The following is a 61,615-nucleotide window of genomic DNA, read 5'->3' on the forward strand; positions in this document are numbered from 1 at the left end:
TCTCACAACTAGATTACCAACTAATCCTTTCTCATTGCACAACACCCAGGATGGTCTGTTCCCTCATTGGTTCCTCAACAATGGGCAGCACAGTAGCACACGTGGATAGCACTGTGGCTTCACAGCGCCAGGGTCCCAGGTTCGATTCACTGTCTGTGCGGAGTCTGCACATTCTCCCCATGTCTGCGTGGGTTTCCTCCGGGTGCTCCGGTTTCCTCCCACAGTCCAAAGATGTGCAGGTTAGGTGGATTGGCCATGCTAAATTGCCCTTCGTGTCCAAAAAGGTTTGGAGGGGTTATTGGGTTACGGGAATAGGGTGGAAGTGAGGGCTTAAGTGGGTCGGTCCAGACTCGATGGGCCAAATGGCCTCCTTCTGCACTGTATGTTCTATGTATCTATGTAACATACTGGTCCAGAAAACCATCCCGTATGCACTCCAGAAATTCCTCCTCTTTTGTTCTGTGACTAATTTGAGTCACACAATCGTATTTTTTTAGAAAATATTTTATTGCAGCATTTGTAATTTTCATAATTTAACATATTGACATTTCTAAAACAACCGCGTGGGTCGATGCACAAAATACCCCCTAAAATAACAACAAACAATAAACCACGTACCCCACATCTCCCGCTCTATCCCCAATTACCCATATACTAAATTCCTTTTCCTTATTTAACATTACCATGCCCCATTTTCCTCCCCCCTCCCTTTTTCCCTTTCCCCCTTACTGCTGACGTTCAGTTTTTGTTAAAGAAATCGATGAACGGCCGCCATCTCCGGGCGAATCCCTGTGTTGATCCTCTGAGCGAACTTGATTTTCCCCAGACTGAGATACCCTCCCATATCGCTGACCCACGCGCCTGATTCCGGGGGCTCCGAGTCCCTCCATCTCAGCAAGATCCGTCTCCGGGCCACCAGGGAGGAGAAGACCGGGATATTGGCCTCCCACCCCCACTTTGCCCCCGGATCCTCCGACACCCCAAATATTGCTAATTCTGGATTTGGAGTTACCCTACCTTCCAGGAGTTCTGACATAACATCTGCAAATCCCTGCCAGAATTCCCTCAGTTTCGGAAATGCCCAAAACATATGAACATGGTTGGCCGGGCTACCCCCACACCGCCCACATCTGTCCTCGACCTCCTCGAAGAACCTACTCATCCAAGCTACCGTCATGTGGGCCCTGTGGACTACCTTGAACTGAATCAAGCTGAGCCTAGCAAAGGACGAGGATGCATTTCCCCTTTTCAAGGCTTTTTCCCACAGTTACAGATCTTCCTTTACCACACGCACCTCTGAATTCCTGTCTGATGCTATTCCCAACATCACCACTGCAGTTTGGTGGTCTGTTTACCACCCCTACAAATTTGTTTGCCCTTTGCTGTTTCTTTTCTTATATAAATTTAGAGTACCCAATTAATTTATTTTTCCAATTAAGGTCAATTTAGCGTGGCCAATCCATCTAGCCTGTGCATCTTTGAGTTGTCGGGGTAAACCCACGCAAACATGGGGAGAATGTGCAAACCCCACACGGACAGTGACCCAGAGCCGGGATCGAACCTGGGACCTCGTGCGCTGTGGGACAGCAGTGCTAACCACTGAGCCACCATGGCGCCGCCCCCCCCCCTTGATATTTCTTAATTCGGCCCACACAGATTCCACATCATCTGAACTCCTATCTTTCCTCAATATTGTACCCATATCTTCTTTAATCAACAATGCAACTCCACCACCTTCCCCTTTCTGTCTTTCCTTTCAAAAAACTGAACAGTACTCAGTGTTTAGTTCCCATCCTTGGTCACCTTGGAGCCATGTCTCCATAATCCCAACTATATCACACCCTTTACATCTATCTGCGCAACTAATTCATCGATTTTATTTTGAATCCGCTGCCTGTTCAGGTACAAAACCTTCAGATTAGTCCTTTTAACCTTCCTTGTCCCGTCCCTACCGTGTTTTACTGATAACTAACACTGCAGATCAGCTACACAGGACACAGGCAACCCATAATAACACCCCCCCCCCCCCCCCCCCCCGTGAGGTTGACAACAGAGCTGCCGAAATCCGAACAGGGAACAGAAAAATATTTCCAGTAGAATTGCAAGAAGGTGGTTGAGAATTTGGCAGCTGCTGAGAGACTGTATTGTGACAAACATTAATAGGTGGGTATCTCAATAAAAGAAAGGGATGGGAAAGCTGTGCATCAGGCAGATGGACACGAGACAGAGACAGAGAGAGAGAGATGAAAGGGTGGAACCTCTTCACAGAGCATGTGTGAAACCCACTTTCAACTTTAAAGTCTTTGATGTGCCGACACCACCTACCCGCCATTAAGGCAGGGCTGGGAAAGGGGAGTGAGGGGGATTTGGAATATCAACGTTAGGATGTTTCCCACACTGACGCCTGGGTCTGGAAGTGTGCTGGGAACGAGGGATGAGTTACTCGGAGGTTCACAACTAAAACTCCGCTAATCACTGTTACACCATCTGAGCCAATGGCAGGACAGCTCTGTTACATTTCTATTTATTGATAGATTCCTCACGGTGCATTTCAGTCTGTGACTCACTGAAAACCGATTTAATGTCATCCATTTTCATCAAGAAATCACATTGTTTCAGCCCTTCCCAATCATTGCTTTCTAAACCAGCTTTGAGAAGCAGCTGTGACTGGGTCCCCCTGTCAGGGTGGGGGTCAGGGCTCTTTAGGAAGCTGCATTCCTTACAGCGCACTTTGTAGCGACACTTGCACCACATTCCCCCTGTCCTCACATATCTAGCCGAGACTCTGCCACAGACACAGCCCCGGGAAGGTCTCCGGGAGAGGGGGCTGATCTGTGGGCAGTGCCGGGGGCAATAGTTGTCCATTGAACCTGTCGCTTTGGCTGGGATGTCTGTACAGTCAGAAGGACTGTGCGGGGTGTCTGTACCCCCAGTGTGTCCCTGTGGGTGTCCTGCGCACTCTCTGTGTTTGTGGCTATCTGTACAGTCAGACTGGGTGTGAGAGATATCTGCTCACTCACTCTGCAGCTTTCGGGAAATGGGTAAGTTTAGCTGCACAGGAAGATTCCTGGGGAGAATAAATTGATCATTTGTGATCAGACTTTGGGAAAGGGCTGATCAGAGATGACAGCACACAGACTCCTCGCCGTTTGTTCTGACCAGACCCTGAGGTGACATCAACTAGACGCGTGGAAGACACAAGTTACCTCCCCGTCACTCACACCTTCCCAAACACTTCCAGCAAACTGTGCTCGGGACAAAAGCCAATTCTCCCCTGGGACTGGCTCCAACTTCCATCGGCAAATTCTCCCCAACATTTCTCCACTGTTAGATAGATAGATAGATAGATAGATAGATAGATAGATAGATAGATAGATAGATAGATAGATAGACAGATCGATAGACAGATAGATAGATAGATAGATAGATAGATAGATAGATAGATAGATAGATAGATAGATAGATAGATAGATAGATAGATAGATAGATAGATAGATAGATAGATAGATAGATAGATAGATAGATAGATAGATAGATAGAGAATGATAGAAAGAGAGAGAGATAATACAGAAAGAGAGAGAGAGAGATAATACAGAAAGAGAGAGATACAGATAGATTGATAGAAAGATAGAAATATTCATCGAAAGATAGGTAGATAGAGAGAGAGAGATACAGAGAGATAGATAGATAGATACAGAATGATAGAGAGAGAGAGATAATAGCGAAAGATAGAGAACAATAGAATTAGATAGATAGAAAGATAGGTAGATAGAGAGAGAGAGACAGAGAGATAGTTAAATAGATAAATAGATAGATAGAGATGGTAAATAGAAAGGTAGATAGATAGATAAAGATAGAGGGGTAGATAGATATTAGGAAGATAGAGAGAAAGAGAGATAGATAGATAGAGAAATAGATTGATAAAGATAGAGAGGTACATATATATGTATATATATATATCAAAGATAGAGAGAAATAGAGAATAATAATAATGTCACTTATTGTCACAGGTAGGCTTCAATTAAGTAACTGTGAAAAGCCCCTAGTCACCACATTCCGGCGCCCGTTCGGGAGATAAAGATAGAGAAAGATAGATAGAAAGATAGATGGAGAGATAGATAGACAGATAGATAGAGATATAAACAGAGAAAGATAGATAGATAGACAGATAGATAGAGATATAAACAGAGATAGATAGATAGATAGATAGATAGATAGATAGATAGATAGATAGATAGATAGATAGATAGATAGATAGATAGACAGACAGATAGATAGATAGATAGATAGATAGATAGATAGATAGATAGATAGATAGATAGATAGATAGATAGATAGATGGATGGATAGATAGATAGATAGATAGATAGATAGATAGATAGATAGATAGATAGATAGATAGATAGATAGATAGATAGACAGACAGACAGACAGACAGACAGATAGATAGATAGATAGATAGATAGATAGATAGATAGATAGAGAATGATAGAGAGAGAGAGAGATAATACAGAAAGAGAGAGATACAGATAGATTGATAGAAAGATAGAAATATCCATCGAAAGATAGGTAGATTGAGAGAGAGAGATACAGAGAGATAGATAGATAGATAGAGAGATAGATAGATAGATAGATAGATAGATAGATAGATAGATAGATAGATAGATAGATAGATAGATAGATAGATAGATAGATAGATAGATAGATAGATAGATAGATAGATAGATAGATAGATAGATAGATAGATAGATAGAGAAAGATAGATAGATAGATAGATAGATAGGGATATAAACAGAGATAAATAGAGATTTAAACAGAGAAAGATAGAGGGAGAGGTAGCTATATAGATAGATAGATAGATCTGTACACAGAGTATGTGTGAAACCGCTTTCAACTTTAAAGTCTTTGATGTGCCGACACCACCTACCCGCCATTAAGGCAAGCCTGGGAAAGGAGAGTGAGGGGGATTTGGAATATCAACGTTAGGATGTTTCCCACACTGACGCCTGGGTCTGGAAGTGTGCTGGGAACGAGGGATGAGTTACTGGGAGGTTCACAACAACTAAAACTCCGCTAATCACTGTTACACCATCTGAGCCAATGGCAGGACAGCTCTGTTACATTTCTATTTATTGATAGATTCCTCACGGTGCATTTCAGTCTGTGACTCACTGAAAACCGATTTAATGTCATCCATTTTCATCAAGAAATCACATTGTTTCTGCCCTTCCCAATCATTGCTTTCTAAACCAGCTTTGAGAAGCAGCTGTGACTGGGTCCCCCTGTCAGGGTGGGGGTCAGGGCTCTTTAGGAAGCTGCATTCCTTACAGCGCACTTTGTAGCGACACTTGCACCACATTCCCCCTGTCCTCACATATCTAGCCGAGACTCTGCCACAGACACAGCCCCGGGAAGGTCTCCGGGGGAGGGGGCTGATCTGTGGGCAGTGCCGGGGGCAATAGTTGTCCATTGAACCTGTCGCTTTGGCTGGGATGTCTGTACAGTCAGAAGGACTGTGCGGGGTGTCTGTACCCCCAGTGTGTCCCTGTGGGTGTCCTGTGCACTCTCTGTGTTTGCGGCTATCTGTACAGTCAGACAGGGTGTGAGAGATGTCTGCTCACTCACTCTGCAGCTTTCGGGAAATGGGTAAGTTCAGCTGCACAGGAAAATTCATGGGGAGAATAAATTGATCATTTGTGATCAGACTTTGGGAAAGGGCTGATCAGAGATGACAGCACACAGACTCCTTGCCGTTTGTTCTAACCAGACCCTGAGGTGACATCAACTAGACGCGTGGAAGACACAAGTTACCACCTCCCCGTCACTCACACCTTCCCAAACACTTCCAGCAAACTGTGCTCGGGACAAAAGCCTATTCTCCCCTGGGACTGGCTCCAACTTCCATCGGCAAAATCTCCCCAACATTTCTCCACTGTTAGATAGATAGATAGATAGATAGACAGACAGACAGACAGACAGACAGACAGACAGAAAGACAGATAGACAGATAGATAGATAGATAGATAGATAGATAGATAGGTAGGTAGATAGATAGATAGATAGATAGATAGATAGATAGATAGATAGATAGATAGATAGATAGATAGATAGATAGATAGATAGATAGATAGATAGATAGATAGATAGATAGATAGATAGATAGATAGATAGATAGATAGATAGATAGATAGATAGAGAATGATAGAGAGAGAGATAATACAGAAAGAGAGAGATACAGGTAGATTGATAGAAAGATAGAAATATCCATCGAAAGATAGGTAGATAGAGAGAGAGAGATACAGAGAGATAGATAGATAGATAGATAGATAGATAGATAGATAGATAGATAGATAGATAGATAGATAGATAGATAGATAGATAGATAGATAGATAGATAGATAGATAGATAGATAGATACAGAATGATAGAGAGAGAGAGATAATAGCGAAAGATAGAGAACAATAGAAATAGATAGATAGAAAGATAGGTAGATAGAGAGAGAGAGACAGAGAGATAGTTAAATAGATAAATAGATAGATAGAGAAGGTAAATAGATAGATAGATGGATAGATAGATAGATATTAGAAAGATAGAGAGAAAGATAGATAGATAGATAGAGAAATAGATTGATAAAGATAGAGAGGTACATATATATATATGTATATATATATATATCAAAGATAGAGAGAAATAGAGAATAATAATAATGTCACTTATTGTCACGGGTAGGCTTCAATTAAGTAACTGTGAAAAGCCCCTAGTCACCACATTCCGGCGCCCGTTCGGGAGATAAAGATAGAGAAAGATAGATAGAAAGACAGATAGATAGACAAATAGATAGAGATATAAACAGAGAAAGATAGATAGATAGACAGATAGATAGACAAATAGATAGAGATATAAACAGAGAAAGATAGATAGATAGACAGATAGAGATATAAACAGAGATAGATAGATAGATAGATAGATAGATAGATAGATAGATAGATAGATAGATAGATAGATAGATAGATAGATAGATAGATAGATAGATAGATAGATAGATAGATAGATAGATAGATAGATAGATAGATAGAGAATGATAGAGAGAGAGAGATAATACAGAAAGAGAGAGAGATACAGATAGGTTGATAGAAAGATAGAAATATCCATCGAAAGATAGGTAGATAGAGAGAGATACAGAGAGATAGATAGATAGATATATAGAAAGATCGATAGAAAGATAGGTAGATAGAGAGAGAGAGATACAGAGAGATAGTTAAATAGATAAATAGATAGATAGAGAAGGTAGATAGATAGATAGATAGATAGATAGATAGATAGATAGATAGATAGATAGATAGATAGATAGATAGATAGATAGATAGATAGATAGATAGATAGATAGATAGATAGATAGATAGATAGATAGATAGATAGATAGATAGATAGATAGATAGATAGATAGATAGATAGATAGATAAAGATAGAGGGGTAGATAGATATTAGAAAGATTGAGAGAAAGAGAGATAGAAAGATAGATAGATAGATAGAGAAATAGATTGATAAAGATAGAGAGATACATATATGTGTATATATATATATCAAAGATAGAGAGAAATAGAGAATAATAATAATGTCACTTATTGTCACAGGTAGGCTTCAATTAAGTTACTGTGAAAAGCCCCTAGTCACCACATTCCGGCGCCCGTTCGGGAGATAAAGATAGAGAAAGATAGATAGAAAGATAGATGGGCAGATAGATAGACAGATAGATAGAGATATAAACAGAGAAAGATAGGTAGATAGATAGATAGATAGATAGATAGATAGATAGATAGATAGATAGATAGATAAACAGAGAAAGATAGATAGATAGACAGATAGATAGACAAATAGATAGAGATATAAACAGAGAAAGATAGGTAGATAGATAGATAGATAGATAGATAGATAGATAGATAGATAGATAGATAGATAGATAGATAGATAGATAGATAGATATACAAACAGAGAAAGACAGATAGCTAGATAGATAGATAGACAGATGGATAGATAGATAGACACATAGAGATATAAACAGAGATAAATAGAGATTTAAACAGAGAAAGATAGAGAGAGAGGTAGCTATATAGATAGATAGATAGATCTGTACACAGAGCATGTGTGAAACCGCTTTCAACTTTAAAGTCTTTGATGTGCCGACACCACCTACCCGCCATTAAGGCAAGCCTGGGAAAGGAGAGTGAGGGGGATTTGGAATATCAACGTTAGGATGTTTCCCACACTGACGCCTGGGTCTGGAAGTGTGCTGGGAACGAGGGATGAGTTACTGGGAGGTTCACAACAACTAAAACTCCGCTAATCACTGTTACACCATCTGAGCCAATGGCAGGACAGCTCTGTTACATTTCTATTTATTGATAGATTCCTCACGGTGCATTTCAGTCTGTGACTCACTGAAAACCGATTTAATGTCATCCATTTTCATCAAGAAATCACATTGTTTCAGCCCTTCCCAATCATTGCTTTCTAAACCAGCTTTGAGAAGCAGCTGTGACTGGGTCCCCCTGTCAGGGTGGGGTCAGGGCTCTTTAGGAAGCTGCATTCCTTACAGCGCACTTTGTAGCGACACTTGCACCACATTCCCCCTGTCCTCACATATCTAGCCGAGACTCTGCCACAGACACAGCCCCGGGAAGGTCTCCGGGGGAACATAGAATATATAGAACATACAGTGCAGAAGGAGGCCATTCGGCCCATCGAGTCTGCACCGACCCACTTACGTCCTCACTTCCACCCTATCCCTGTAACTCAATAATCCCTCCTAACCTTTTTTGGTCACTAAGAGCAATTTATCATGGCCAATCCACCTAACCTGCACGTCTTTGGACTTTGGGAGGGGGCTGATCTGTGGGCAGTGCCGGGGGCAATAGTTGTCCATTGAACCTGCCGCTTTGGCTGGGATGTCTGTACAGTCAGAAGGATTGTGCGGGGTGTCTGTACCCCCAGTGTGTCCCTGTGAGTGTCCTGTGCACTCTCTGTGTTTGCGGCTATCTGTACAGTCAGACTGGGTGTGAGAGATATCTGCTCACTCACTCTGCAGCTTTCGGGAAATGGGTAAGTTTAGCTGCACAGGAAGATTCCTGGGGAGAATAAATTGATCATTTGTGATCAGACTTTGGGAAAGGGCTGATCAGAGATGACAGCACACAGACTCCTTGCCGTTTGTTCTGACCAGACCCTGAGGTGACATCAACTAGACGCGTGGAAGACACAAGTTACCACCTCCCCGTCACTCACACCTTCCCAAACACTTCCAGCAAACTGTGCTCGGGACAAAAGCCAATTCTCCCCTGGGACTGGCTCCAACTTCCATCGGCAAATTCTCCCCAACATTTCTCCACTGTTAGATAGATAGATAGATAGACAGACAGATAGATAGATAGACAGATAGATAGATAGATAGATAGACAGATAGATAGATAGATAGATAGATAGATAGATAGATAGATAGATAGATAGATAGATAGATAGATAGATAGATAGATAGATAGATAGATAGATAGATAGATAGATAGATAGATAGATAGATAGATAGATAGATAGATAGATAGATAGATAGATAGATAGATAGATAGATAGATAGATAGATAGATAGATAGATAGATAGATAGATAGATAGATAGATAGATAGATAGATAGATAGATAGATAGATAGATAGATAGATAGATAGATAGATAGATAGATAGATAGATAGATAGATAGATAGATAGATAGATAGATAGATAGATAATAGATAGATAGATAGATAGATAGATAGATAGATAGATAGATAGATAGATAGATAGATAGATAGATAGATAGATAGATAGAGAGAGATCTCGGTACAGAGCATGTGTGAAACTCGCTTTTAACTGTGAAGTCTTTGATGAGCCGACACTTGACACCCGCCATTAAAACAGGGCTGGGAAAGGAAAATGGTATCTGGAATATCCAATCCTGTGTTGTCCATCCTCAATTCTACAACTGTAAAGTGTGCCGGAATCAGTAACTAGTTACAACTTGTGATTGGAGAATTGATTTAGTCACTTTGGACACAGTTGGGCCCTTAGATAATTTCCAATATCGATACAGTGGTGTTATTTTGTACAATCTCAGGTTTAAGTATTTCATTGATTTCAGCGCCACGAAATATGAGGGGCTGGCAATTGGATCTCAGTCTTGTTAACATCTGAGATTATTTAATTGATCAGAAAATTGAGGGTCCTCAGTAAAATCCAAGCATGTTTTGCCAAATGTGTCTTGTTGTTGGGTTCGAATGCCTGTTGGAGTTTGCGGCCTAAGGCTGACTGATAGCGTCCTCTTGCATTTGAAGGCTGTGTGAGATTTAGTGAGGCACTTTGCAGTTAGATGTCACTCGCTTTGTCCTCCCAGCTCGGCGGGAGGTTTCTGTGGGAGTTGGGAGCAAATGTATGGAGGGGCTGAACGCCTGGGTGGGGGTAGAGAATGATCAAAGGGACCCCCGATCCAGCCCAAGGTCACATGTCCCAGGGCTGCTCTGTATAAATACAGCAGCTTTTCACTGCCCAGATACTTTTAAATCTGGCGAGCAGTAAGTTGTGCTCTGGGACAAGTACCCAAGGATGAAGATGGCGGCTGAATCGTCCGATCTGAAAGAGGTGAAAAAGGTAAAGTGATTCTGCATTGGGTCAGGAAGAGGGTGTATTGAAGCTGGCAAGAATTCTCATGGCTGCTGTATTGTGTGTGGCTTTGAGTAAATATGTTGCGTTTAGCAGGAGCTGGTTGCAAATTGATTCTGATGTTTAAATGGTTGTGGAAGATTTGGCGGAGAGGAGTGAAGATTCTCTCTCCTCTCGGTATTAAATATGTGTCGGTTCTTCCTGGGTGACAGCAAAGAAACATTTTCCCATTCAATCTCCGCAGTTACTGAAACCTTTGGTGGAAAAGCGGAGGCGGGAGCGGATGAACCGGAGTTTAGAGCAGCTGAAAGTTTTCCTGATGAAACACGCCCAGAGCGAGGTGAGTGAAATGAGTGTGAATTGTGAAGCTCTCTGCAGGTTGCTAATGTATCCACTCTGTCTATTCGAACTGACAGCCTCTCGCTATCCCTTCCACCTTTACCCAGGTCTCCTTTTCTTTTTCTCTCTCTTCCCTTTAGAGTTTCCGGAATGGGAAAATGGACAAAGCAGAAATCTTAGAAATGACGGTGCAGTATCTGAGAAACGCGGCGCTTGCGAGCAGTCAGGGTGGGTATCTCCTCCTCCTCCCCTCCCTCACTCCTCTCTCCTCCTTCTCTCCTCCCTCTCCTCCCTCCTCCCTCTCCTGCTCCTCCCCTCCTCTCTCCTCCCATCCTCTCTCCTCCTCCTCCCTCTCCTCCTCCTCCCCTCCTTCACTCCTTCCCTCCTCTCTCCTCCCCTCCTCTCTCCTCCTCTCCTCCTCCTCCCTCTCCTCCTCCTCCCCTCCTCTCTCCTCCTCCTCCCTCTCCTCCTCCTCCCCTCCTCTCTCCTCCCCTCCTCTCTCCTCCCTCTCCTCCTCCTCCTCCCTCTCCTCCTCCTCCCTCTCCTCCGCTTCCCTCTCCTCCTCCTCCCCTCCTTCACTCCTTCCCTCCTCTCTCCTCCCCTCCTTCATCCTCCCCCCTCTCTCCTCCCCTCCTCTCTCCTCCCTCTCCTCCTCCTCCCTCTCCTCCTCCCCCTCTCCTCCTCCTTCCCTCCTCTCTCCTCCCCTCCTCTCCTCCCTCTCCTCCTCCTCCCTCTCCTCCTCCTCTCCTCCTTCACTCCTCCCCTCCTCTCTCCTCCCCTCCTCTATCCTCCCTCTCCTCCTCCTCCCCTCCTTCACTCCTTACCTCCTCTCTCTTCCCTCCTCTCTCCTCCCTCCACTCCTCTCTCCTCCCTCCCCTCATCACTCCTCCCTCCCCTCCTTCTCTCCTCTCTCACCTCCTCTCCTCCTCCCTCTCCTCCTCCTCTCACCTCCTCTCCTTCTCTCCTCCCTCACCTCCTCTGCTCCTCCCTCCCCTCCTCTCTCCTCTCCTTCTCTCCCCTCCTCTCTCCTCTCCTCTTCTCTGCTCCCCTTTCCTCTTCTCTCTCTCCTCTTCTCTTTCCTATTCTCTCTCTCTTCTTCTTTTTCCTATTCTCTCTCTCCTATCCCTTTTCCTCTTCTCTTTCTCCTATCCTCTTTTCTCTCCTCTCTCTCCTCTTCTCTTTCCTCTTCTATCTCTCCTATCCTCGTTCCTCTTCTCTCTCTCCTATCCCCTTTTCTCTCCTCTCTCTCCTCTTCTCTTTCCTCTTCTCTCTCTCCTATCCTCTTTCCTCTTCTCTCTCTCCTATCCCCTTTTCTCTTCTCTCTGGGACTGTCCCGCACTAAATTTGATCAAACTGTTGACGCCCTGTGTCGGTTCCTATGCGGCTCCCGGGATTAACCACCTTTCTGATCTTTAATGGACTTTTTCCATTAAAAAAATACTTTAAAACCAGAACATTAACTTTTCAGCCACGTTCCGCTTTGCTGGAGAACCGGGAGCAGGTTTTATCCCCGGGATTAAGGCTGTTTCAATGGAATTTCAAAATCTGGTTACTCCCAACTAAATGTTAATTATCCCTTTCCCAAAACGTGCTACGGGAAATTCAGAGTCAATGCCACAGGGGTGACTATTATGGGATGTTGATGAGTTTTGCTTTGCTGGAAGGTGCGTGTATATCATTGACCAATATTATATCTAAACAGAGCCTCAGAGCCCAGGAGTCACGCGGCAGAACTACGAAGCTGGATTTAAGGAATGCCTCCTGCAGGTGAATAGCTTCGTCCGGAGCTGCGGCCGGTTCAACTCGCAGGCTAAGAGCGGCCTGATGGAGCGGCTGTCTGTCTATGTGGACCAATCTAAGGAGGAGAAAGGCAGTGGGAGAGTCCAGGAAGGTGGTACCCCCTCGGCCTCGAACCTGGAGCCTCTGAGAGGGGGGCAACTGGAAGCGGGGACCTGGGATGCGGCCCCGGCGGCCGGGAGCACCGACCGGCCCATGGCGATAGTCCCTGGAGTCAGCAGCACCTCCTCCCCACACCATGTGTCCAACCTTCTGGCCACCCGGCCGCATCCCTCACACCACAGGATGGATGGGGTCAACTTCACAGCGAAAGATCAGGAACTGAGTGACTCTGGCTTTGCACACATTCGACATCTGCCCCAGAAAGTCACTGTGTGGCCGAAAGCCGCCTTCACACAGGGCCAGCAGCAGCATTCGGACAGAATGGCCGTCCCACACAATGTCTGGAGACCCTGGCCCTAGATTGACACACATTCAGAATGTCTCCTTGTTGTAAATCCTGCGCTTTATCGATAAAAAATATCACCTATTTTATTTTAAAATTACATATTTTTCATTGGTCTTTAATTTTCTTAATATTCCCGGTGTATTGAGTGACTTTCCCGGTCCAGTTATTATTGTATATATTTTGGAATAAAGATTTTAACAATTTCTCCATTAGTGTCATTTCTACTTTTAACCACTGCAACTCAGACATAAATCTTACAAAACCTGGGCACCCTGGGTCAGGGAAATTTACACCCCCAGACATCTTCTCCCCCCCCCCCCCCCCCCCACTCACACTCACACACACACACACACAGACCCTCACACACACTCACACAGTCACACACACTCACACACTCACACAGTCACACACACTCACACACACTCACACAGTCACACACACTCACTCACACTCACACAGTCACACACACTCACACACACTCACACAGTCACACACACTCACTCACACTCACACAGTCACACACACTCACTCACACAGTCACACACACTCACTCACACTCACACAGTCACACACACTCACTCACACTCACACAGTCACACACACTCACACACACTCACACACACACACAGACCCTCACACACACTCACACAGTCACACACACTCACACAGTCACACACACACATACACTCACACACACACACAGACCCTCACACACACTCACACAGTCACACACACTCACTCACACTCACACAGTCACACACACACATACACTCACACACACACACAGACCCTCACACACACTCACACAGTCACACACACTCACACAGTCACACACACTCACTCACACTCACACAGTCACACACACTCACTCACACTCACACAGTCACACACACTCGCTCACACTCACACAGTCACACACACTCACTCACACTCACACAGTCACACACACTCACTCACACTCACAAAGGCGCACACACACTCACAAAGACGCACACACAGACATACTCACGCACACACATACCCTCACACTCACACACACATACACTCACACACACATACACTCACACACACACTCAGATCCTCACACACACTCACATTCACACACACACTCACACACACTCACACATACCCTCACACACACACTCAGACCCTCACACACACGCACACACACTCACACCCACAGACACCCACATACCCTTACACTCACACACACTCAGACCCTCACACACACAGACCCTCACACACCCTCACACACACGCACACATGCACACACACTCACACAAACATACCCTCACACTCAGACCCTCACACACACACTCACTCACACACACACACTCACACTTACACACTCACACTCACACACAAACATACCCTCACACTCACTCACACACACACACTCACACAGACACACACACACTCACACATGATGTGGAGATGCCGGCGTTGGACTGGGGTGAGCACAGTAAGAAGTCTTACAACACCAGGTTAAAGTCCAACAGGTTTGTTTCAAACACGAGCTTTCGGAGCACGGCTCCTGAAGAAGGAGCCGTGCTCCGAAAGCTCGTGTTTGAAACAAACCTGTTGGACACTCACACAGACACACACATACTCACACACACATCCTCACAAAGACACACACACACTCTCACACACACACTCACAAAGACCCTCACACACACATACACACAAACACAGACACACACAGACCTTTGCACTCACACAGACACACACATACCCTCAGACACACACACACACTACATACCCTCACACACACATCCTCACACACACATACACACATACCCTAACACGCACACTCAAATACATACCCTCACACACACGCACACACACAGACCCTCATACACTCACGCACACACAGACCATCACACACACACACACTCACACACACACACAGACACACACTTACGCACACACATACCCTCACACTACACACACACTGACCCTCACACACACTCACACAGACACACACACACTCACACACACGCACACACAGACACACACATACCCTCACACTCACTCACACACACACACTCACACAGACACACACACACTCAAAGACACATACACAAACGCACACACACACACTCACACACACATCCTCACATAGACACACACACACACTCACACACACATGCACACAAACACAGACTCGCAACAGACCTTTGCACTCACACAGACACACACATAACCTCAGACACACACACACACACTACATACCCTCACACACATACACACATACCCTCACACGCACACTCACATACATACCCTCACACACACGCACACACACGCACACACACAGACCCTCACACACTCTCACACACACACAGACCATCACACACTCACACACACACACAGACACACACTTACGCACACCCATACCCTCACACTACACACACACCAACCCTCACACACACACACTCACACAGACACACACACATGCACACACAGACACACACACACATACCCTCACACTCACTCACACACACACACTCACACAGACACACACACACACACACATCCTCACATAGACACACACACACTCACACACACACATACACACAAACACAGACTCACAACAGACCTTTGCACCCACACAGACACACACATACCCTCACACACACACTCACTACATACCCTCACACACACACATACTCACACACATACCCTCACACACACACACAGACCCTCACACACTCTCACACACACAGATTCTCACACACTCACACACACACACTCACAAAGACACACACAGACACACACAGCCACACACACACTCACACTTACGCACACTCATACCCTCACACACAGACAGACCCTCACACACACACACTCACACAGACACACACACACTCACACGCACACATACACTCAGACTCACAGACACACACACTCACGCACACAGACGCACAAACACTCACACACACAGACACACACATACCCTCACACTCAGACTCACACACTCACACAGACCCTCACACTCACACACACTCACTTACAAACAGACACACACACACACTCACACTTACGCACACACATACCCTCACACTCACACACAGACGCACCCACATACCCTCACACTCACTCAGACTCACACACTCACACAGACACACAGACACACACTCACACACAGACAGACACACACACATACCCTCAGACTCACTCAGACTCACACACACACACAGACACACAAACACTCACACACAGACCCTCACACTCACACCCTCACACTCACACACACACAGATCCTCACACTCACACACACTCACACAGACCCTCACGCACACTCACACACACATACACACACACAGACCCTCGCACACACACCCTCACACTCACACACACACAGATCCTCACACTCACACACACACACACAGACCCTCACACTCACACACACACAGATCCTCACACTCACACACACACAGACTCTCGCACACACACACACACACACACACAAACTCACACACATACAGCCCGCCCTCTCACACAACCTCACACAGGCCCCCACACTCACACAACCTCACACACACACACACACACATACCCTCACTCTGATTAAGGGGTGAAGCTTTATCAGTTGGACAAATGGCTCCGGGGTTCTCGCTGTTTGCACAACTGATAAAGGTTCACTCCTTAATCAGAGTGATTATTCCTTCTGTACAAAATCATTTGCTCCTGGTCAGAAATTCCTCCTTTCCTGGTTGTTTCCCCACACGAGACCCCGTCTTTCTCACTATCTCATCAGCGTTAGGGCAGCTTGTTATCAATGGCAAAGAGAAAGTGCAGGATCTCTGGCAGTTCGGAGTCTGGCTCAGTCAGACACCCACAGCTCAGCCGGGCAGTGTCAATCTTCAATCTGTCCCCGCTCAAATATTAATGCAGGAACTCACCAGGATTCACGCTTAGGATTCGGACGGCAGATAGAAATCAGCAATGGTAACAGGCTAATTTCCTCAAAAGGAGTCGACGAGGATGGGATTCGAACCCACGCGTGCAGAGCACAATGGATTAGCAGTCCATCGCCTTAACCACTCGGCCACCTCGTCCACACAAATACCTCTCTACAGCACATCTATATTCAATAAATCCGTAGCTTCTTCAACCTAATGTTACAAAGATGTTTAATGTATTTGGAAATAGCTCCTTTTTCACATGAGATATCTCTGAACTGCAAGGCTGAGAGGTTACATTGTTAAACCACAATCTTACAGATCAACACACTGGTCAAATGACTGAATTTGCAAATTGGCTGCTATCAGCAATTTCCCCATTTCTCACTGACAGAGCAGAAGGACATTCGGCCCATTCCTTTTTAAAATAAATTTAGAGCATCCAATTCCCCCCCCCCCCCCCCCCCCCCCCAATTAAGGGCAATTTAGCGTGGCCAATCCACCTACCCTGCACATCTTTGGGTTGTGGGGGTGAAACCCACACAGACACAGGGAGAATGTGCAAACTCCACACGGACAGTGACCCAGAGCCGGGATCGGACCCGGGTCCTCGGCGCCGTGTGACAGCAGTGCTAACCACTGCACCATCATGCCACCCCTAGTTTTGTGATTAACAAGGGGGTGAAAGGTTATGAGCGGGATGGGGTGGGCAGGAATGTGGGGTTGAAGTTACAATCAGATCAGTCATGATCTTATTGATGGTGGAGCTGGCTCAAGGGACCAAAGGGTCTTCTCCTGCTCCTAATAGGCTGAAGCATTTCCACCAGCTTTGGGCAGAAGTGTGGAATGGATAATCCATTTCAGCCTCCTCCAGAGGTCCCCAGCATCACAGATTCCAGTCTTCACGCAGTTCAATTCACTCCAGCTGATTTTTTTTTTCTAAGTAATTTTTACAGGATGGGAGTGTCTCTGGCTAGGCCAGCATTTGTTGCCCATTCCTAATTGCCCTGAGAAGGTGGTGGTGAGTTGCACGGGGGAACGTGTGCTCTCCATTTTCGGGAAGCCGGCCTGGAGGTTATGGTCTGTGTACAGCAACGCCGCAGTCATTGGGGACCTCTACTGCTGGCCGGGAGGGGCTTCAGTGAGGGCTGGGGGGTATTCGGCGAGGGCTGGGGGGGCTTCAGCACGGGGCAGGGGGGCTTTGGTGAGGGCTGGGGGGGCTTCGGCAAGGGGCGGGGCTTCGGTGAGGGCTGGGGGGGCTTCGGCAAGGGGCAGGGGGGCTTCGGTGAGGGTGGGGGGTATTCGGCGAGGGCTGGGGGGGCTTCAGCAAGGGGCGGGGGGCTTCAGCAAAGGGCAGGGGGGCTTTGGCGAGGGGCAGGGGGACTTCGGCAAGGGGCGGGGGGTCTTCGGCGAGGGGCAGGGTGGCTTCGGCGAGGGCTGGGAGGGCTTCAGCAAGGGGCGGGGGGCTTCGGTGAGGGGCAGGGTGACTTCGGCAAGGGGCGGGGGGGCTTCAGCAAGGGGCAGGGGGGCTTCGGTGAGGGTGGGGGGTCTTCGGCGAGGGGCAGGGTGGCTTCGGCGAGGGCTGGGAGGGCTTCAGCAAGGGGCGGGGGGCTTCGGTGAGGGGCAGGGGGACTTCGGCAAGGGGCGGGGGGGCTTCAGCAAGGGGCAGGGGGGCTTCGGTGAGGGTGGGGGGTCTTCGGCGAGGGGCGGGGGGGCTTCGGTGAGGGCTGGGAGGGCTTCAGCAAGGGGCAGGGGGGCTTCGGCAAGGGGCGGGGGGGGCTTCGGGGGGGCGGGGGGGGGCTTCGGCGAGGGCTGGGGGGGCTTTGGGGGGGCGGGGGGGCTTCGGTGAGGGCTGAGGGGGCTTCAGCAAGGGGCAGGGGGGCTTCGGGGGGGGGATGGGGATCTGGTGGGGCATGGCCAGGGGGTGTGCAGGGGGATACTATCTGACAGGTTGGGTCCACGCACAGCTGGTGCCATGCGCATGCGTGGCAATGGAGCCGGCAATTCTCCAGCTGTTTATTTCATGGAGGCCGGGCATTTAACGTGGTGCGGCTGCTGGTCCCACACCGCGGTCACAGCATCTGTGCGGGGGCAGCGCCAACATTTTGTTGTAAAACCAGACACATCCTCCAGACGTAGATGAGGGACAGGCAGCCGATGTTGTTTACATGGACTTCAGTAAAGCCTTTGACAAGGTACCTCATGGTAGACTGGTACAAAAGGTGAAGTCACATGGGATCAGAGGAGAGCTGGCAAATTGGATACAGAAGACCGAGGGTAGCAGTAGAAGGTGCTTTTCTGAATGGAAGGCTGTGACTACCAATGTTCCATAGGGATCAGTTCTGGGGCCTTTGTTGTTTGTGGTGTATATAAATGATTTGGAAGAAAATGTAGCTGGTCTGATTAGTAAGTTCACAGACGACACAAAAATTGGTGGAGTTGGGGATAGTGAAGAGGATTGTCAGAGGATACAGCAGGATATAAACTGGTTGGAGCCCAGGGCGGAGAAATGGCAGATGGAGTTTAATCCGGACAAGTGTGAGGCAATGCACTTTGGAAGGTCCAATGCATGTAGGAATTACACAATAAATGGGAGAAATCTTGCGAGTATTGACAGGCAGAGAGATCTGGGTGTGCATGTCCACTGATCACAAAGTAGCAACGCATGTGGATAAGGTGGTCAAGAAGGCATACAGCATGCTGGCCTTCATCAGTCAGGGCATTGAATATAAAAATTGGCAAGTCATGTTGCAGCTGTACAGGACCTTAGTTAGGTTTCATTTGGAATATTGCGCACAATTCTGGCCGCCACACTACCAGAAGGATGTGGAGGCTTTGGAGAGGGTGCAGAAGTGGTTTACTAGGGTGTTGCCTGCTACGGAGGGCATTAACTATGAGGAGGGGCAGCACGGTGGCGCAGTGTGTTAGACCTGCTGCCTCACGGTGCCGAGGTCCCACGTTTGATTCTGGGTCACTGTCTGTGTGGAGTTTGCACATTCTCCCTGTGTTTGTGTGGGTTGGCTCCCACAACCCAAATATGTGCAAGGTAGGTGGATTAAACATGCTAAATTTCCCCTTAATTGGAAAAAAATGAATTGGGTGCACTAAATTTAAAAAAAACTATGAGGAGAGGTTAGATAAACTTGGTCTGTTCTCACTGGAACAATGGCGGTTGAGAGGCAACCTGATAGAGGTCTACAAGATTATGAGTGGCACAGACAGAGTGGATGGTCAGATGCTCTTTCCTAGGGTAGGAGAGTCAATTACCAGGGGACATAGGTTTAAAGTGCGTGGGGAAAAGTTTAGAAGAGATGTGGGAGGCAGGTTTTTTACACAGAGGGTGGTAAATATATGGAATGCGCTGTCTGGGGAGGGGATGGGAGCCGGTACGATAGCGGCATTTAAGGGGCATCTAGACAAATATATGAATAGGGTGGGAATGGAAGGATATGGAGTCCCTAAGTGCAGACGGTTTTTGTTTAGGAAGGAACCATGGTCGGCGCAGGCGGGCCGAAGGGCCTGTTCCTGTGCTGTATTGTTCTTTGTTCTATAGCCTCAAATTCAGAGAATCTAGCCCATGGGCTTTGCACCCTTATTTGCATTGGTACAGTTCTCACAGACTGAGGCACAATGTCCCTCACACTGAGGCAGGGTGACCCTCACACTGAGGCAGGGTGTCCCTCACACTGAGGCAGAGTGTCCCTCACACTGAGGCAGGGTGTCCCTCACACTGAGGCAGGGTGTCCCTCACACTGAGGCAGGGTGTCCCTCACACTGAGTGACCCTCACACTGAGGCGGGGTGTCCCTCACACTGAGTGTCCCTCACACTGAGTGTCCCTCACACTGAGGCAGGGTGTCCCTCACACTGAGGCAGGGTGTCCCTCACACTGAGTGACCCTCACACTGAGGCAGGGTGTCCCTCACACTGAGGCAGAGTGTCCCTCACACTGAGGCAGGGTGTCCCTCACACTGAGGCAGGGTGTCCCTCACACTGAGGCAGAGTGTCCCTCACACTGAGTGTCCCTCACACTGAGTGTCCCTCACACTGAGTGTCCCTCACACTGAGGCAGGGTGTCCCTCACACTGAGTGTCCCTCACACTGAGGCAGAGTGTCCCTCACACTGAGTGTCCCTCACACTGAGTGTCCCTCACACTGAGTGTCCCTCACACTGAGGCAGGGTGTCCCTCACACTGAGGCAGGGTGTCCCTCACACTGAGTGTCCCTCACACTGAGGCAGGGTGTCCCTCACACTGAGTGACCCTCACACTGAGGCAAGGTGTCCCTCACACTGAGTGTCCCTCACACTGAGGCGGGGTGTCCCTCACACTGAGTGTCCCTCACACTGAGGCAGGGTGTCCCTCACACTGAGGCAGAGTGTCCCTCACACTGAGGCAGGGTGTCCCTCACACTGAGTGTCCCTCACACTGAGGCAGGGTGTCCCTCACACTGAGGCAGAGTGTCCCTCACACTGAGGCAGGGTGTCCCTCACACTGAGGCAGAGTGTCCCTCACACTGAGGCAGGGTGTCCCTCACACTGAGGCAGAGTGTCCCTCACACTGAGGCAGGGTGTCCCTCACACTGAGTGACCCTCACACTGAGGCAGGGTGTCCCTCACACTGAGGCAGAGTGTCCCTCACACTGAGGCAGGGTGTCCCTCACACTGAGTGTCCCTCACAATGAGTGTCCCTCACACTGAGTGTCCCTCACACTGAGGCAGAGTGTCCCTCACACTGAGGCAGGGTGTCCCTCACACTGAGGCAGAGTGTCCCTCACACTGAGGCAGGGTGTCCCTCACACTGAGTGACCCTCACACTGAGGCAGGGTGTCCCTCACACTGAGGCAGGGTGTCCCTCACACTGAGTGTCCCTCACACTGAGGCAGAGTGTCCCTCACACTGAGTGTCCCTCACACTGAGGCAGGGTGTCCCTCACACTGAGTGACCCTCACACTGAGGCAGGGTGTCCCTCACACTGAGGCAGGGTGTCCCTCACACTGAGTGACCCTCACACTGAGGCAGGGTGTCCCTCACACTGAGGCAGAGTGTCCCTCACACTGAGTGACCCTCACACTGAGGCAGGGTGTCCCTCACACTGAGGCAGGGTGTCCCTCACACTGAGGCAGGGTGTCCCTCACACTGAGGCAGAGTGTCCCTCACACTGAGGCAGGGTGTCCCTCACACTGAGTGTCCCTCACACTGAGGCAGGGTGTCCCTCACACTGAGTGTCCCTCACACTGAGGCAGGGTGTCCCTCACACTGAGTGTCCCTCACACTGAGGCAGGGTGTCCCTCACACTGAGGCAGGGTGTCCCTCACACTGAGGCAGGGTGTCCCTCACACTGAGGCAGAGTGACCCTCACACTGAGTGTCCCTCACACTGAGGCAGGGTGTCCCTCACACTGAGGCAGAGTGTCCCTCACACTGAGGCAGGGTGTCCCTCACACTGAGGCAGGGTGTCCCTCACACTGAGGCAGAGTGTCCCTCACACTGAGGCAGGGTGTCCCTCACACTGAGTGTCCCTCACACTGAGGCAGGGTGTCCCTCACACTGAGTGACCCTCACACTGAGGCAGGGTGTCCCTCACACTGAGGCAGAGTGTCCCTCACACTGAGGCAGGGTGTCCCTCACACTGAGTGTCCCTCACACTGAGGCAGGGTGTCCCTCACACTGAGTGACCCTCACACTGAGGCAGGGTGTCCCTCACACTGAGGCAGAGTGTCCCTCACACTGAGGCAGAGTGTCCCTCACACTGAGGCAGGGTGTCCCTCACACTGAGGCAGAGTGTCCCTCACACTGAGGCAGAGTGACCCTCACACTGAGGCAGGGTGTCCCTCACACTGAGGCAGAGTGTCCCTCACACTGAGGCAGGGTGTCCCTCACACTGAGGCAGAGTGTCCCTCACACTGAGGCAGGGTGTCCCTCACACTGAGTGACCCTCACACTGAGGCAGGGTGTCCCTCACACTGAGTGACCCTCACACTGAGTGTCCCTCACACTGAGTGTCCCTCACACTGAGGCAGAGTGTCCCTCACACTGAGGCAGGGTGTCCCTCACACTGAGGCAGAGTGTCCCTCACACTGAGGCAGGGTGTCCCTCACACTGAGTGACCCTCACACTGAGGCAGGGTGTCCCTCACACTGAGGCAGGGTGTCCCTCACACTGAGTGTCCCTCACACTGAGGCAGAGTGTCCCTCACACTGAGTGTCCCTCACACTGAGGCAGGGTGTCCCTCACACTGAGTGACCCTCACACTGAGGCAGGGTGTCCCTCACACTGAGGCAGGGTGTCCCTCACACTGAGTGACCCTCACACTGAGGCAGGGTGTCCCTCACACTGAGGCAGAGTGTCCCTCACACTGAGTGACCCTCACACTGAGGCACAGTGTCCCTCACACTGAGGCACAGTGTCCCTCACACTGAGGCAGGGTGTCCCTCACACTGAGGCAGGGTGTCCCTCACACTGAGGCAGAGTGTCCCTCACACTGAGGCAGAGTGTCCCTCACACTGAGTGACCCTCACACTGAGGCAGGGTGTCCCTCACACTGAGGTAGAGTGTCCCTCACACTGAGGCAGGGTGTCCCTCACACTGAGGTAGAGTGTCCCTCACACTGAGGCAGGGTGTCCCTCACACTGAGTGTCCCTCACACTGACGCAGGGTGTCCCTCACACTGAGGCAGAGTGTCCCTCACACTGAGGCAGGGTGTCCCTCACACTGAGGCAGAGTGACCCTCACACTGAGTGTCCCTCACACTGAGGCAGGGTGTCCCTCACACTGAGGCAGAGTGTCCCTCACACTGAGGCAGGGTGTCCCTCACACTGAGTGTCCCTCACACTGAGGCAGGGTGTCCCTCACACTGAGGCAGAGTGTCCCTCACACTGAGGCAGGGTGTCCCTCACACTGAGTGTCCCTCACACTGAGGCAGGGTGTCCCTCACACTGAGTGACCCTCACACTGAGGCAGGGTGTCCCTCACACTGAGGCAGAGTGTCCCTCACACTGAGGCAGGGTGTCCCTCACACTGAGTGTCCCTCACACTGAGGCAGGGTGTCCCTCACACTGAGTGACCCTCACACTGAGGCAGGGTGTCCCTCACACTGAGGCAGAGTGTCCCTCACACTGAGGCAGGGTGTCCCTCACACTGAGGCAGAGTGTCCCTCACACTGAGGCAGGGTGTCCCTCACACTGAGGTAGAGTGTCCCTCACACTGAGGCAGGGTGTCCCTCACACTGAGTGTCCCTCACACTGAGGCAGGGTGTCCCTCACACTGAGGCAGAGTGTCCCTCACACTGAGGCAGGGTGTCCCTCACACTGAGGCAGAGTGACCCTCACACTGAGTGTCCCTCACACTGAGGCAGGGTGTCCCTCACACTGAGGCAGAGTGTCCCTCACACTGAGGCAGGGTGTCCCTCACACTGAGTGACCCTCAGATTGAGGCAGGGTGTCCCTCACACTGAGTGACCCTCACACTGAGGCAGGGTGACCCTCACACTGAGTGACCCTCAGACTGAGGCAGGGTGACCCTCACACTGAGGCAGAGTGACCCTCACACTGAGGCAGGGTGTCCCTCACACTGAGTGACCCTCAGACTGAGGCAGGGTGACCCTCACACTGAGGCAGAGTGACCCTCACACTGAGGCAGAGTGTCCCTCACACTGAGTGTCCCTCACACTGAGGCAGGGTGTCCCTCACACTGAGGCAGGGTGACCCTCACACTGAGGCAGGGTGACCCTCACACTGAGGCAGGGTGACCCTCACACTGAGTGTCCCTCACACAGAGTGACCCTCAGATTGAGGCACAGTGGAGATTCAGACAGAGTGAATGACTGAGAAGCTTGTTGAACTCTCAGAGTGAGCAGCACAGTCTGCAGCTCTGTATTCTCTCCAGCGGTAGCGTGGCCGAGCGGTCTAAGGCGCTGGATTTAGGCTCCAGTCTCCTCGGAGGCGTGGGTTCGAATCCCACCGCTGCCAAGCGGCTATTTTCCGTCATTGCGGCTTTAACTTGTTGCTGGGCTGGTTTTACCGACATGCCGCATTATTTTTATATTATTTATAATATAAATATTTTCGGTTCCTTTTGTTGCTGGATTTAGCGGATTACTGAGCCACAGTTTATTCTGCAGCCAATAACTTACTGATTCCAACAGAATTGGAGTGTTAACCTGGGGATCACTCCCCTCACTCCCTCACTCACTCCCTCACTCACTCCCTCACTCACTCCCCTCACTCCCTCACTCACTCCCCTCACTCCCTCACTCACTCCCCTCACTACCGCACTACCCTCACTCACTCCCCTCACTCCCTCACTCACTCCCCTCACTACCGCACTACCCTCACTCACTCCCCTCACTCCCTCACTCACTCCCCTCACTACCGCACTACCCTCACTCACTCCCCTCACTCACTACCTCACTCACTCACTCCCCTCAATCACTACCCTCACTCCCCTCACTACCGCACTACCCTCACTCACTCCCTCACTCACTCCCCTCACTCCCTCACTCACTCCCCTCACTCACTCAATCACTCCCCTCACTACCGCACTACCCTCACTCACTCCCCTCAATCACTCCCCTCACTCCCCTCACTACCGCACTACCCTCACTCCCTCACTCCCCTCACTCCCTCACTCACTCCCCTCACTACCGCACTACCCTCACTCACTCCCCTCACTCACTCACTCCCCTCACTACCGCACTACCCTCACTCACTCCCCTCACTCACTCACTCCCCTCAATCACTACCCTCACTCCCCTCACTACCGCACTACCCTCACTCACTCCCCTCACTCCCTCACTCACTCACTCACTACCCTCACTACCGCACTACCCTCACTCACTCCCCTCACTCACTCCCCTCACTCACTACCCTCACTCACTACCTCACTCACTCACTCCCCTCACTCACTACCTCACTCACGCACTACCCTCACTCACTCCCCTCATTCCCTCACTCACTCCCCTCAATCACTACCCTCATTCCCCTCACTACCCTCTCCCACTCCCCTCACTCACTACCCTCACTCACTAGCCTAACTCCCCTCATTCACCACCCTCACTCACTACCCTCACTCACTACCCTAACTCCCCTCACTCACTACCCTCACTCCCCTCATTCACCACCCTCACTCACTACCCTCACTCTCCCTCCTTACTCCTCTCACTACCCTCACTCACTCACTCACCCCACTCACTCCCCTCGCTCCCCTCACTCACTCCCTCCTCACTACCCTCACCCTCCTCACTACCCTCACTCACTCACTCCTTACTCACCTCACTACCCTCACTCCCCTCACCCACAACCCTCATTCACTCCCTCCTCACTCCCCTCACTCACTCCCTCCTCACTCCCCTCACTCACTCCCTCCTCACTCCCCTCACTCACCCTCCTCACTCCCCACTGGCTCCCTCTTCACTCCCCTCACTCACTCGCCTCACTCACTCCCCTCACTACCCCCTCACTACCCTAACTCCCCTCATTCACTACCCTCACTCACTCCCTCCACTCCTCTCACTCACTACCTTCACTCCCTCCTCACTCCCCTCACTCACTCCCCTCACTCACTCCCTCCTCACTCCCCATCACTCACTCCCCTCACTCACTACCTCCTCACCACCCTCACTCACTCACTCTCTCCTCACTCCCCTCACTCATTCCCTCCTCACTACCCTCATTCATTCCCCTCACTACCCTCACTCACTACCTCCTCACTCATTTCCCTCACTACCCTCACTCACTCCCCTCACTACCTCTCACTCACTACCCTCATTCACTCCCCTCACTATCCTCACTCACTACCTCCTCACTCATTCCCCTCACTACCCTCACTCACTCCCCTCACTACCTAACTCACTACCTCCTCACTCCCCTCACTACCTCCTCACTCCCTTCACTCACTACCTCCTCACTACCCTCACTCTCCTCACTCCCTCATGCACTCCCCTCGCTCACTACCTTCACTCCATTCATTCACTCCCCTCACTCACTGCCTCCTCACTCCCCTCACTCACTCCCCTGACTCCCCTCACTCCCATCACTCAAAACAGCCTCACTCCCCTCACTCACTACCTCCTCACTCCCATCATTCCAGGGGCTGGTTTAGCTAACTGGGATAAATCGCTGGCTTTTAAAGCAGACCCAGGCAGGCCAGCAGCACGGTTCGATTCCCGTACCAGCCTCCCCGAACAGGCGCCGGAATGTGGCGACTAGGGGCTTTTCACAGAAACTTCATTTGAAGCCTACTCGTGACAATAAGCGATTTTCATTTCATTTCATTTTTTTCCTTCCCTCCACTCACTCCCTCCTCACTCACTACCTCCTCACTACCCTCACTCACTACCTCCTGACTACCCTGACTACCCTACACTCACCTCTTACTCCCTATCACCTCACTACCCTCACTCACTGCCTCCTATCTCCCCCTCACTACCTCCTCATTCCCCTCACCACCCCTCGCTACCCTCCCTCCTCACTACCCCTCACTCCCTCCTCACTACCCCTCACTCCCCTCTCACTACCCCTTCACTCCCCTCACTCCCCCTCACTACCTACCTCCTCATTCCCTCCTCACTACCTCCTGACTACCCACACTCGCTTCTCTCTCCCCTCACTGCCCTCACTCCCTCCTCTATCACCTCACTACCCTCACTCCCTGCCTCCTCACTCCCCTTACTACCCTCTCTACCTCCTCACTCCCGTCGCCACCCCTCGCTACCCCCCACTCCCTCCTCACTACCCTCACTCCCCTCACCCACAACCCTCATTCACTCCCTCCTCACTCCCCTCATCATACGTGGGCAGCAAGGTAGCATAGTGGTTAGCACAGTTGCTTCACAGCTCCAGGGTCACAGCAGTGCTAACCACTGTGCCACAAGTCCAGCTTGAACATACCGGACCCAGCCAGACCCAGCAGGGTCACCAACGACAAACCAGTCACCGACGGAGAGGCTGATGGACTTCGTATGGAGTCAACTCCAAAATCACCGGGATGCGGCAAAGGAGGCCCTCATGTCGGCGATGAGGTTGGTAATGGAGACCGCGCTGGTCCCCAGAAGGGGAACGCTGGATAAGGTGGAGCGACAGCTGGAGGCGCAAGGAGCGACACTCGAGATAACGAGGGTGAAGGCATCACGCTGACGCAGTGGTTAGCACTGCTGCCTCACAGCGCCGAGGACCCGAATTCGACTCCGGCCCCGGGTCACTGTCCGTGTGGAGTTTGCACATTCTCCCCGTGTCTGCGTGGGTCTCACCCCCCACAACCCAAAGATGTGCAGGGTAGGTGGATTGGCCACGCTAAATTGCCCCTTAGTGTCTGATGGTTCGGTGGGGTTACTGGGTTACGGGGATAGGGTGGAAGTGAGAGTTTAAGTGGGGTGATCTTTCCAAGGGCCGGTGCAGACTCAATGGGCTGAATGGCCTCCACTGCATTGTAGGGATTCTATTATTTTCCACAGCCAAAACCAATGTGGCTGCAGTATATCCTGTGCATTATTTAGAAATGGACCTGGTGATTCAGTTTGTTGTAAATGATTAACTTTTCCCATCGTGTCCAACCGAATATTCATTTTATCATCAAATAAGAATCAAATCTAATCGCAAACTCAAGGTAATGTGGAACATTGACTTTTCAATGTGAATTATAATATTCCTGCCCTCTGCAATCGCTTTTTGAAGTCCATGTTATAATTTAAAAAGGAACAGTAAGAAGTCTTACAACACCAGGTTAAAGTCCAACAGGTTTGTTTATTTAAAAAGGAAGACAAAGTGTTAAAAAATTTCTGGCAGCGGTGGGATTCGAACCCACGCCTCCGAGGAGACTGGAGCCTTAATCCAGCGCCTTAGACCGCTCGGCCACGCTACCGGCTACCTGCATTTAGCAGCAGCTCCTCTGGGTGGTGGAGGAGGCGAGGGCTCCCGGTGAATTCATCAATCTCCCAAATCCTCAACACAAGCCCAGCCCCGGGAGTGAGGCAGGAGGTAGTGAGGCAGGAGGGAGTGAGGCAGGAGGGAGTGAGTGAGGAGAGAGTGAGGCAGGAGGTAGTGAGGCAGGAGGGAGTGAGGCAGGAGGGAGTGAGGAGAGAGTGAGGCAGGAGGTAGTGAGGCAGGAGGGAGTGAGGCAGGAGGGAGTGAGGAGAGAGTGAGGCAGGAGGGAGTGATGCAGGAGGTAGTGAGGCAGGAGGGAGTGAGGAGAGAGTGAGGAGAGAGTGAGGCAGGAGGGAGTGAGGAGAGAGTGAGGCAGGAGGGAGTGAGGCAGGAGGTGGTGAGGAGCGAGTGAGGCAGGAGGGAGTGAGGCAGGAGGGAGTGAGGCAGGAGGGAGTGAGGCAGGAGGGAGTGAGGCAGGAGGGAGTGAGGCAGGAGGGAGTGAGGCAGGAGGGAGTGAGGCAGGAGGGAGTGAGGAGAGAGTGAGGCAGGAGGGAGTGAGGCAGGAGGTAGTGAGGAGCGAGTGAGGCAGGAGGGAGTGAGGCAGGAGGTAGTGAGGAGAGAGTGAGGCAGGAGGGAGTGAGGAGAGAGTGAGGCAGGAGGGAGTGAGGCAGGAGGTAGTGAGGAGAGAGTGAGGCAGGAGGTAGTGAGGAGCGAGTGAGGCAGGAGGGAGTGAGGCAGGAGGTAGTGAGGAGAGACTGAGGCAGGAGGGAGTGAGGCAGGAGGTAGTGAGGAGGGAGTGAGGCAGGAGGGAGTGAGGCAGGAGGGAGTGAGAAGAGAGCGAGGCAGGAGGAAGTGAGGCAGGAGGTAGTGAGGAGAGAGTGAGGCAGGAGGGAGTGAGGCAGGAGGGAGTGAGGCACGAGGGAGTGAGGAGGGAATGAGGCAGGAGGGAGTGAGGCAGGAGGTAGTGAGGCAGGAGGGAGTGAGGCAGGAGGGAGTGAGTGAGGCAGGAGGTAGTGAGGCAGGAGGGAGTGAGGCAGGAGGGAGTGAGTGAGGAGAGAGTGAGGCAGGAGGTAGTGAGGCAGGAGGGAGTGAGGCAGGAGGGAGTGAGGAGAGAGTGAGGCAGGAGGTAGTGAGGCAGGAGGGAGTGAGGCAGGAGGGAGTGAGGAGAGAGTGAGGCAGGAGGGAGTGATGCAGGAGGTAGTGAGGCAGGAGGGAGTGAGGAGAGAGTGAGGAGAGAGTGAGGCAGGAGGGAGTGAGGAGAGAGTGAGGCAGGAGGGAGTGAGGCAGGAGGTGGTGAGGAGCGAGTGAGGCAGGAGGGAGTGAGGCAGGAGGGAGTGAGGCAGGAGGGAGTGAGGCAGGAGGGAGTGAGGCAGGAGGGAGTGAGGCAGGAGGGAGTGAGGCAGGAGGGAGTGAGGCAGGAGGGAGTGAGGCAGGAGGGAGTGAGGCAGGAGGGAGTGAGGAGAGAGTGAGGCAGGAGGGAGTGAGGCAGGAGGTAGTGAGGAGCGAGTGAGGCAGGAGGGAGTGAGGCAGGAGGTAGTGAGGAGAGAGTGAGGCAGGAGGGAGTGAGGAGAGAGTGAGGCAGGAGGGAGTGAGGCAGGAGGTAGTGAGGAGAGAGTGAGGCAGGAGGTAGTGAGGAGCGAGTGAGGCAGGAGGGAGTGAGGCAGGAGGTAGTGAGGAGAGACTGAGGCAGGAGGGAGTGAGGCAGGAGGTAGTGAGGAGGGAGTGAGGCAGGAGGGAGTGAGGCAGGAGGGAGTGAGAAGAGAGCGAGGCAGGAGGAAGTGAGGCAGGAGGTAGTGAGGAGAGAGTGAGGCAGGAGGGAGTGAGGCAGGAGGGAGTGAGGCACGAGGGAGTGAGGAGGGAATGAGGCAGGAGGGAGTGAGGCCGGTGGGACACAGAGAGGAGGGAGTGGGGCAGGAAGGAGTAAGGCAGGAGGGAGGTAGTGAGGCTAGAAAGAGTGAGACTGGAGGGAGGTAGTGAGGCAGGAGGGAGTGAGGCTGGAGGAAGGTAGTGAGGCAGGAGGGAGTGAGGCTGGAGGGAGTGAGGCAGGAGGGAGGTAGTGAGGCTGGAGATAGTGAGGCTGGAGGGAGTAAGGCTGGAGGGAGTAAGGCTGGAGGGAGGTAGTGAGGCTGGAGGGAATGGGACAGGAGGTAGTGAGGCTGGAGGGAGTGAGGGTTGAGGCTGGAGGGAGTGAGGGATGAGGGAGTGGGGCTGGAGGGAGTGAGGCTGGAGGGAGTGAGGGATTGCTGGAGGGAGTGAGGCTGGAGGGATTGAGGCTGGAGGGAGTGAGGGATTGAGGCTGGAGGGATTGAGGCTGGAGGGAGTGAGGCTGGAGGGAATGAGGGATTACTGGAGGGAGTGAGGGATTGAGGCTGGAGGGAGTGAGGGATTGCTGGAGGGAGTGAGGGATTGAGGCTGGAGGGAGTGAGGCTGGAGGGATTGAGGCTGGAGGGAGTGAGGGATTGAGGCTGGAGGGAGTGAGGGATTGCTGGAGGGATTGAGGCTGGAGGGATTGAGGCTGGAGGGAGTGAGGCTGGAGGGAGTGAGGCTGGAGGGAGTGAGGGATTGCTGGAGGGAGTAAGGGATTGAGGCTGGAGGGAGTGAGGCTGGAGGGAATGAGGGATTGCTGGAGGGAGTGAGGGATTGAGGCTGGAGGGAGTGAGGCTGGAGGGAGTGAGGCTGGAGGGAGTGAGGGACTGAGGCTGGAGGGAGTGAGGGATTGCTGGAGGGAGTGAGGGATTGAGGCTGGAGGGAGTGAGGGATTGTTGGAGGGAGTGAGGCTGGAGGGATTGAGGCTGGAGTCCTGACCACTGGGTTAGGGAGTGACTCCTTCCCCAGGGTCCTGTGCCGGGCCTGACATGACTCTCACTGCTGTTACCTCCTGTCGATGTGAAAGATGCCCCAACACATTGTGGGGGGAGGCGGATTGTTGGTTTTTGAAGGGAGTGTATTTTAGTAGCGACTAAAGATTCAATGGTTTTGAGACTTTGGGTGGAACCTGGAAAAGGCGCTAGTGAAATGCAGGCATTTCATTCTGAATGAGAATAGCCTGTATCAGAATGGAAAGGATATGTTTAAGACACAAAACACAAATATTTTAAGAAAATATAGGGCACATAATGTGGCCATTCGGTCCATCGGCAGTTTTATAAATAGAGAGAGAGGCGGTGGATGTTGGCATTGATAAAGAATTGTGAGAAACATGCTAACCTTTCAGATACAGACATCTCCCTGCCCGGAACACAATTCAGTGTCATTGACATTTCTCTGAACGCTTTTACACCTTGAACCTTTAATTTGCTCACAGATTATTGTCGGCTTTAATCATTCCCTCCCGAGGACCCCGAATCATTTACTCTCTGCTCCTTCCTCCCTCCCTATCCTCCCGAATTCTCTGCACATTTCACCTCATGTTCACTGTGAGAACATTCCTGCAAATTGGGGGGGGGGGGGTCAACGCAGCGGGTTCTCTGGATGCTGAATGTTGCTTTTTAATATTTCAAATGCTGATGTCCTCCCTCCTGTTAAAATCGGAGGTCCTCTTGTTTAAACACAGGCGCCGCCAAAGGAGAAATGTGACCACGAATCGGCTTTAATTTGTCCTCAGGAAGCGAGAGTCCAACTGAGATCAGCAGCTTCAGTGAGTTTCACAGTAACTTCATTGCAGTGTTAATGTCAGAATGTCAGCCCATTAGTGACAATAATAAAGATTATTATTATTATAACTAACCCGGTCTCCCGCGGTGAGGGGCATCAGGGATTTCCTGATTATAGGATAAACGCTTCATCATCCTCAGCTGACAAGTGGCTAATTCCAGGCGGAAAATGTACAGCAGCAAATCCTCACTGTGGGGCCTTGACTGGATGGAAATGTCTCACTGGGTGGAAATATCTCCCTGGGTGGAAATATCTCCCTGGGTGAGAATATCTCCCTGGGTGAGAATATCTCCCTGGGTGGAAAGGTCTCCCTGGGTGGAAAGGTCTCCCTGGGTGGAAAGGTCACCCTGGGTGGAAAGGTCTCCCTGGGTGGAAAGGTCTCCCTGGGTGGAAAGGTCTCACTGGGTGGAAAGGTCTCCCTGGGTGGAAAGGTCTCACTGGGTGGAAAGGTCTCACTGGGTGGAAAGGTCTCCCTGGGTGGAAAGGTCTCCCTGGGTGGAAAGGTCTCCCTGGGTGGAAAGGTCACACTGGGTGGAACATTGGCCGCACGGTAGCACAGTGGTTAGCACAGTTGCTTCACAGCGCCAGGGTCCCGGGTTCGATTCCCGGCTTGGGTCACTGTCTGTGCGGAATCTGCACGTTCTCCCCGTGTCTGCGTGGGTTTCCTCCGGGTGCTCCAGTTTCCTCCCAGAAGTCCCGAAAGACGTGCTGTTAGGTGAATTGGACATTCTGAATTCTCCCTCTGTGTACCCGAACAGGCGCCGGAATGTGGTGACTAGGGGCTTTTCACAGTAACTTCACTGCAGTGTTAATGTCAGCCTACTTGTGGCACTAAAGATTATTATTAACTCCGCTCTCCCCCATTGCCCGCCCGACAGATTGAAACTTCCGACTTAACCAGTTTTCGGGGCAACTAATCCTTCTCTTCTGGTTTCAGCTCCTGTTCTCCCGATCCCGTCTCACTCCAGGATCTTCCTGATTTACTCCGTCCAAACCCTTCATCGTTTCTGAAACCTCGGTTTGTGAATTGGACGTTTTATCCAATTGATGGCGGAGCCGGTTAAACTTCTTTCCGGAATGGGAGAGTCGGATCGATCAAGGAAGGAAAACTGCGCTGGATTCAAATTCCTCCTGCAGAATCTAAACAGTAAAATTAAGTCTTGCAACACCAGGTTAAAGTCCAAGGGGTTTGTTTGGAATCACTGGCTTTCGGAGAACTGCTCCTTCCTCAGGTGAGGAAAATGAACCAACGTTAATCCCAACACCGACTGAACCTTTCTCCTGGAGGGAGAGATTCCCGGAGAAAGTGTCCTATGGGAATGGGATCAGACTCACTTCCTAATGTCATTCCCAAGCTGGACTGTTCTATTCAAAAGGACAAGTTGTTGTCTAAGTGGAAAACTGGTTGGTGACGCCCAAACTCACAGTAAACCCTTTCAATTAAAGTTTAATCCCTTTGAAATAAGAGATTTCCTACCCTGTGCAGAGAAAAAGCAATAAAGTTTTAAAAAAGGTAAATCCGATTTGCCCACTCATCCGAGGCGGTTAATCCCCGAGGAAACCTGGCCAGCGACACGTGGATTAGTCACCAGGAAACCAGCCTGGGGGAGGGGGGGAAACAGGGGGCTACAAACCAACAGGCCATCGTTATAATGTCCATTTAATTACATCTCAAAGCAGAGGCTGGATGGGGAGGGAGAGGGGAGCAGGGGAGAGGGAGAGAGGCGAGAGGGAGGCAGGGGGAGAGGTGAGGGAGGGAGGGGGAGAGGTGAGGGAAGGAGGGGGAGAGGCGAGGGAGGAGGGGAGGGGGCGAGGGAGGAGGGAGGGAGAGGGAAGAGGAGGAGGGAGGGGCCAGAGGGTCACACAATCCGCACACAAGTTTTTCACAACCAATACGGTCAGTATTACAGTCACAGAGGCTTGGAGCAAGATAGAGAGTGAGAGAAAGAGTAAGAGATCGTGAGAGAGTGTGTGTGTGTGTGTGTGTGAGAGAGAAAGTGTGTGTGAGAGTGAGTGTGTAAGAGAGAGAGAGAGAGTGAGTGTGTGTGTGAGAGAGAGAGCGTGTGAGAGTGAGAGAGAGTAAGAGATCGTGAGAGTGAGAGTGTGTATGCGTGTGTGTGAGAGAGAGCGTGTGTGTGAGAGAGAGCATGTGTGTGAGAGTGTGTGTGTGCACGAGAGTGTGTGTGTGTGAGACAGTGCATGTGTGAGGGGCAATAAATTAAGGGGCAATTTAGCGTGGCCAATCCACCTAAGCGGCACATCTTTGGGTTGTGGGGGTTAAATCCACACAGGCACGGGGAGAACGTGCAAACTCCACACGGACAGTGACCCAGGGCCGGGATTCGAACCAGCGTCCTCAGCGCCGTGAGGCAGCAATGCTAACCACTGTGCCACCGTGCTGCCTGCGAGATCAGTTTTTAAATTTTAAATCGGAGATCAATAGATTTTTGTTAAGCAAAGATATGAAGGGATGTGGACCAAAGGCAGGTGTATGGAGGTAGGCCTCACGGCGCCGAGGTCCCAGGTTCGATCCTGGCTCTGGGTCATTGTCCGTGTGGAGTTTGTACATTCTCCCAGTGTCTGCGTGGGTCTCACCCCCACAACCCAAAGATGTGCAGGGTAGGTGGATTGGCCACGCTAAATTGCCCCTTGATTGGAAATGTTTTTTAAAACAATCAGGAGCGTTGCAAATTTTGTAGAACTTTTATTTAAAACAATATTAACTAACATCAAGTTAACAACACCACACAACAGATTACATTGCAGAACACTTTTGCACTACATCTGCAAAAGTGCAAAAGCACATTGTTCACACAATACATTGCACAATGAATCCCAGCAAATAAGTCACATGAATTTTACTTAATAAACACAAATGTCTCAACAATTAAAGAAGATTCTGTATGAGCTTTCTCTGTGCAAAATGCATGTTCCATCAACCCAAAAATCAGGTACTTTCCTGATTGGCTGACGGAGTACCCGTTATATTCAACAGTCACTCCAAACGGCACAGTAACAGAATGACTGCTATTATCACACAAACAAACAGGCCTAAAATAACAGTGCTCCTTTTTAAACACAAATGCAATGCTTGGCCCAACATCATTGATAGGTCAATATACTCCTTAACGCAACCGGATATTGTTCAGACACCACTCAGCTGAACAATTATTAATTTAATTTGGTTTGACCAATGATCTGACACCAAAGATATGTTAGAATGAGAAAGTTAGACCCTTAAGCTTTCACTCTGGCCCAAACACCCCGAGAAGCAACATCAGACAATCCTGTCCCAAATTCACACACCAAGTTAGAGAGCACCATTGAAAGTCACAGGATAACCTTCACTGAACAGGTTCACTGATTCAGAGTGTAGAACTTCATAGCCATCAAAGACTGGAGCAAGTGTGAAATATCCCGAGGAGGAGCCATCCCTTTGCACTGGGCTCCAATTATCTGGCTGTATTTGGGTGTCCTGACCAGAAACGCGCACCTCTCGCTCAACTGTCGCCATGTTAAACGAAGATGAAATGTGGTCATATTCTGACAAAGGGAAGCTATCAGACGTAGCGATGCACTGGATATCGTCCTTGATTGACGGGGATTGGTGAATTCTGACAGCTGGGAATCCTATTCCTGATCTTGGAACCTGATTTTGGAAGTTCAAAGACTGTGTGCCCGGGATGACAAAATGTTCCTTGTGAAAGCCACCGAAATCTGGGTCTGGGCAGTTTCCTGGTGGGAAGCTCTGGAAGTACGAAGAAGTCGATGGGTGTTGAAGATCTCCGTGGATAGGAGAAGACTGGAGAACTTCCACAATCGGATGTTCCATGGAGGTATTACGCTGCCTGAAGGACCTTGCCTGGCCACTGGAAAGTATGGTCTGCTGCTGGTAGCTGATAAAATGGGGCTTCATCAGGGTAGGTGTTAGTCCTTGAGATAGAGAGAGGGTCTGGAATGAGAAATGGGAATCATTGAAGTGTCTGAGCAGGTAGTGGTGAAGAGAACTGTTAAAGAGAGTTGGCCCCCCCAGGAGGAGGGTCATCCACTGTAAATAATGATGAAACAATACCAAAGACAGATCTATCTCTGCAAGAGCAACTCACATAGTCCCAATCTCCGACCCATTTGGATTTGGATTTTGTTTATGGTCACGTGGACCGAGGTACAATGAAAAGTATTTTTCTGCGAGCAGCTCAACAGATCATTAAGCAAATGAAAAGAAAATAAAAGAAAATACATAATAGGGCAACACAAGGTATACAATGTAAACATATAAACACCGGCATTGGGTGAAGCATACAGGGGAGTAGAGATAATCAGGTCAGTCCATAAGAGGGTTGTTTAGGAGTCTGGTGACAGTGGGGAAGAAGCTGTTTTTGAGTCTGTTCGTCCGTGTTCTCAGACTTCTGTATCTCCTGCCCAATGGAAGAAGTTGGAAGAGTGAGTAAGCCGGGTGGGAGGGGTCTTTGATTATGCTGCCCGCTTTCCCCAGGCAGCGGGAGGTGTAGGTGGAGGGATGGGAGGCAGGTTCGTGTGATGGACTGGGCTCTGAAAAGTGACACGGCATGGGATATACACGGCTTGGATATGCGCAAAATTTTTTCCAATTCAGAGGCAATTTATCGTGGCCAATCCACCTACTCTGCACATCTTTGGGTTGTGGGGGCGAAACCCACACAGACACGGGGAGAATGTGCAAACTCCACACGGACAGTGACCCAGGGCCGGGATCGAACCTGGGACCTCAACGCCATGAGGCATCAGGGCTAACCCACTGCGCCACCATGCTGCCCCCAAACAACAGTGCTAACCGCTGTGCTACCGTGTCACCCACGACCAACTAAAATATCAGTAAACCATTCTTATTATATGGAAGGAGATATTGAAGTGAAAACTGTGCCTAAATGACAGTGACAAAACTCAGAAGAGGTATGTGGACATTGGGGATGGTCAGGCAGGGATTTGGAGCAAATATTGTAATTGCCGAGAGCTTCTTACCGGTGAAGAAATGGGGCTGAAACCTGTCCGATTCCAATAGGTCGCTGGCGGCTGGATATACTGACTGCGTTTTAGCTTCATCCTTCTATTCTGATACCATGTTTTAACCTGAAATCAATAAAGGCAAGATTGAAGAAATTTATAACTGATTAACTTCCCAAAACGCCTCGGTCAGCTCTTTTGAAAAAACTATCTAATTAATCCCACTCCCCTCATATTTTTTAACTCCAAATCTATTTATCTCATTCTGCTTTGAAAGTTATTCATTGAATCAACTTTTTCCCTCTTCCCACCTTCTTTTCAAGCAGTGTCTAAAACAGAGATGGGGAGGAATTTCTCCAGCCAGAGGGTGGTGAATCTATGGAACTCTTTTCCGCAGAAGGCTGTGGAGGCCAAATCACTGAGTGTCTTTAAGACAGAGATGGATAGGTTCTTGATCAATATGGGGATCAGGGATTATGGGGAGAAGGCAGGAGAATGGGGATGGGAAACATATCAGCCATGATTGAATGGCGGAGCAGACTCGATGGGCCGAGTGGCCTAATTCTGCTCCTTATGTCTTATGGACAGCAGGAGCAGACGTCTGCAAATCAGCTTCACCATTCAATTAGACCATGACTGATCTTCTACCTCACTATCCTGGTATCTTTAACATCCGGGAATCCATGGATTTCAATCTTCAATAAACGCGATGACTGAACCTCCCTCCACAGTTGTCTGGATAGAGTATTTCAAAGAGTCACCACCCTCAGTGACAAGATTCACCCCCATCTCGGTCCTAAATGACCTGCCCCTTGTTCTGAAACTGTCCCCTGGTTCTAGACATCCTCATCCAGGAAAACATCCTTCCGGCATCTCCCCTGTCAGAATGTTCTGTGCTGCAGTGAGAACATTTCTCTAAATTCCAGAGCAGTGATGGGTAACCGAGGCTGGTGAGTGGTCCATGTGATTGGCCCTCCAAGATTGAAATCAGTCTTGTTCACCAACCATAACCCCATGAATAAGATTAAATACATTTCAGAATTCTTGGGCAGTCCCTTGGGGTCGAGGATGCTTCACTCCCACTCCAGGGCAGTGGTTCCTGCGGCAGCTGAATAGTCCGGTCCTGGATCTGCAGACTCTGCCACAGGTTTGGCAGCTGGTGTTTGATGAGGTGGGTGGGTTGGAAACTGGGTTCTGTGCTCTCCTTCCGCTGTTTGCCTCCATGTGCTCGACCCTGTGACGCCCGATTGGCAGCTTCGCCATCTTCTTCTCCAGTTTGAGAGTTTTAAGGCAGCGATTGCCATGTGTCGATGGGGATATTGTATTTATTTAGGGAAGTTTTCAGAGTGCCCTTATACCATTCCCTCTGCCCTCCTAGTGATCGCTTGCCATTACGGAGCTCGGAGTAGAGCACTTGTTTTGGGAGTGTTGTGTCGGGCATGTGGACAATGTGACCCGCCCATCACCGCTGGTCGAGTGTGACCAGAGCCTCGATACTGGGGATATTGACCTGGGCGAGGACACTCGCGTTTGGTACGCCTCTCCTGCCGGTGGATTTGCAGGATTTTGCAGAGGCAGCGTTGGTGATATCTCTCCAGGGATTTGAGGTGTCTGTTGTACATTGTCCATGTTTCTGATGCATACAGGAGGGTGGGGACCCTGCTCTGTCGGCCCTGAGCCTGGTGCTGGGTTTGAGGTCTCGGTCTTCGAACGCTCTGTTCCTCAGTCCCAAGACTGCACTGGCGCGTTGGAGTCGATGCTGAATTTCATCGTCAATGTCTGCTCGCACCGAGAGGAGGCTCCCGAGGTTTGGGGAATGATCCACATTGTCCTGGGGTTTACCGGGGATCTTTGCTGGTCAGGGGGTGGGGGGGGGGGGGGGGGGGGGGCAGTGTTTAGTGTGGCAGGAACGGACTGGTAGAGAACCTTTGTTTCCGGATGTTTAATCCGAGGCCCGTTCTCTGAAAGGAACTTTTCTGCTTAGTGCATGTCTCTTAAATACAGTTAATTCACACTGAATATTTCCATAACGAGTTATAGAAAATTCTTAGTTATAGAAGATGCTTACTCATTTATATATTAATAAAACGATAAACTTCAAATGGTAAAAACAAAATAGATATTTACACTTTGGACAGAGAGGGAGCGCACAGCTCTCACAGTCAATGTGAGCGATCAGCCCCTCACTTCACCCTCCACTTGTGCAAATCAGTCAGACCGGGAGGACAATAACTGTGCAGACAGAGCCCAGCGGAATGTGGCGACCCTGTGCGAGGGCCCACACTCTGAACCCAGATGGGCCACACGTGGCTCTGCATCGCTTCAGAGGAGAGAGGCCCAGTCTCCTCACTCGCTCTTCATTGGAAAACCCCAGGGTACAGTCTGCTGAAATTTACATTCAATAAGACACAGCAGCAGAATTAGGCCACTCGGCCCATCGAGTCCGCTCCGCCATTCAATCATGGCTGACATCCTTTACCTGTTTACAATTCAGTCCCAGCGTGTTGGCCAGTTTGGTTCGTTCCTGCAGAGAAATATACTTCTGTCTGTGAAACTGTTGCATTAATCTCCTTTTCTGCTCCTCGTTGAACACAGTCCGGACACGGGTTTTGGAAAGTCCCGTTCCCTTTGGGTCATTTTCCTGATCGAACTCCGTGGTGCTGGTCACAGGGTTGGTTTGTGTCAAACCTGAATCATGGAAAAAATTACATTGACAATTCAAATCCTAATAAACGAGGAATTCTCTGTCCCAAGGCCCATTTCTCATCCGAGCTTATATTTAGAAGTGAATTCTCACTCCAATGAAAAATAAATGAATTAATAATCCCAAGTTTCACTCTTCCATTAACAAGAAACAATCACTTTCATCCACCTTTCCCAGTCCCTCAATTCAAATAAAACCTGGAAAAGCTGTGAACTGTGAATAAATTATTGGATGGACAATTTTAATCCCGTTCCTCTCCACGGAAGCTGTCTGAGCATTTACAGTTTTAGTTCATTTTTCCAGCATTTTTAAAACTCAATTCCTCACCTGGCGAATTCCAGACTCCTGAATAACTCTGGGTCCCAGGAATCTCCACTTCACCGGGAGCTGGGGAGACAAATCAATGGGTAATTTTTAACAACTATACCTTCAGCCATAAGCAAGATCCCAATGACTGGACTGGTAGCAGAACAGACCACTCTCCCTTCCCCAGTTACCCCCTCCCCAGTTACCGCCTTCCCCAGTTACCCCTTCTCCCCCTCCCCAGTTATCCACTTTCTCCCCAGTTACCCCCTTCCCCAGTTACCACCTCTCCCCCTCCCCAGTTATCCACTTTCTCCCCAGTTACCCCCTTCCCCAGTTACCACCTCGCCCCCTCCCCAGTTATCCACTTTCTCCCCAGTTACCCCCTTCCCCAGTTACCACCTCGCCCCCTCCCCAGTTATCCACTTTCTCCCCAGTTACCCACTTCCCCAGTTACCCATTTCCCCAGTTACCCCCTTCTCCAGTTACCCCCTCCCCTTCCCAGTTACCCCTTTCCTTCCCACTCCCCAGTTTCCCCCTTCCCTGTTACCCCCTTCCCAGTTACCACCTCTCCCCCTCCCCAGTTACCCCCCAACCCCTCCCCAGTTACCCCTCTCCCCAGTTACCCCCTCATCAGTCTCACTCACTCCCCCCAGCCTCACTCACTCCCCCCCACACAGCCTCACTCCCCCCCCAGCCTCACTCCCCCCCCAGAGCCTCACTCCCCCCCAGCGCCTCACCCCCCCAGAGCGCCTCACCCCCCCCCAGAGCGCCTCACCCCCCCCAGCCTCACCCCCCCCCCCACAGCCCCTCACCCCCCCCACAGCCCCTCACCCCCCCCACAGCCCCTCACCCCCCCCCACAGCCCCTCACCCCCCCCACAGCCCCTCACCCCCCCAACCACAGCCCCTCACCCCCCCAACCACAGCCCCTCACCCCCCCCAGCCCCTCACCCCCCCCCAGCCCCTCACCCCCCCCCAGCCCCACTCACTCCCCCCCAGCCCCACTCACTCCCCCCCAGCCTCACTCACTCCCCCCCCCCAGCCTCACTCACTCCCCCCCAGCCTCACTCACTCCCCCCCCAGCCTCACTCACTCCCCCCCAGCCTCACTCACTCCCTACCCAGCCTCACTCCCTACCCAGCCTCACTCACTCCCTACCCAGCCTCACTCCCCACCCAGCCTCACTCCCTACCCAGCCTCACTCCCCCCCCAGCCTCACTCCCCCCCCAGCCTCACTCATTCCCCCCCCCCAGCCTCACTCACTCCCCCCCCAGCCTCACTCACTCCCCCCCCAGCCTCACTCACTCCCCCCCCACCCCCAGCCTCACTCACTCCCCCCCACCCCCAGCCTCACTCACTCCCCCCCAGCCTCACTCACTCCCCCCCCAGCCTCACTCACTCCACCCCCAGCCTCACTCACTCCCCCCCCAGCCTCACTCACTTCCCCCCCCCAGCCTCACTCACTCCCCCCCCAGCCTCACTCACTCCCCCCCCCCAGCCTCACTCACTCTCCCCCCCCCCAGCCTCACTCACTCCCCCCCCCCAGCCTCACTCACTCCCCCCCCAGCCTCACTCACTCCCCCCCCCCCAGCCTCACTCACTCCCCCCCCCCGCCTCACTCCCCCCCCGCCTCACTCCCCCCCCCGCCTCACTCCCCCCCCAGCCTCACTCACTCTCCCCCCCCCCAGCCTCACTCCCCCCCCCCCCAGCCTCACTCCCCCCCCCCCAGCCTCACTGCCCCCCCCCCCCCCCAGCCTCACTCCCCCCCCCCAGCCTCACTCCCCCCCCCAGCCTCACTCCCCCCCCCCCCCAGCCCACTCCCCCCCCCCAGCCTCACTCCCCCCCCCCGCCTCACTCACTTCCCCCCCCCAGCCTCACTCACTCCCCCCCCAGCCTCACTCACTCCCCCCCCCAGCCTCACTCACCTCTCCCCCCCCCAGCCTCACTCACTCTCCCCCCCCCAGCCTCACTCACTCCCCCCCCCCGCCTCACTCCTCCCCCCCCCCCACCTCACTCACTCCCCCTCCCCCCCCCGCCTCACTCCCCCCCCCCGCCCCCCCCCTCACTCCCCCCCCCGCCTCACTCCCCCCCCAGCCTCACTCACTCTCCCCCCCCCCCCCGCCTCACTCCCCCCCCCCCCCCCAGCCTCACTCCCCACCCAGCCTCACTCCCCACCCAGCCTCACTCCCTACCCAGCCTCACTCCCTACCCAGCCTCACTCCCCACCCAGCCTCACTCCCTCCCCAGCCTCACTCCCCCCCCCCAGCCTCACTCCCCACCCAGCCTCACCCCCCCCCCCCAGCCTCACTCACTCTCCCCCCCCCCCCCAGCCTCACTCCCCCCCCCCCCCAGCCTCACTCCCCACCCAGCCTCACTCCCCGCCCAGCCTCACTCCCCCCCCCCCCCCCCAGCCTCACTCCCTACCCAGCCTCACTCCCCACCCAGCCTCACTCCCTACGCAGCCTCACTCCCTACGCAGCCTCACTCCCTACCCAGCCTCACTCCCCCCCCCCCCCAGCCTCACTCCCCCCCCAGCCTCACTCCCCCCCCCCCCCCCAAGCCTCCCCCCCCCCCCCCAGCCTCACTCCCCCCCCCCCCCCCCCCCCCCCCCCCCCCAGCCTCACTCTCTCCCCCCCCCCCCCCCCCCAGCCTCACTCACTCCCCCCCCCCCCCAGCCTCACTCACTCTCTCCGCTGGATCCGCTCCGCTCTCTCGGAGCTGCGGCTGGGACCCAGGACTGGATCCGGAATTCCCGGAGGTAACCGGCCGGCTGCCGATCCACAGCCGGGAGCGGGAGGGGGGAATATTGGTGCCCCATCCCGGGACATGCCTGTCCCATCCTGGGATCTTGCTGCCCCATCCTGGGATCTTGCTGCTCCATCCTGGGATCTTGCTGCTCCATCCTGGGATCTTGCTGCCCCAATCTGGGATCTTGCTGCTCCATCCTGGGATCTTGCTGCCCCCTCCTGGGATATCCCTGTCCCATCCTGGGATCTTGCTGCCCCATCCTGGGATCTTGCTGCTCCATCCTGGGATCTTGCTGCCCCAATCTGGGATCTTGCTGCTCCATCCTGGGATCTTGCTGCCCCCTCCTGGGATATCCCTGTCCCATCCTGGGATCTTGCTGCCCCATCCTGGGATCTTGCTGCCCCAATCTGGGATCTCCCTGCCCCATCCCGGTATATCCCTGCCCCATCCCGGTGTATCCCTGCTGCATCCTGGGCCAGTTCACCGGCCGAGTGAGAGTTTGACGAACTTAGTCTGGGAGCAGCTGCTTTTATTCTCAAACCATCAACCAATCCATTCACCAATCCATTCTGATGCAAACAAGGTGTGAGAGAGGGGGGAGGGGCCTGGGGGAAAAGGGGGGTGGCCTGGGGGAAAAGGGGGGTGGCCTGGGGGGAGGGGGGGGGGTGGCCAGGTGGGGGGGGGGGGGGCAGGGGGGGGGGGGGGGGTGGCCAGGTTTGGGGGGGGGGGGGTGGCCAGGGGGGAGGGGGTGGCCAGAGGGGAGGGGGAAGGGGAGGGGGAGGGGGTGGCCAGGGGGAGGGGAGGGGGTGGCCAGGGGGGAGGGGGAGGCCAGGGGGGAGGGAGGGGGGAGTGGCCAATCCACCTGCCCCACCCATCTTTGGGTTGTGGGGGTGTGACCCACGCAGACACGGGGAGAATGTGCAAACGCCACACGGACAGTGACCCAGAGCCGGGATCGAACCTGGGACTTTGGTGCCGTGAGGCAACAGTGCTAACCACTGTGAAAATCCAATGAAAATCGCTTATTGTCACAAGTAGGCTTCAAATGAAGTTACTGTGAGAAGCCCCTAGTGGCCACATTCCAGCGCCTGCTCGGGGAGGCTGTTACGGAGAAGGTTAAGGGGGAGGTTTAATCGAGGCATTCAAAATCACGAGGGTGTTGGATGGAGCAAATCAGGAGAAAGTGTTTCCCACAGACAGGAGGATCGGTCAGCAGAGGGGACACAGAGTCAGAGAGTTTTACAGGCTGGAACAGGCCATTGGGCCCATTGAGTGCATGCTAGCCAGCAAGCTCCTATCTCTTCTGATCCTATTTCCCAGCACTTGGCCAATAGCCTTGTTTGCTGTCATTTCAAATGTTCATCTGATGCTTCTTAACTGATGGCATGGTGGTTAGCACTGCTGCCTCACGGTGCCGAGAACCTTGGATCGCTCATGACCCCGGATCACTGTCCCTGTGGAGTTTGCACATTCTCCCCATGTCTGCGTGGGTCACACCCCCACAACCCAAAAAGATGTGCAGGGTAGGTGGATTGGCCACGCTAAATTGCCCCTTGACACTTTTCTCATTAATCTTCCTGGATGAGACTGTTTACATCCGATTATAAACCCATCTTTTTCCATCTTCTGCTATTTCACTGGTTCTAAACCAATCAATGATGAAAGGTTATCAAGCTGGAATTTGAACTTTCTTTCTCTTTCCACAGGAGGGCCTGGAACTGTTGAGTATTGGGAGCATTTTCCGTTAATGCAGATTAAATCGATTTGGCGAAGGGCAGACTTGAAACGCCGCAGCTCACAAGGCTACAGGCCAAGTGCTGGGAAAATGGGAGGATAGATGCTTGACGACTAGTTCAGTCGCGATGGGCAGCACAGTGGTTAGCACAATTTCTTCACAGCTCCAGGGTCCAAAGTTCGATTCCGGCTTGGGTCACTGTCTGTACGGAGTCTGCACGTCCTCCCCGTGTCTGGCGTGGGTTTCCTCCGGGTGCTCCGGTTTCCTCCCACAGTCCAAAGATGTGCAGGTTAGGTGGATTGGCCATGATAATAGAACAGTACAGCACAGAACAGGCCCTTCGGCCCTCGATGTTGTGCTGAGCAATGATCACCCTACTTAAACCCACTTATCCACCCTATACCCGTAACCCAACAACCCCCCACCCCTTAACCTTACTTTTTAGGACACTACGGGCAATTTAGCATGGCCAATCCACCTAACCCGCACATCTTTGGACTGTGGGAGGAAACCGGAGCACCCGGAGGAAACCCACGCACACACGGGGAGGACGTGCAGACTCCGCACAGACAGTGACCCAGCCGGGAATCGAACCTGGGACCCTGGAGCTGTGAAGCATTTATGCTAACCACCATGCTACCGTGCTGCCCCAAAATTGCCCTTAGTGTTGGGTGGGGTTACTGGGTTATGGGGATAGGGTGGAGATGTGGACCTTGGGTGGGGTGCTCATTCCAAGAGCCGGTGCAGACTCGATGGGCTGAATGGCCTCCTTCTGCACTGTAAATTCTATGATTCATTGCCAGTCACTGAAAGGAGCAGTGTACTAAAGGGAATCATTGCAATGTTCTAGCCTGGTTTTGTGTTGTTACATGTAATGCAGCAGAACCTGGTGTTCAGAGTTTTCCTGACCAGGTTCAACATCATGTCTCACACACTCACCACAGGCAAAGGTCGAGATGAAATCCATCCCATTCCCACCCTGACTACTGTTCCCCCACCTCTTCATGAACATCTCAGATTTTGATTAGACACTTTGCAATCTCTGGAGGTGTGACCGAGTTCAGCAATTCCAGATTGTGACAATGCTTCCATTTCACTTGCCTCCTCTCTCCCCCCCCCCCCACCCCCACCCCACGGAGACCAACTGTTGGAAATGTTTCTGCTGGTGCTCTTTACAAAGCTTCCCTTAAACCATCTCCTTTCGTCCCATGTTCCGTTTTCAAGCACATTTTTCTGTGCATCTTTCCCGCAGTCAGGTAATAACTTCTATCCACTCCTTCCCCTCACACCCACACTCGCTTTAACCCGGAAACATCTTTAAACCCTTTTCCAGTTCTGATTAAACTTTTCATTTCTTCCCCCCACAGACACTGCCTATAACAGAGTATTTCCACTGTTAATAAAAAAGATTGGTGGCAGCTTGCTGTGTCGAAAGTTGACTCACTTTAAACTATTTGATTGTTAAAAAGTGCTACAGAAACTCAGACCACTGAACTTTCCCACACTGGAATCCAGGCTTTGACATAGAACATACAATGCAGAAGGAGGCCATTCGGCCCATCAAGTCTGCATCGACTCACTTAAGCCCTCACTTCCACCCTATCCCAGTAACCCAATAACCCCGTCTAACCTTTTTGGCAATTTATCATGGCCAAGCCACCTAACCTGCACGTCTTTGGACTGTGGGAGGAAACTGGAGCACCCGGAGGAAACCCACGCACACACGGGGAGAACGTGCAGACTCCGCACAGACAGTGACCCAGCGTGGAATCGAACCTGGGACCCGGCGCTGTGAAGCCACAGTGCTAACCACTGTGCTACCGTGCTGCCCATGTGACTAACTGTGAGTTATAAAAAGAACCATTCAGACAGAGAATCCTGCAGCTTTATTGAAGTCTTCGGTTTACAAAATGACAGCAAAAACATTTCAGGCAATGTGTAAATCAGACACGACAGTAGAATATCACAGCCGTCGCTTTCTGGTCTCCCCGACCAGGCCCAGTGGGAGTTCAGAGGCCAGACTCTGGAACACAGGTTGAGTTTTAGCGGTGATTAAAATCTAAAATCAATAGTTAATCTCTGGAGTAGGTGCTGGTTGTCGAGATTTCCTCACCCCTTCCGCCAAACACAGGAAATGAGCTCAGAAAGTGGGGAACTGGGAATGAAAGTCACTCCTTGGCAGTTCCAGTGATCGAGTGGCACAGACGTGGTAATGGGCCGGACAAATTCAAAGTTAATTTCTTATTCTTCATAGGTTTGTTTTTAACAATCTTGTCAGAAGCAGATATAAAAATAATATGAGGTTGCAAAGCATATGAAAATGAAAATGGCTTATTGTCACGAGTAGGCTTCAAATGAAGTTACTGTGACAAGCCCCTAGTCGCCACATTCCGGCGCCTGTTCGGGGAGACTGTTATGGGAATCGAACCGTGCTGCTGGCCTGCCTTGGTCTGCTTTCAAAGCCAGCGATTTAGCCCTATGAGCTAAACAGCCCCTAAAAAAAAAAAAAAATTGCTTATAGTCACGAGTAGGCTTCAAATGAAGTTACTGTGAAAAGCCCCTAGTCGCCACATTCCGGCGCCTGTTCGGGGAGGCTGTTACGGGAATTGAGCCCTTTCAAAATAGTTGGACTGATATTGGAAAGCCCTTTGGCATTGGTGTCAAAAATTAAAAAGAATGTGGCAAAACCAGACGGCCAGAGGGAGGGGAGAGCGAGGGAGGGGAGAGCGAGGGAGGGGAGAGCGAGGGAGGGGAGAGCGAGGGAGGGGAGAGCGAGGGAGGGGAGAGCGAGGGAGGGGAGAGCGAGGGAGGGACCTTTCAGGGTTCATCACCCGAGGATTGAGAGGGGAGAGTGTGCACGGGATCGTCAGTCACCCGAAGGCAGGACCCCGGTTGTAATGTGGCAGCAGTTTTATTTCTCTGCTTTGTGTATCCCATAACCTCCCCTCTACAACCCAACGATTCTTTGTATGTGGAACGTGAGAATAAAAAAGGTTAATTTCTTCAGCCAAACACCAGTGGAAGCTAGGAAATGATAACTTTTTCATAGTGAAGTTCGTCCCCTGCAGGCTTTGGCATCTCATATGACAGGCCGTGTTGGAAGTGGCCAGGCCTGGACAGGGCACGTTGGAGTGAGAAGTGTTGCATTGGCATGCCGTGACTGTAGGAAGTTACTGGGATCTTCATTGGCTCCAGCTCTGGCCGGGAGGAGAGTGCAATCGCTTCCTTCTTAATGGAGAAGTTGACAGACTGATTAGTATATTGTAACTCACTCTTGATGACCGTAGACTGGAATTTCCCCAAACTGGGATATACAGACCCTGGGCTGGGCCACTGCTCACTGGGAGATGGTACAACCTGTCTGGGCAGTAGCTGAGGAAGTGAATAGCCATTAAACTGGTGCTTCATGTAATCTGATGGCATCCCCAACACCACAGGGTTATTCTGCAAGAAAGAAAAACAAACTACAGTGAACACAACTTCCAATTTACTCAGCACCATTATGTTTTGAAAATCATTTAATCTCAGATACTCTCCACCCCATCAGTCTTTCTTCTCTCCTCACTTCTAATATCTACGTTTCCACCATTTCAGGTGAGCAGACTTTAACCTGGTGGCTGTAAGACATCTTACTGTGCTCAGCCAGTCCGACGCCGGAGTCTCCATATCTGGGTTCTCTCTCCACAGTTATGGCTTGGCCGAGTATTTTCAGCTTATATTTCAGCATTTAATAGGTTGGATGGTAGACCAAAAAAAAGAGGTGTTGGGATAGGACAGGATTTGGGATTAAGACATTGCTGCTTTGGAAGATGAAGACACGGACTGGTTGGAAGAAACATCCTACCTGCCACCCTCACTTTGAATCTTATCCTCGCCCGGGGATTCTCAATGGATAGAACCTTGTCTGCAGCAAACAACAAAGTTTATTGTTCACTTTGCAATTGGTCCAAATTCATGATGATACAGAAGGAAGATGTGGCCGAAAAAGCAAAAGCCCCCCCCCCTTCCAAAAAAAACATTACCGTGTACATCATTCCACAGGCCACCCTCAGTCCCTTGTGAACTCCCAGCTGTGAAACTGGATAGCAACACAAACTCACCTGAGACAGGTCCGTGTGCAGGAAGCCAGTTTGAGGGACAGCAATTGGCTCCTTCAGAGCGCGTTTCATCTTCATACGACGGTTCTGAAACCAGGTCTTCACCTTAAAAAAAAAACAAATTTATTTATAACGGAAACTCTTTATGCGTCAGAATTTCCCCAGAGTATTATCTCAAAGCCCTGTGCCTATAAAGCACTGCCAATCACAACCTGAGGAAGGAGCCGTGCTCCGAAAGCTCGTGTTTGAAACAAACATGTTGAACTTTAACCTGGTGTTGTAAATCTTCTTACTGTGCCCACCCCAGTCCAACGCCGGCATCTCCACATAATCACAACTCTGTCGCCCTTGGTGTAAAGCCAGGATGCGGGAGAAAGACATTGAAAACATTAATTGCATAAAGAAGCCCCAGAACACGAGTGAAATAAGATTGATTTTTCATTCCTCTAGATCAGAGAATTAGATAATTATCTGAAAATAAATGTATTGCAGTTATGAGGAAAGGCAGTGGAGTGGGGTGAGCAGAGATGCTCTTGAAGAATTGGAATGGATGAATTGGCCCCTGCTGTAAAATCTACGATTTTATATTTTTGTCGACACTCAGAAGACCAGTCAACAAGGCGATGGCTTAAATTGTACATTTTCTGTAGACACTAGTATCCATCAATTCCATTCATGGCCGAGAATCTCATTGCAGCTCTGAATATACACAGCTGGTGAAGATCCACAATTTTCTAAAGGACAGAATTCCAAAGTATACAATCCTCTTGGGTGAAGAATTTTCTCCTCTTCTCCGTTTGAAATAGCCAACCCTTACCCCTGAGACGACCCCCTCCCCCACCCAGTCCCAGACCCTGGCGTTTGCAGAACTCAGAATCACTCAGAATCTACCATGTCAGACTTTGCAAGGGTTTGATATGTTTCAATGAGACCAAGTCCCATTCTAATCAGAGGATTTCAGAGTAACGCATTAAGTAAAGATAGTGCATGACGTGAAGGATTAGAGGAAGCGCCAACCCACCTAACCTGCATGTCTTTGGGCTGTGGGAAGAATCCGGAGCACCCGGAGGAAACCCACGCAGACACGGGGAGAACGTGCAGACTCCGCACAGACAGTGACCCAGCGGGGAATCGAAACTGGGACGCTGGCGCTGTGAAGCCACAGTGCTACCGTGCTGCCCATGATTTTAAAAAAAATAAATTTAGATTACCCAATTATTTTTTCCAATTAAGGGGCAATTCAGCGCGGCCAATCCACCTACTCTGCACATTTTTGGGTTGTGGGGGCAAAACCCACACAGACACGGGGAGATTATGCAAACTCCACACAGACAGTGACCCAGAGCCGGGATCGAACCTGGGACCTCAGCGCCGTGAGGCGGTTGTGCTAACCACTAGGCCACCGTGCTGCCCATGATTGACCATGCTGAATTGCCCCTAGTGTCCAAAAAAAGGTTAGGTGGGGTGACTGGGTTAGGCGGATGGGGTGGAGGTGTGGGCTTGGGTGGGGAGCTCTTTCCCAGGGCTGGTGCAGACTCGATGACCCGAATGGCCTCCTTCTGCACTGTAAATTCTATGAAAGATCATGCCTGATCTGCTGGTAACCTCTACCCCACATTCTGGCTGAACCCCGGTAACCTTTCACCCTCTTGTTAGTCAAGAATCTATCTCGCTCTGCCTTAGAAATATTCAAAGACTCTGCTCACACTACCTTTGGAGGGGAAGGTTCCAGAAACTCACAACCCCCAGAGGGTTAGACCTTATTTGGAGTCACTGAGCAGGTCTGGGCACCACACGTTAGGAAGGATATTTTGTGCAGCACGGTAGCGCAGTGGTTAGCACTGCTGCCCCACGGCGCCGAGGTCCCAGGTTCGATCCCAGCTCTGGGTCACTGTCCGTGTGGAGTTTGCACATTCTCCCCGTGTCTGCGTGGGTCTCGCCCCCACAACCCAAAGATGTGCCGGGTAGGTGGATTGGCCACGCTAAATTGCCCCTTAATTGGAAAAAATTAATTGGGTAATCTAAATTAAATTACATTTTTAAAAAGGGAAGGATATTTTGGTCTTGGCATGGACTGCTACATAGTTTTTAATAACAATGATACCTGGACTTCAGGGGTTAAGTTATGAGAGATTATACGAATTAGGCCTGTTTTGTCTAGAATTTTTTAGACGGTTTATCTTAGAATCTCTACAGTGCAGGAGGCCATTCAGCCCATCGACTCTGCACTGACACTCTGCACCCTACTTAGGCCCACTCCCCCACCTGAACCCCGTAACTCCGCCTAACCTGCACAACTTTGAACACTAAGGGGCAATTTATCACGGCCAATCCACCTAACCTGCACATATTTGAACTGTGGGGGGGAACCGGAGCACCCGGAGGAAACCCACGCAGACAGGGGGAGAACGTGCAGATTCCGCACAGACAGCGACCCAAGCCGAGAATCGAACCTGGCGCCGTGAGGCATCAGTGCTAACCACTGTGAACCCCCCCCCCCACCCACCCACAGATCAGGTGTTAAGGTATTATGGGATGTGAGAGTTAGGTCACAGGTCAGCATTGAATGACAGGGCAGGCTCGAGGGACTGAATCATTTACTCTTGTCCCTAAAAACATTCTCCTCATCTCTCTTGAATGAGCGACACCTTATTTTTAAAAAGTGACTCCAAATTCTAGATTCTCCGACAACAGGAAATACTCTCACCTGTCAATGTCCCTCAGAATCCTAAAAAGTTTTGATCAATCGTCTCTGACATTTACAAACTCTTGTGGATAAGTCTAGCCTTTCCCCATAAAATAACACCCCCATTCTTGGCATTAGTCGAGTAAACCTCCTCTCAGCTGCTTGTGACATATTTACATCTTTCCTTAAACAAGGTGACCAATACTCGACACAGTGCCTGAAGTACCACAAGATTTTTTAGATCCATTAGAGAGGGATTTGTGTGCTCAATTTTCTAAATGGGCTCCAACCTACAACCTGACTTGACGTGTTACTCGCTGAGGTCCAGCTCTCCAAGACGTGCCCTTGTGCTGTGTTTGCAGGCCCCAGACTCTGGTCGCAGGTGTTCAGAACCTCATTAACCAAACAAAAGGCACCAGAGGCTCCAGAATGTCTGACTGTAGGAAGGTGTGAAAGGTTTGAATATAGCGTCACAGCTGTCCCATTCAGAGAGCATATTAGTTAACACTCCATTCGCACATCTTTAACCTGGAGTACATCACAAAAAGGAATTGTCACAGAACACAAAGTAGATACTGAGACCACATTATCTCGACAATGGGCATGAGTTAGAATGACATCAAATCACTCAAACCCACATTCCACAAGTTTCTCCCTCTTGCAACACTGTTCTCCAACTGGTCATCCCCCACCTTTGTTATTCTATAAAAACATGAAACTGCAGAAAGGAATCAATGGGCCTGGCAGTACCGATATTCCCAGATACTAATTGACTACAACAAGACACTGACTAGCTGAATGGGCAGACAAGCGGCAGATGCAATTTAATACCGCCACGTGAGGTCAACATTTTGGCAATATGGCTGTCAGTTTAAAGAATTAGATCTAATGATCCTGCGCTGATTCTTTACACACACACATAATTTACAGTGCAGAAGGAGGCCAATCGGCCCATCGAGCCTGCACCAGCCCTTGGAAAGAGCACCCCACTCAAGCTCCATGCCGCCACCCAATCTCCTTTATCCCTGGAACACATTAACCCCACCTAATGTTTTTTTGAAACCAAGGGCAATTTAAAATGGCCAATCCACCTAACCTGCACGTCTTTGGACTGTGGGAGGAAACCGGAGCACCCGGAGGAAACCCACGCAGACACGGGGAGAAGGTGCAGACTCCGCACAGACAGTGACCCAAGCCGGGAATCGAACTTGGAGCTGTGAAGCAACTGTGCTAATCACTGTGCTGCCCTTTGAAAGAGTTATCTAATTAATCACATTCCCCTTGCTCTTTCTCCATAGCCCTGTTAACTTTTTCCACTTAAGTATTTATCCAATTCTTTTCTTATATAAATGTCATAAGTTCATAAGAAATAGAAGCAGAATTAGGCCATTCAGCCCATTGAGTCTGCCCCGCCCTTCGATCATGGCTGATATGTTACTCATCTGCTATCTACAATGTTACAGTACCTGATTTGGTTTTTTTCCCCTGATTAGGGGGTAATTTAGCGTGGCCAATCCACATCTTTGGGTTGTGGGGGGTGAAACCCACGCAAACACGGGGAGAATTTGCAAACTCCACACGGACAGTGACCCAGAGCCGGGATCGAACCCGGGTCCTCGGCGCCGTGAGGCAGCAGGGCTAACCCACTGTGCCACCGTGCTGCCCCCTCGTTTGAAAGTTACTATTGAATTTGCTCCCACCGCCCCTTTCAGGCAGCGCATGTGATCACATGGTTGCCGCAGAGGAGGTCAATCGTGTTTCTGCCGGCTCAATGGTTAGCACTGCTGCCTCACAGCTCCAGGGTCCCAGGTTCGATTCCCGGCTGGGTCACTGTCTGTGCGGAGTCTGCACGTCCTCCCCGAGTCTGCGTGGGTTTCCTCCGGGTGCTCCGGTTTCCTCCCACAGTCCAAAGACGTGCAGGTCAAGTGGATTGGCCATGCTGAATGCAAACTGTATCTTTCAGCTGTAAACAAGTGTGAGGCTGTCCGTTTTGGACCAAATAGGATAGATCAGCGTCTTTCTCAATGGTATTTAGCTAAATTCAGCGGATACCCAAAGAAACACAAGGGGTCAGGTACATAAATCGTTAAAATGCCACAGACGTGCAGAAAGTAATCAAAAAGGCCAATGGAATGTTCGCCTTTATATCAGAGGACTGGAGTAAAAAGATACAGAGGTTATTCTGCAGCTTCACAAAACTCTGATGAGACCCCACTTGGAGTCACTGTGAGCAGATCTGGACACTGCATCTTTGGAAGGATATTTTAGCCTGGGAGGGGGTGCGATATAGGTTTATAAGAATGATACCTGAATTTCAGGGGTTAAGTTATATGGGGAGATTATACAAATTAGGCCTGTTTTCTCTAGAATTTGGAAGGGGTGATCCGATTTAAGTCTTTAAGACATTAACCAGGAAAAGACAGGGCAGGTAAAGGTAGACTGAAATGAAAAATGAAAATCGCTTATTGTCACGAGTAGGCTTCAATGAAGTTACTGTGAAAAGCCCCTAGTCGCCACATTCCGGCACCTGTTCGGGGAGGCTGGTACGGGAATCGAACCGTGCTGCTGGCCTGCCTTGGTCTGCTTTCAAAGCCAGCGATTTAGCCCAGTGTGCTAAACCAGCCCCCAGGACTGTTTCCACTGGTTGGAGATTCTAGGATGAGGGGAGGGGGCACAGTCTACAAATGAGGGCTAAATCATTCAGGAGAGATGTTAGGAAGAATTACTCCACACAAAAGGGTGGTAGAAGTTTGGAACCCTCTCCCACACATAGTAGTTGATAAAAGCAAATTACCGCGGATGCTGGAATCTGAAACCAAAGGGAAAATGCTGGAAAATCTCAGCAAGTCTGGCTGTAGGGAGAGAAAAGAGCTAACGTTTCGAGTCCGATGTCTCTTTGTCAAAGCTAACAGACAGAGAGAGTGGGAAATATTTATACTGTGGAGTAGGAATGAAAGATGAGTCATAGCCACAGAAACCCAGGGAAACCGGGTGCTAATGGCCACAGAAACCAAGGGGAAGGAGTGCTAATGGCAGTCCCCAGAGAGGACAAGTAGTAGTTGATGCTCGATTAGTTGCTAATTCTAAATCGGAGATAGGTACATGTTTGGCAGTTTGATCAGCCATGATCGCATTGTCTGGCAGGGTGGGTTCGAGGGGCTGAATGGCCGTGGCTCCTCTCCATGCACACACATTACCTGTTGACTGGACAACCCTATCGCATTGCCCAGATCCTGGCGTTCTGACGCAGTAACGTATCGCTGTAGCTGGAAATGTTGTTGAAGAACTCGGAGCTGATCAGCGCTGAAGATTGTCCGACCTTTACATTTCTTTGGCACGGATTCTTCACTCGAGTCCCTCTCCTCTACAGAACTTAACCATGCGTCTCCACTGGCATTGAGCCCTTCCAAATCATCCTGGGAGTCTGCCTCAGACTCGGGAATGCTCGCAGCTGCAAACAACAAGAGATCAATTATTGACCTTTCCCAAACACCGGAAAGATTGAAGGAGTGTTTCTCTCGCCACTTCCCTCATCCTCTACTCCATTTTATTATTCTGCTTCTCCAACATTGAGAAAATAAAGGGAAAGGAATATTGAGAATGCTCCATTCCGTCACTGCGGACTCCGTCCCTCACCCTGACATTGACCCCGAGGCTCAACCAGACTGCAACAACCTTGGTGGCATCTTTGATCCTGGGGGGGGGGGGGCAGCACATGGTGGCGCAGTGGGTTAGCATTGCAGTCTCACAGCACTGAGGTCCCAGGTTCGATCCCGGCCCCAGGTCACTGTCCGTGTGGAGTTTGCACATTCTCCCCGTGTCTGTGTGGGTTTCCCACACCCCAAAGATGTGCAGGCTAGGTGGATTGGCCATGCTAAATTGCCCCTTAATTGTAAAAAATTAATTGGGTACTCTAATTGTATTTCTAAAAATCCAAAATTGTTAACCCCTCCCAGATTCAGTTGCCCGAGGAGCGATGATTCCAACTTCACATCTTCGTGAAAGTGCAAGAGGGTAGGAGGAAGGAGAGAGAGAGACAGAGAGGGGGTCGAGGGCTATCCGCTAATCTGATCTTCCTCACAGGTTCCTGCGCTCTCACCACACGGGTTCCAGGCACTCCTTACCCACAGAGGCGGAGGCTCCTGTTCTCACGTCTTTGATCACAAATGCCATGTCGGACGTCTCAGCAAAGTCACTTTGTCCTGACGAATACGCACAGCCGTAACCTCCAACAGATCCTGGAGATGTACCAGCTTCAAAAACACATGACAGACGTTTATGTGGTGAGATACAGAGGCAGCAACATTAAAAACTCTTAACATTGTCAATAGCGAGGGCAGCACGGTGAGTTAGCCCTGCTGCCTCACGACGCCGAGGTCCCGGGTTCGATCCCGGCTCTGGGTCACTGTCCGTGAGGAGTTTGCACATTCTCCCCGTGTCTGTGTGGGTTTCACCCCCACAACCCAAAGATGTGCAGAGCAGGTGGATTGGCCACGCTAAATTGCCCCTTAATTGGAAAAAATGAATTGGGTACTCTAAATAAAAAAAAGCATTGTCAATACCAAACATCCCTCGTGTCTCGACCCCACTCAGATTGCGCAAATGTTTTGTCCACCATTTCCCCCCTTTCCACCTGATTTGGAGGATGGGGGGAGGTGGAAACAGAAATGTTGTCGCTGGGGAGAAGACACAAGCGCTTGATTCATTCACTCTGAGTGCTGGACAGAACCACCATTTCAGTCGCTTGAAGCACTATGGGACGAATGTAAACTGGGGTCACTCTGCAAATGGAAATTTGGAGATTTGTCCACCTTCAATTCCATTAATTTCCCGCAAACCATTTCTTTACTAATACTAATTTCCTTCAGCTCCTCACTAAAACTTGTGTTTCTCAGACCTTATGGTACATTATTCATGTCTTCCTTTGTGAAGACAGAAGCAACGTCCAAATTTAGTTCCTTCGCCATTTCTTTGTTCCCTGTTATGAATTCCCTTGTTTCTGACTGTAAAGGACCAACTGGGGTCCTAGTTTTTAATTAATATTTTTCTCTTTGTAGAAACTTGTCAGCTATGTTCCCCATTAGCTTTATTGTATTTGTCCCTTCTTTCTTTCTAATTTAAAGTGTCCAATTCGTTTTTTTTCCAATTAAGGGACAATTTAGCGTGGCCAATCCACCTACCCTGCACATCTTTGGGTTGTGGGGGTGAGACCCACGCAGACACGGGGAGAGTGTGCAAACGCCACACGGACAGTGACCCGAGGACCTTGACGTCCTGAGGCAGCACTGCACTTTTGGAGATGGTGCAGAGGAGGTTTACCAGGATGTTGCCGGGTCTGGAGGGTGTTAGCTATGCGGAGAGGCTGAATAGACTGGGACTGTTTTCATTAGAAAGACGGAGGTTGAGGGGTGACCTGATAGGGGTCTACAAGATTATGAGGGGCATGGATAGAGTGGATGGGCAGGCACTCTTTCCCAGGGTGGAGGGGTCAGGCACCAGGGGGCAGGGGTTTAAGGTCCGTGGGGCAAAGTTTAGAGATGTGCAAGGCAGGTTTTTTTACAGAGGGTGGTGAGTGCCTGGAACGTGTTGCCAGGGGAGGCTGTGGAAGCAGATAACGGCGTTCAAAAGGCATCTTTAAAAAAAAATAATTTAAAAAATAATCTTTATTGTCACAAGTAGGCTTACATGAACACTGCAATGAAGTTACTGTGAAAAGCTCCTAGTAGCTACACTCCTGCGCCAATGGGTACACAGAGGGAGAATTCAGAATGTCCAAATTACCTAAATTGGCGAACACGTGGATAGGATGGGGATGGAGGGATACGGCACAAGGAAGTGCCGAGGGTTTTGAGCAAAGGGTGGTATCATGGCCGGTACAGGCTTGGAGGGCCGAAGGGCCTGATCCTGTGCTGTATCGTTCTTTGTTCGTTGTTCGAGGATGGAGGACTCTGGCAAACATTCTACATTCCAACCACACTCCGTATTTCCCAACCTCCACTCCTTAATTTGGTCCCTTGTCACTGGTTTATCAATAGTTGAAAAATGAAAAAATGAAAATCGCTTATTGTCACGAGTAGGCTTCAATGAAGTTACTGTGAAAAGCCCCTAGTCGCCACATTCCGGCGCCTGTCCGGGGAGGCTGGTACGGGAATCGAACTGTGCTGCTGGCCTGCTTGGTCTGCTTTAAAAGCCAGCGATTTAGCCTGGTGAGCTAAACCAGCCCCTAACTTACACAGTTACACAGGGGTTGGGGGGGGGGGGAAGAGAGAAAGTGGAACTCCAATCTCTCTGTCTTCTCCACTCTGTGGCAACAGTCACAATCTCAAGTCACTCCATAACTTTTTTAATACAAATTTAAAGCAAAAATTATTTCTTTCCCCACTTAAGGGGAAATTTAGCGTGGCCAATCCACCTACCCTGCACATCTCTTTGGGTTGTGGGGGTGCGACCCACGCAGACAAGGGGAGAATGTGCAAACTGCACACGGACAGTGACCCGGGTCTGGGATCGAACCCGGGAACTCAGCGCAGTGTGGCAGCAGTGCTAACCACTGTGGCACCATGCCAGTCTCGCCCGAACTATAGTTGCCACTGGCAGCATCAGCCTGGTATGATCTTATACTGTCTGCTCTCTATAACTTCAACCTTTCAGTTCTATAACTGGCCGCAGAAACATCCCTGTTTACAAATCCCAAACACTGCTGCTATTTTGCAGTTTAAATTCCTGTCCTGAGTTGAATATTTGAACCCTCTCCTCAGCATTCTAATATTCTGCACCCAAATAATTGATTTTAAATATCCAAAAAGAAAATGTCCCTGGGTGCACTGCTTCCAATCATTTCTTTTCTCTTTTTAAAAAAATAAATTTCGATTACCCATTTCATTTTTCCAAATAAGGAGCAATTTAGCGTGGCCGATCCACCTACGCTGCACATCTTTGGCCAAGACATCGGCCTTCCTCCTGTCCATGAGCTCCGGCTTCTCCGAAACCCCAAATATCGCCACCAAAGGGTCCGGGTCCACTCCCTCCTCCACTATCCTGGCTAAGACCCCGAACACTCCCACCCAGAATCTTCCCAATTTTACACAATCCCAAAACATTTGTTTTTGTAAATTTAGAGTACCCAATTCATTTTTTCCAATTTAGGGGCAATTTAGCGTGGCCAATCCACCTACCCGGCACATCTTTGGGCTGTGGGGCTGAGACCCACCCAGACACAGGGAGGATATGCAAACTCCACACGGACAGTAACCCAGAGCCGGGATCGAACCTGGGACCTCGGCGCCGTGAAACAACAGGGCTAACCCACTGCGCCACCATGCTGCCCTATGCAACCCCAAAACATGTGCACGGGTTTCACTGGCCCCTGCCCACACCTCTCACACTCATCTGCTACCCACTGGAAGAACCCACTCATTCTCGCCCGAGTCATATGCACCCTCTGCACCACCTTAAACTGTATCAGGCTCATCCTTGCACAAGAGGAGGTCCCGTTTACCCTACACAGTAGACGAAGGGATTTTCACAGTAACTTCATTGCAGTGTTAATGTAAGCCTACTTGTGACACAAATAAAGATTATTATTATACAGACCAGTAAACTGCACGGTAATGTTGGGAATAGCATTAGACAGGATATCAGAATGCTTGAGACAGAGAGAGCTACATCTTTACAGGGCAGTTAGGGATTTGAAGCAGAGGATACAGAGTTGACAGGGAGTAAGACAGCCAGATAAAGAGGCTGGTTTAGCTCATTGGGCTAAATCGCTGGCTTTGAAAGCAGACCAAGCAGGCCAGCAGCACGGTTCGATTCCCGTACCAGCCTCCCCGGACAGGCGCCGGAATGTGGCGACTAGGGGCTTTTCACAGTAACTTAATTGAAGCCTACTCGTGACAATAAGCGATTTTCATTTCATTTTCATTTTCATAGTGGCCTCCTTCCAACTTGCCTTTCAGAATTGTCCAAATTGACAGTGATCATGGGGAAGGAGGTTACCTGTCCAGCAGTTCAACATCTCCCCTGACCTGTACTTTATAGGACTAGCCAGTTGGTCCCGAGTTTAGTGGGGGACTTTTAGTCTCCAGACCAAAGCACAAGTGGAATCCAGTTGACCTCCTTTTGTACATAGGGACAACAATTAGCCCAGAACTGCTTTGCACCAGCCGAAAGCAATCAGCACTTTACCGTGTGTCCTTTTCCAATAAATTACAATCATTCCTAACAGAAGGAGGTGAGAATTCAGAATCCCGCAGAACCGACACTCTGAAGGGAAGGAGGGGGAGAAGAGAGAGTTCGACCCTCTCCAGTCTCGCCCCTCTCCAGTCTCGCCCCAATACTCACTATCATCCATAGAGCAACATGAGGCGGTGCTGCTGTTCTCCGTCTGCTCCAGCTCGGCTTCCACATGCTCGGGCCAGTATCCTACAGCAGCGCCTGGGAAAGATTTCAAAGTGGGATCTGTGTGTGACAGTGATAGGAAATGAATGGGTCATTTTGATCAATATCCCAAGGGGACCTTACAGCCGTGTCCCAGATAGATTCTTATTATTCCCCCAATCCCCGGGGGAAATCATCAGTGACCACATCAATGTGGAATGCTACAGCACAGGATGACATTCGGCCCATCCGCTCTGTGCCAGCCCCTTGAAAGTTATCCCATTAAATCCACTTTCCTCCCTCAATTTACTGCTATTACCTGACTTCCAAGGCTGGTTGGCCCCGAGCTGCTCCGACCTTTCCATCAGCCCCCCCTGGGTGATGTGGGGCTGGTAAGCAGGGCAAAGCGAGAATGCCCCATTGGCAGTATAGCTGCCGTCCTGCCCAAAGCAGAAGCCCTCCACCTGGGCAGAGGGTTCGCTGCGGACATGGAAGTTGAGGTAAACCTGCTCCATGGCCAGGCTGCTGGATCAGGGGAAGGGACTGGGGTCTCTGTGCGCGGCTCACACACATTCCTCAGCTTGGGCAGCATCAATAGAGCCAGTGGCAATGAGGTGGTGAGAATGAGGTGTTAATCGCACCTTTTTCTATGGAAATCTGAGGGATAGGGATTGGGGGGGGGGGGGGGGGGGGGGAGGAATCCTCAATGGCAAAGCAGCTCCGGGCAATCAGAATGAAACCAATCCCAATGAAAGGTTTGACAGCCACCAGCATTTTCTCCAGAAATTGTTCCCATCATCTGTACCCCAGCTACAGTCTGATCCAAAATTTCCCTCTCTCTCCTGTTTCTACCAAGAACTTCATTCAATTCTCCAGCCACCCCATTGTTGATCATCTCATCTAAAATCTGGCAAAATGCAGAGTTTCACAGCAGAGCGAGAGGCCATTCAGCCCATCCAGTCCGTCCAGTGTTAATGTAAGCCCATTTGTGACACTAATAAAGATTATTATTAGATGGGGGGTCCTTTATCCAATGGATAGATGCTTGGATGAAGATTTTCACTTCTTCAACAAGAAACTGTGAGGCTGGATCCCTCATGAATCAGCTCCTCAAAGAATTGGGAGGGTGAATATTAGATAGAGCAGAGTGAGCTCCAGCTCCTGGCCAGACTGCAGATGAAGGAGGACCTGTAGTTTTGGCCATTGCAATGGAGGAAGGTGCTGATCACAGGGAGAGTGGGGTGTTCCCAGGAATGGGGCATTTTAACAACGAGGAAAGATTGTTGCAATGCAGAGGA

General features: G+C 50.8%; 3 protein-coding genes and 3 non-coding genes across 6 annotated transcripts; 2 read left to right on the forward strand and 4 right to left on the reverse strand.

Annotated features, from left to right (window-relative positions):
• Positions 1-10,515: 10,515 nt before the first annotated feature.
• Positions 10,516-13,414, forward strand: LOC119958463 (transcription factor HES-2-like). The gene is made up of 4 exons (XM_038787004.1): positions 10,516-10,671; positions 10,928-11,023; positions 11,163-11,250; positions 12,725-13,414. The coding sequence occupies exons 1-4, from the start codon at positions 10,627-10,629 to the stop codon at positions 13,279-13,281; spliced, it is 786 nt and encodes a 261-aa protein (XP_038642932.1). The 5' UTR covers positions 10,516-10,626; the 3' UTR covers positions 13,282-13,414.
• Positions 13,415-17,246: 3,832 nt separating this feature from the next.
• On the reverse strand, positions 17,247-17,328 carry trnas-gcu. Its single transcript has one exon. It is a non-coding gene; the product is annotated as a tRNA-Ser (tRNA).
• A 7,728-nt stretch (positions 17,329-25,056) lies between these two features.
• trnal-uag lies at positions 25,057-25,138 on the forward strand. The gene has a single exon. It is a non-coding gene; the product is annotated as a tRNA-Leu (tRNA).
• A 3,807-nt stretch (positions 25,139-28,945) lies between these two features.
• Positions 28,946-29,027, reverse strand: trnal-aag. Its single transcript has one exon. It is a non-coding gene; the product is annotated as a tRNA-Leu (tRNA).
• Positions 29,028-35,371: 6,344 nt separating this feature from the next.
• On the reverse strand, positions 35,372-43,901 carry LOC119958269 (homeotic protein antennapedia-like). Its single transcript, XM_038786700.1, has 5 exons — positions 43,361-43,901; positions 40,698-40,757; positions 40,146-40,354; positions 37,685-37,792; positions 35,372-36,635 (listed from the first exon to the last, which is right to left on the reverse strand). Exons 1-5 carry the CDS (start codon positions 43,890-43,892, stop codon positions 35,994-35,996), a joined length of 1,551 nt encoding a protein of 516 aa, XP_038642628.1. The 5' UTR covers positions 43,893-43,901; the 3' UTR covers positions 35,372-35,993.
• Positions 43,902-47,654: 3,753 nt separating this feature from the next.
• Positions 47,655-60,390, reverse strand: LOC119958405 (homeobox protein Dlx4a-like). The gene is made up of 5 exons (XM_038786920.1): positions 60,282-60,390; positions 56,066-56,194; positions 55,139-55,392; positions 49,259-49,360; positions 47,655-48,602 (listed from the first exon to the last, which is right to left on the reverse strand). Exons 1-5 carry the CDS (start codon positions 60,289-60,291, stop codon positions 48,183-48,185), a joined length of 915 nt encoding a protein of 304 aa, XP_038642848.1. The 5' UTR covers positions 60,292-60,390; the 3' UTR covers positions 47,655-48,182.
• Between the last annotated feature and the right edge of the window lie 1,225 nt (positions 60,391-61,615).

The sequence above is a fragment of the Scyliorhinus canicula genome, chromosome 29 (assembly GCF_902713615.1).
Source record: "Scyliorhinus canicula chromosome 29, sScyCan1.1, whole genome shotgun sequence".
Classification (NCBI taxonomy): Eukaryota; Metazoa; Chordata; class Chondrichthyes; order Carcharhiniformes; family Scyliorhinidae; genus Scyliorhinus; species Scyliorhinus canicula.

Excerpts from the sequence above, each read along its gene's own strand:
- LOC119958405 (XM_038786920.1), bottom strand. Across the intron at positions 49,361-55,138 it reads TAGGGTTGTCCAGTCAACAG|GTGAAGACCTGGTTTCAGAA; the intron begins GTAATGTGTGTG and ends TTTTTTTTTAAG. Across the intron at positions 48,603-49,258 it reads TGCACACGGACCTGTCTCAG|AATAACCCTGTGGTGTTGGG; the intron begins GTGAGTTTGTGT and ends TCTTTCTTGCAG.
- LOC119958463 (XM_038787004.1), top strand. The coding sequence starts at position 10,627 with ATGAAGATGGCGGCTGAATCGTCCGATCTGAAAGAGGTGAAAAAG. Across the intron at positions 10,672-10,927 it reads ATCTGAAAGAGGTGAAAAAG|TTACTGAAACCTTTGGTGGA; the intron begins GTAAAGTGATTC and ends CAATCTCCGCAG. Across the intron at positions 11,251-12,724 it reads GGCGCTTGCGAGCAGTCAGG|AGCCTCAGAGCCCAGGAGTC; the intron begins GTGGGTATCTCC and ends ATATCTAAACAG.
- LOC119958269 (XM_038786700.1), bottom strand. The coding sequence starts at position 43,892 with ATGCAGCAGGGATACACCGGGATGGGGCAGGGATATACCGGGATGGGG. Across the intron at positions 40,758-43,360 it reads GAGCGGATCCAGCGGAGAGA|CTCCCGGTGAAGTGGAGATT; the intron begins GTGAGTGAGGCT and ends TTGTCTCCCCAG. Across the intron at positions 37,793-40,145 it reads TGGGACTGAATTGTAAACAG|GTTAAAACATGGTATCAGAA; the intron begins GTAAAGGATGTC and ends TATTGATTTCAG.